Raw genomic sequence first — 71,687 nt, 5'->3', positions numbered from 1 at the left:
AAGAACTTTTATGATGTTTTCCTTTTAAATAGGAAATGCAATGTTCAGAACAAGAAAACAATTTTTGTGGTAGGCCTCTCACCAAACCATTTTTTGAAATTTCTGTGATTGTCTTAAGATTTGTGTGCCCCAGCCTTCTGTGCCAAAGTTCTGTCTCTTTGTTAGAGGCAGCTGAGAACAGACAGGCATCAGCTCTGGGACACTCTTTTGACATATCAACAACATAAACATTGCCACTTCTTTGAGCAACAAGTTTAGTTTGACCAGTTTTGATTATTGCTTCAATCTTTTTGACCATGTCTGGTCCAACAATCCTACAACAATCTTTTGTGAAGAATGACCCAAACCCTTTGTCACTCATTTGAGATACACTCAGAAGGTTGAATTTCAGATTGTCTATTAGATTGACATTTTCAAATTTTACATTTCCAGATTGCACTGTACCAGACCCCAGAACTTTCCCTTTACTATTATTCCCAAAGGATATATCACCCCCTCCATGGATTTTAAAGTCTTTGAGGAGGGCTTTACATCCTGTCAAGTGCCTGGAGCCTCCACTATCTACATACCAAAGACTATCAAAGCATGCAGAAGCTCCCTGCACATGAAGTAAAAGGATTAGTTCATTAAGGACTCCAAAGCCAACAAGGCTTTGGATGGAGTCTCAACAGTGTCTGGTATGGATGCAGTGTGATGGACAGTGGTTAAGTCAGGGGTTTGGATAGTTTTAGTACTGTTTCTAGCTAACCACTATTGGGGGTCTTGACCAATCACCTGCTGATAACCAAAAGGATGCCTGTTCACTCTGGGTTTAGAGGGCCTTTTGTAGACCTCATAAACGTGTGGAATCCTTTGGTAAGACTGTTTTTCCTTGCCTTTTCTGAACTGATTGGCAAGAGGTGCATCAGTAACCTGAACATCTCTTTTGACAGATGTTTGGTTCAGCTGTTTTGTGACAGCTGTTTGAACTGGCACAAACAGTGGTTGTTTCTTGGTGAATTTGACAGATGGTGATGATGCTGATGAACTCAAGGATGTTTTAGCAATGTACTCATTCTTCTTCACATCAAAGTTTTTGAGATACACACATGCTTGAGTTTTATGGTTTGTTTTACCACAAACACTGCAACTTTCAGCTGAAGTAATGACACTTGTTTTGTTTAAATCATAAGCTTTTAAGTGGAAGCAGTCTTTTGTTAGATGATTCCTTTTCTCACAAAATTCACAAAACAAGTTATCAATTTTTTCTTTCTTCTTTCTCTTTTCAGACTCTTTTGTAGCAGAGGTTTTAACCACTGCTGGGATGTCTTTGAGAGGTATGACTTTAGCTTTTGGAGCCTTAACACCATCAGTTGATGTAAAGTCCATTGGCTTGAAATTTTCAAGAATATCACACTCATCAGACCATTTTGGTTTAAACTGATGATTCTCAATCTCCTCAAAAACAGAGGGGCCTATTGGTCTGTCAAGTGTGATTTTGTTACCAAGTTTGTCAGTGATCTTCACTTCTTGGCCTTTCTTGTTTGTGGGAATGAACTCAGTAGTCCCATCAGTGGTTGAGACAGATTTTCCAAAAGCAATGTTTTCATCATCATGTTTTCTATAGCCAACCCCAAATTTCACATTGCTTTTTATCTGTTTCTCAAGCATAACCTCATACCCTTTGCATGATTCCACCCATCTCTCACATGTGATCTGGGTGGATTCTAACTCCTTTTTGCAACCTTGGTATTTTTCTACCAAGGTTTGGAGTTGGGTTTTGGTTATGCTTTGCACTTCTTTCATGCTGCTAATCTCTTTCTCTTTTTCAGCCAATTTGTTTTTAAGTTCTTTTAGAGATCTTTCAAATTTGACTTCATCAGATAAGATTTTATCACGAAGGTTTTCATTCACCTCTTTGATGTTAGCAAAAGTAATAATGCAATTGTCAGAACACAGTTTTTCAAGAACTTGAGGTGATACCTTGGCAGCAGCCATCATTGCACAATCACATTGAGGATTTTCCTCATCTTCGGCTCTCTCTTCTTTCTCACCTGCCTTTTCTTCTTCTGACCATGGATCTGTCAGTCGTTCAATCAGGGTGCCTGAACTTTCTCCCAACAGTACTTCATTAGCCACAGCAGTAACCACTGCTTCAATCACCTCATCCACTATTTCAGAAACCAGCTGTTCCTCTTCAGATTCAACACCCTCCTGTATTGACTCTAATGCCATCAAACAAAATTCATCATGAGAAGAAACATTGGAGGCATAGAGTGCAAAATTTTCATCACTAAGGTCTTCAGGCATACTGCTCCAGTCAACAAACCCTTGAGTGAAAAAGCTTTGTTGATCTGGTTGTACTACTGCTGGAGCAGTGGTTTGAGGTGCAGGTTGCACTTGTGCCTGAGGGACAGGGGTTTGAACATATTGGATCTGTGGAGCAGCTGTTTGGACATAATGTACTGGCACAGGGGCAACAGCATAGTGAGCAGTGTTCATTTGAGCTGCTGGGGCATATTGGGCATAGTGCACAGTGTTTTGATTTTGAGGTCTAGGGTTTGAACTAGGATGAGTGATTATGGGGCCAGCAGTTTGACTCCTACATTCCCTAGCAAAGTGTCCTAACCTATTACACTTGTAGCATTTGATTTTCGATTTATCCAACCCAACCCTTAGATTCCCATGCAACCCTGGGGATTTTCGCCCTGTTCTTTTATAAAATTTGCTAGTTCTAACACTTAGCAAGGCCAGTTGATGCAGGATGTCCATTTCCTCTAAATCAGTGGGGTCAAAATGCTGTAGATCATTGAGTTCAAAGCTTAGATTGTCTGACATCTGGTTTTCATTTGCAGTGAATGCATAACTTGTAGAGTGAGGATCAGGGTTGTTAAAATTTGCACCAGCAGTTATGTCAATGAAGTGATCATAACCCTGATCCTTACCACTATTCCCAGATTCTTCTTGACCCAAAAGAGCAGTGTTACCGAATGTATAATCATCAACGGTTTTTCCTGACTCTTGTAACTTCCTTTTCTGGTTCAACTCCCTTTCGTAGATCAGGAGTCGACCATGGAGTTGGGTCAAGGTCAGATCCTTGAACTCAGGTGAATTTCGGATGGCAAAAGCTATGGTGTCCCATTTTTCTGGCAGTGACCTGAGAAACCTGCTATTTTGAGTTGAGTTTGTAAAAGTGGTTTTAACAAGCCTCAGTTCACTGATGAGACAACTGAAACGCTCAAATTGTTGCGTCAGTGATTCACCTTTAACATGACAAAATGTTTCATACTGTTGGTAGGGCTGTAAACGAACCGAACGTTCAGCGAACAGTTCGTGAACCGTTCGGCGGGAAGTTCGTTTATGTTCGTTCGTTTAATAAACGAACGAACATGAACAAGAAATTTCGTTCGATTAGTTAAATGAACGAACATGAACAAAGGTCTCGTTCGTTCGATTGTGTTCGTGAACGTTCGGTAAGGTGTTCGTGAACGTGTTCGTGAACATTCGTTGATTTGCATTCGTTTATATTCTTATGTTCGTGTTTTAATTGAAGATTTTTGTACTTTCTTATATTTTATTTGTACTTTTTATATTATTAAACTTTAATTTATTTTATTACCCTAACAATTAAACTAGGAAACCCACTTTCACCTTGTTTATGCATCATTTCCATTTCATTTCTCATTGTTTACATCGGCGAATACGATCGACCTTCATTGCACAATAAGGGATTCAAGTTCGAGAGCTACTCTCTGGGCCATCCATCTTTATCCTTCGTCGGGTTCTCCAGATTTATTTGTTTTTGTTTGTGTTCGTGAATCGTTCGCGAACACGCTCATTTCCTTAATGAACGAACACGAACATAAAATCTAGTTCGGTAAGTGTTCATGAACCGTTCATGAACACATTTATTTCCTTAATGAACGAACACGAACAAGGCCTTGTTCGTGTTCGTTCGGTTCGTTTACAGCACTAACTGTTGGTTCAGGATTTCCCTATTGTTTTCTATGACTTCTTCGGTACCCCCAAACTGTTCCTTAAGCGCGTCCCACAATTCTTTGGCACTGTTACAATGTAACAGTCCAGCATATATTTCATTGGGCAGCGCTGATGCTATGATGCTAAATGCTTTAGCATCTAGTTCAATCCTTTGAAAATCAGTTTCGGTATAATTTTCAATAGGTTTTGGAACGGATGCTTTAGCATCTTCAGCGCTTGGCACTGTAGGAACATGGGGACCAAAGACGACAGACCTCCAACAACCTGTGCTTTGTTGAGCGAGGATGTGACCCATCCTCCTCTGCCAGATGTTGTACTCATTTCTTTTTAGCATAGGTGGTTTAAAAAGCGAGCCGATGTTGTTTTTATCATCCTGAGATTGTGACGTCATTCTTGTTGTTTTACAGATACTGAGAAATCAACTTTAATGGTGATTAATCCTTACTCTGTTTTTCAACGACGAACAAACGATCAGTATCAACTATTATGAGCTGAACTATTTACGTCAAAATGATTGTTAAATCAAATTTGACTGTCCTAGCTCTGATACCAATTGTTGGATCTGAGTTTGATTTTGATTGTATTTTGTGTTTTGAAAATAAGATGAAAGTGGATGAGTGTGTAGTGGAATTAAGATGAAAACAAACTTTGCATACCATCAAACGAGAGTAATACTTTGATCAAACATCTTTACACAATGAACCGAAAGATTGAATTTATTTCAACAACGATTACAATGATTGATGAATGAATGCAAACTCCCCCTCAGCCAGAGCTCAGTTGTTTGTTCGTGCAAAGAAGACAAATGATGCAAAAGAGCTAATAGAACAGTACAAAGTACTGAACTATTTATAGGCACTTGCAAACTACTGAGCATCTTAGCTGACGTCACCATGAAAGTGACATCTAACCTCCTAACAAACTCTAACCTCTGATCTATACAGACACTGCTTGTGTTAACTACCGCTAATACATTCTATTACAAAACAGACTTTAGAACAGCTGCTGGAACCTTCTACTGCTGTGAACCTAGCAGCACTTGTCCGGATCAGCAGTGCTTGACTCAAAGCAGTAGATTGAATCAGCAGGACTTTAGTCTTCTATCAGATCTTTTACTTGAGCAGCAGTTGTAGGTCAGCACTTTTGCAAGATCAGCAGATAGGAGATCATCAGTTGTTGTAATCACTTTCAAGGGGAAAGACTTGTATATAAACATCTGCTTATTCTGGATCCACTGCTCTGATCCAGTTTTGGCTTTAATTATCTGTTCCTCTGATAGGGTTCAATCCCAACAAAAACATTCTAACCCTTGGGGTTTCATAGTGTCAAACAAGTATTATGTGTTAAAAGATGATTACTTTCATATGTTATATTCTTATGTTTTAAATTCCGAATCTCGACTCTAAACATACCTTGAACTTTAACCCTTATATATTTGATCTCCTAATCTCATTGCTCGTCAACAATTGGATAATCGAAAAGCATATGCAAATTTTGTGAGTATACTTGACCCATTTTACCATTTTCACACTTTTGGGTGTAACATGTTTTATATACAAAACACACTTATTATACATATTCTTATGCAAATACATAAACAAACAATCCAATACATGCTTACTATTTGTTATGCTTGATTCGTGTTTTCTGGACCATACTTATGTGATGAACTTGTCATTAGCTTCGTACGAGCCTCCATTTAACATGTATAGCGGTATAGGAGTAACGCACCGCCCGTAGATTAGTGGTCATGTTAAATTTTCATTCATACTTGCGTAAACAGAGGGTTGACTTGTAAATCACACGCCAGTTTATACGTTAATCTTGATAACTAGGTTTGCCATGTGGATTGTTCCTTATTGTTTTTATACTTATATACTACACACCAAACTTGTATGATCGCGAATACTTTTGTATTGAACTACACTTTTAAAACATGTTGTAGGTTTAACGATGATGTTGGTGATTCATGGAATCTAGTAGGATGCTTAGATACACACTTTAAATTTGTATTTGTATTGTATTTCGTTATTCATGTTGTATTGTTTCAAATCCTTGTAATTGACTCTTTAGTAATGAAATGAAAATTTATTATTTAAATACTTGTCACAAATAGTGTTATGAAGTCTCTTGCAATCTATTTCGTCTCACTCTGATGTTTCCGCCATCGATTGGGGTGTGACAGGGCTGATGCTGGTATCGGGTCAGGGAACTGGGGCATCTGTTCTTCGTGTGGGTACGAGTTCTCTAGGATTTCCCTGATATACTGGTCATTATCCCAAGATGGATCCAGAGGGTCCAGGTTGGGATAGGGTGCTACTGGGTTCTGCATGGGTTCCTCTATTGGGTATAGTTCCTGATAATCCTTGTGGTCGTCAAACCATGGGTCATAGTCTGGGGGATGGGGTGCTGGGACTCTAGGGATTTCAGCTGGGTCAAAAGCAGGCACTGGAATTTAGTCTACTGGGTTTGGCTCAACTTCCATAGGTTGTGTAGGAAATAGTGGTAACGACTGGGGTGCAATGAGTTGTTCCAAATTCGGGTCTGCAGCTGTGGTAGCTAAGATATGAAAATTTGCTAATCTCCTATTGAGCATATCCTGAGTTTGAGCATTCATTTCTCTATTGGCCGCTGCTAAGGCCCGTTGTTGCTGTAACTTTCTCATTCTTTTTCTATGCTCATGAGCTCCTCTGCTGAACCATCCTCTCTTCTTGGGAGGGAATGGCTCTTCAGATTATGCTTTGAATACGAAAATCCCTTCTTCGGTGTCAGCCGAATACCCCGAGGGGGTAGGCTGGGAAGAAGTTCCTTCGTCCGAAGGTCCTTGGTGATCAAATAACACAAAACAATAAAATATGCATGTAATCCTGTAGATAATTTCCTAACATAACTGATAAAATTTTGGTGTCAGCAAAACACTTCTGTGGCTGAAATCAGTGGTTGTAGCTCTGATACCACCTTCTGTCACAACCCCGACCCCTGCCTCGAGAAGGGTGAAGACAAAGTCTTCGCGACCCGCGAAGGGTGAAGACAAAGTCTTCGCGACCCGCGAAGGGTGAAGACAAAGTCTTCGCGACCCGCGAGGACTTGTAGACTAGGTCCTAGCTTTGCTGAGTTGACCCGTAGCCCCCACACCGTCACGACATGTGGCACCTTAGGGTGCGGCCTGATGTCCCAGCTGTCGCGGCCCGCGTAAGCCAAAGACATGGTCTTCATGGCCAGCGAGCGCCCATTAAATCTTGATTTTATTTAACTTTTATAAAAATAAAGGTATTTAGGGCCATTTTACGTATACGGGGTGTATTTTATGACGTATATGGGTGTTCTAAATATTTTACGAGGGTTGTTATAACAAGCTACGCCCTTTTTGAATAGCAAAACTAAGTCTTTTAAAAATTGCATCCATAGATCTCGGGGTCATAACATTACTATGCGTGACCCTTTGAACTCGACTAAGAAGTTCCACAACCTCTGGCGTCAGGAAACCAAATGTCACACCCAACGATGGCGGAAACATCAGAGTGAGACGAAAAAGATTGCTCATTGCACACAACACTAAAATTGATGATAGAATTAAGATGAACCAATTTCATTTCATTTCATAACAATGTCGGATTACAATACAAGGAAGATTCAAATGCAACATGATTCGATACAACAAAACAAAGTACAACATAGCATGGTACAAAATTGATACAACAAGTTTAAATCTATGATTTCTGGATGTGTATCTAAGGCCTCGTCACTACGCCCATTTTTGTAGGACCGTTGAACGACCTAAACGAGTCGATCTGAAGAGTTCTTGATCAAAACAAGAGGCGGAAACAAACGTTTTGATGTTGAATCAGCTTGATTTGCATGAAGAAGTAGTTTAATTGTCGTTTGGATTGATTTGACAAAGTTACAGATCGATCTGACACTTCAGCAGAGCTTCGCTACTGGAATTGCAAAAGTTACAAATGAAATCTCAAGTCACCTATTTATAGGATTTCCATTCCCCATGAAACTGTCATGTCCATTTCATGTGGAATGGAACCTGTCATTGCCATTTCGTGTGGAATGGCCCTTGACAATGCCATTTCGTGTGGAATGGCCATTTCGCATGAACTGGCTCTGCCAGATCGTGTGAATTGGTTAAACAACACTAAAATCCTATTTCTTTGACTACCAAGCTTTGGATTATCCTATCTAGATACAAGACTCGATACAAGACGAAGTCAACAGACATATGCACCAACAAACTCCCCCTTGGATGTTGACGAAGTCTTCGGTCTTCAGTACATCTTCTGTCTTGATCAGTCTTCTTGCTCTCTCCAAAGTGTCTGACATTGTAAGCATCCTCAATCTTCTCTCTTCTCTTTTCAGCATCAGCAGCTAAATTCCCCCTTGGATGTTGATTCCATAAATTCTTCAGTATCAACAGCTTCTATCTCGAGCTTTGTTCCAAGATCTGAATCTGGCTCTACTGTCTTCAGACTCCCCCTTTGCTAGTAGACTCCCCCTTAAATTGTTCTAGGATCGCAATCTGACATAGCTCTCGTTCTAAGATCGAATCCTGGCTCAAACTCTGCTCAAGCTTAGACACGAGGACCTGCATAAATCTCTACCCAAAAGTAAGTTTCACAATTATTAAAAATTTAACAATTTTAGACACCACTTGTAGAAATCATATAACATTTCTCAAAATATCTCTGTTCACCACTTGTATTTGAAACATTCAAATTTGACATTTCATTAAATTTGAAACCATTTCTCTTTTCAAACAAACTCACCCAACCCTATTGTTCATCATGATCAGCACTTGGAATTTTGAAAATCAGCTTTTCAACATCAATTTTCGAAAATAAGATGAAACAAAATCTTTTTGGATTTTCAAAATACTATGCTAAAACACTATCTTTTTGGGTTTTTGATTTTAAAGAAAAGCAGTAAATAAATATTTACAGAAAATATTTTTGTGAGTTTGTGTAAGAGGATCATATCAGTTTTTGAGACAAATCACTAACACCGTTGAGCTTTAAACACTTTAAGTTCTAAACGATTTACGTAGATTGTCAGTATACTGATCCACTTAAATTTTCACACAAAGTTCAATTGTTTCGAGATACGAGATTAGTGTTTTAAGGTCTTAAACTTATTTGCGTGTACCACCTCAGAATATACTCATGTATCCAGATTCCTATATTCAATCTTACAGGTGAATGTACACTAATGATATCTGTAAATGGGTAATGCGAAACCATGAGAGCTCAGGTTAGAACTTCCGTTCAGACAAAGAGATGATGGCTCGTCTTTAAGGTGTGTCCCATTTGGGGATCTTTTCTTCAACAGCACATGATTAGCATTTTTCAATGTTTCATCATTTTTTTTATGCTGGGGGTGAGCTTTATGATTAAAGCTGTGCAAAATATTATACGAGGTCTAGGCTATTGCTTCCGCAAAATCAGAAGTCCTGGTATAATATCCCAGATATCATCACGCACAAAGACCTAGTATGTCAGAAATAGAAAATCTTTCAAACAAGATTTCGGGGGTTACCCATATATCCGAGAGATGTTCCCCACGAGATAAGTAAGTATTTGATATTTAGGTTTATATCTCGAAGACAATCTACTGAATGTGTAAAAACCTACTGGCATATCATCAATGAGATCGTTTATCACATTTGACTTTTCAATTCTTTAGCATGCTGTGATAGTCCACTGATGTACTATCATTTCCTCTTTTTCACAACAAAACTCATTTTTGATTTTATCATTTTTTTGGCTTTTTCAAATTTTATAATGTTTTTGGATTTTCTGAAATTTCTTACTCCCTCTAAAATTCAAAACCATTTAAAGAAAAATTTGACAAACTGATGTGAAACGCTTCAATTCTCCATTCACTTAGCATAAACAATCAGAACTCCCCCTGACAACAAACTATTTTCCCATTATGATTTCAAAACACTTAAGTTTGTTTTAATCAAAATGGTTTTTCCGGAAAATTAGTTTTGTTGAAACCACTTGTAAGATCGGGGTTTTCATTACATTGTTTTCTCAACCACTTTGCATGAAAGTTAAATCAAGTTCAACTTAATGACCTTGATTAACCACTTGTAGGTTCATTTGTTAGAAACTTATCAACAATAACCACTTGTAAGTAGAAATATGACAATTTTCAGATACTTAAGAAAGATGCCGATTCCTGCTCCACAATTACCAACTTGGGAGCTCCGGCAAATCAGGATTTTTTAAGCAAAGAATACAGACACCCAAGCCTGACCAACTTTGGGTGTTCCCGAGTTATATTCACTCGGTGGATAAGTTGTCCTTTTTTATTCATAAAAATCTTTCACCCCTTTTTCCTTACCCTCAACCATCTTCCCAAAAATATGCTTCACTTTGCCATTGAACGCTTTTTCGACATCGAATTCTTTCTTTTTAGAATAGAATTGATTCGAGATCTCCACTTTTCCAACTTTTTGTTTAAAATTTTCAGTCCGCAATGGTGGAAAGTTGACATCATCCATTGGCGGTACTGATTTTTCTCTTTTTAGCTCAACTTGTGGCTCCTCTGACTTTGACAAGTCAGATTCATCACCAGAACTATCCTCTGATTTAACAACCCATTTTGGTTGTAACACCTCGAAATTTTGCGTCCAATAATGTATTGACACGTGTCTTGAGTTTACACGTGGTGTTAAATACTAAATAAAGGATTAAAGTTGACAAACATTGAAAGTGTGTAAATTCGAGGGTTAAAAATGTCAACGAGGGATATATACATTGTACAGTAACCCTAAATGATGCTCATACCTTCAAACGGATAAATCATGGACCGTACGGAACAAAATACGGAAGAAAGTGAGAGATTACAAACTACAGGGGTTAATTGTGCCAACATGTTTAAGTGATACCTCTGAGTGACCCTTTAACATACCCGAGGCTTTGTAACAGTAAATTACGCTCACTAGAATATACGATATAAATTTCGCGAAGTTCCGTTTTAAAACGAGAAAGTTATGATCAATTACGTATGCAAGGGGTTAGAAGCGTCAACAATGAAAGATAAGGCTTTTCGGATAGTAATTAAACTAACCGGGGACTTAACGGCGCGGGTAAAAGTCACGAGGCCCTTATTCGTAAATAATCGAGGCCCAAATCGCAAAGTTACCCCTTCGAAACCGAAAGGTCAGGCTAATAATGGCAAAAGATTTGAAAATCTTGAATTACAGGCCTCAGGCGGCCCGCGTTAGAGAACAAGGAAGCTTATGCGGGCCGCAAGCCATGTGAAGATCCGGTTCCTGACATAAGGATTCAGGCGGCCCGCGTGAGCCTAGCCTGATCCTTAATGCGGGTCGCGTCAAGTCCCCAGATGTAGAAAACTCACACAGGTTCACTGTTTGCTATTTTAAACGATCTTGGATGCAATTATGGCAGCATGGGCGCCCCCTACATGTCCCCTAGCACTCAGGGACAGCTGCTGATCATCCATGAGCAATTATAGACTTAGTTGTGATGATCTTGTGCTACATTTTTCACTATAAAAGGCAATGTAATGCACACAATTGAAACACACCTCAAACCTGCTTTCATGATCACTTCTGGAGCTCAAGAGCATTCATCTATCATCTCTGGTCGTGCACCAAGTTTCTGTAAGTATGCCTAACCCTTCGTGGTTTAGTTTTCCATAGTTTTAGCTTAAAAGTCGATCCGTCGTAATTAACGATTGACTTAGCGATAAATCACAAATGGTCCAGTGGTTTGTCGAATCAAAAGTAGTTATATGTTGGTAATCATGTGGGCATTAAACCCCTAAAAGGGCACCCTCTGATTCCCACTCTAACTAGTCCGAATGTCGAGTCAAACTTGCTTAGAAAAAGTCAACAGGATGCTATTTTGCGATTTTAAGCATAATCAGTAATGTAGATGGCGTGTAATCTATTTTAACACTCATATAACATCATAATAAGTATATTAACTAGTCTAAGCTTGTTTGATCCGACCATTTACTGTTTTGACCCGGTTTGGAACCGAAAGTCGCAAAACTTTGACGTTTGCTTAGACTTCAGTTTTGACCCGTTATGGTATGAATTAGATATGCCTTAGGACTCTCTTAGGACCAGGTTACATGATGGTATAACCCTCTGTGACCGGTTCGTTGTTTGTCCGAGTCTTTAGCACATTTCCGTTAAATGCTTAAAAGTTGACCGTAACGCCCTTTCCAATTTAAAACGAGAATTTTGGACATGTGAAAGGACAATAATCTTAGTTACTGAATTCTAAGCATGTCCCTAAAGTTTCAGGTCAATCCGAGGTCTAGAATAGGAGTTATGCTAAATAGCGCAATTACGGAAACTTTAGTAATTAAACGGCGCATTTAGCATAAAGCCTGTCTAAACCCAAATTTCGGCACCAAACCTTTTACACACTGATGTAAAATAATATTTTGGAATTTTTAAAGATTTTTAATTATTTTTAACCTGCTCATAACCTGCGGTTATGGCATCGGTTCGGTAAATACCGAATATACCCTTTTCGAGCATAACTTGAGTTCTACATGGTCTTTTGACCCGATTCCAGTTGCTACTGATTTTAAATAATAAATAGAGTATTTTGGACTTTATAAACTGTTCGGAAAACTCAGATTTCCTGTAGAACTCAGAAACCTCTTTTATAATCCTTAAAATGACCGGAATACCCCTACGGGGCATATAATGGATTTAAACTCGTTACGGGCATTATGGAAGGTATCCTACTGATACCACAACCTCTTTAAAGCATATTGACTTAGCAAACTTGTGTAGGACTCTTACGGTTACCCGTTACGCCTTTTGCGCGCACGGTTCGGCTTATGTAACTAGTTTACATAAACTAGCCGAAACGGGTCAAACCTTATTGTTTTGACCTCAAAATCTAGAGTGTGATTATATTACCCATATGAAACAAGTCTTCAAACTTGTTGGGTCCAAATCACATTCCATTCCCGGTTTTCGCCTTTCACGCGATTAAGCCGTAATTATCCTTTGAAACCAACCGGTCTAGCTAAGGCTACATTAAAGACCCGTTAGGATTCTAATAGGTTGTTATAAACCTTCGTTCCAGAATAGGAGACCAGTAAAAGAAACTTGCATTGTTTATTAAGGATTAATACTTGCTCAGGTAAATACTTTTAACTTATTTTCCCTATACGGGCTTGGGTTACGGTATATAAATTACCGCTTGTTCGGGCATTAAATCTTCCATCATATGGTGGTTAATTGAATAATTTAATCGGCTCATTTAAATACGTTTTGTTGGCTTTACGCCTTTGGGAGCTTAATGACCATGTGCCGGATATCCTTGGCGTCATTTTACGAAATGGCCACGACTCCGACACACGGGTGTAGGCGTACACCCGTAATGTGTCTATATTATTAAAGGTATAACCGTTGGTTTTCCCGCCACGACTTTATGCTTGGTGGCGTGTCTATTAACCTTAAACCCGACACGACCCGGGCGACTGAACGCATAGTGAACATGTAATTCTGTTACAAGATTTAATTATAAATTATCCCAAGTTATAAAGAGTTTGTGCCTTGTGAATTCAAATCAATTTTTATTAAACATTTTACAAAAGTGTCAGTTGAATGTATTTACCAGTGTAAACTGACGTATTTTCCCCAAAAAGATTAAATGCAGGTTCTAAGCGTAATTGGCTAGATATTTCTCCTTAGCATCAATAAAGAGTCTCGCAAGCTTAAGATGCCTACGTCTGTTGAACAATACTTATATTTTATTTTGATCCTCAGTGGATTATATTTCGACAATTGTGATACTTTGATATTACATTCAAAGGTTGAAATATATTTATCTTTATGCTTCCGCTGTGCATTTATATATTGTGTGGTTTGACTATATTGTTGCCAACTACGTCACGGTAATCTCCTACCGGGCCCACCGGTGATATACGTGGAAATCAGGGTGTGACAGGTTGGTATCAGAGCCAACGTTGAGTGAATTAAACACTATCCTTATCTGTTTAATCTCAATGACACAATTGCACATACTTGAGTCTAGACAAGAACATAGGACAAATTCGAATTGTTATTCCAGTTTGTCTTTTATTGTTTAGTGTGATTTAAAATTTTGTTAAGCAGGAATTATGCCACCAGCAATTAGAAGAGGAGGAAGAGGCAAAGGGCCGATCACTACTCACAATGATCACGAGGCCGGACCTTCGAACATGCGAGCTCCTTCCAGTACAAGGAGTGAAGAACCTTAGAGACGTAGAAGAAACCTCTTTGAACCTGCAAGACATTCTACCTCGCACAGTTCGACACCTTCATACCGTCACTCTTTTGGACCAAATTCGGAGAACGATCCCAGTAACCCTCAACCTTCGTTTATACCTCTCCATCGATCTGCTTCGCACCGTTCCTTTGGCGATCCTACTCCCTTCTTTCAAGGCCAATTTAACCCGGCTGATTACGTCCAAGAACCAATAGGTTATAACCCTTTAGGACCTGAAGACCATTTCTCCGAAGATAATGCGGTAGATATGGATGAAGACACGGATCCCATAGAACCTGCAAGAGGTACTCCCAACCATCCTATCGAGATCTCTGATGGGTCATCCTTCAATGGAACACCCTATCAAGGTCTCGACAGTTACCAGGCGAGGTTTAACCAGTGTGATTGGTACTTCACACCTTCTCATCACTTCTCGCCTCATGAGCAGCAACAGCAACAGGATCCTTCTGAGGATTCGCGTTTCGTGGCAGTTACGCCACCGCCTCCTCCGCCACCAGTTCAACCAGCACCTCCTGATCCGCCAAGGCGTAGGAGATCAGGCGCGCGGATGTCCACCAGAGGAGGGGAATTCCACTTTAGCACCCCTCGCCACTCGAGTGCAAGTCACTTTCCGCCAGTACCTGAAGAACCACAGTTAGGGGAACCTTCTGGTCACCCTGCAGAGGTGAATTCTACACCAGTTGCACCACCTCCGCCACCATTTGGGTATGATAACCCTATACCAGCATACGCCGGTTCCACCGCGTATAACCCGTTTGAGCAGCCGACTCACACGCACTACAACTATAATTACGATGCTGACCCATACGTGGTAGCGGCTAATTACAATGCTGTCACACCCCCAAAATCCATCTGTGGAGTATCACCGCTTGGGAGCGTGACTGGCCAGGATCAAGCCACCAATCATATTGAACATGCATTTAATATTAAGTAAGATAAAAGAAAACCATCCATTCAATACAAAAGGTGTTCAGAACATATCATCGTTTTAAAGTGTAGCGGAAGCATAGTAAAGAAACCAACAGTAGTAAATAGTTTAAGCGTTGTAACAGTTCAACATAAGAAACACGATCCTCGTCCACAACGACCCGCCTCTCCAATGCAAGCTCCCAGTACCTAACGATCTGCAAGGCATGTAACAGAATGATCAACAAACTAGTTGAGCGAGTTCACAGTAAGTAAATGTGTAACAGTAAGTAACAGGTGGCTCTACAGGGCCGATAGTAAGTTATGCTGGTGGGGGCTTCCCATGTTAAGTGACCACTAGACTGTTCGTATTATTATCCCTGTTCTTCGTCCGAGAACAGAAGTGTGTATAAAGTGTGCGTAGGTTTTACGCACGTATCCTTCGTAACCTGAGGATAGAAGTAAGTAATGCGTACACGTAGGTTTTACGTGCGTATCCTTCGTAACCGAGGATAGAATGGCATGTGAACCCGTAGGTGTTATCCCAACCTACGTAACCGTCCTGACATCCGAGGACATGATAGGTGATAGTCTAGTAAAGCATATGTACGTTCCTTTCAATAATAACCTTTAACCCATTCCCACAACCCGGGAATCCCATGCCTTAGTAGGAGTGTGAACTCACCTTGGTTTGCTCGGTATGCTAAGTTATGCACTCACAAGTAATTAATCACGTCCTAGTGTATGCACGTATAACAAATCAGTTCATGTTCGCAATTGTACGCATGCAGTTTAATGTTCACATAACAGTCAGTTGCATAACAGCACACACGTATTATTTCACCTTGCACGAATACAGATGCTAACATTCATCTCTAAGCATGGCATGCCAATTAAATCCAGCATATAATCAATCAGTCAAAGTATGTTCATAATCCCTAACATCCTTCGAATCCAGTCACTATCTTTCGACAACAGTAATCACAATTATCTTTCGGAAACAATTATCACAATTATCCTTCGGACCAATGTTATGTTCCGAATCCTATGTCATCTTTCGGCCAACCTATCTTTCGGTCCAACTATCTTTCGGTCCAACTATCTGTCGGTCCAACTATCTTTCGGTCAAATAATGGTTCGGTCAAACTAGTATCTTTCGGTCAAACTATGTTTCGAGCCATTGATATCTTTCGGTCATAGCAGTTACGTTTATTCCAAGTTTACCCGAATATCATTTAACACCGATTTCACAATTCTACCAACACCAACAAGATCAAACAAGCATAATCACAATGTTTCACTCAAGAACCCTAATTCGATCATAAGAACAAAAATCACTTGATCATGTTATGACCCAATTTCATAAGCATACACGTATGGCCGATTATCAAACATCAATACATATCGATCACCCTGACCTGATTACCCAGCCGAATAACAACCAATTCACAGCATTGATCTTGAAATCATATTAATCATCATCATGCTAGTCGATTATCAAGCATGAAATCTAATGTTACTATACAACAATCCAGATCTATAACATGGCAGCCGATTCAAACAAGCTTAGTCAAACATCCTTAATTATTCAAATCATGCGATCATATAATCCAAAACATGCAACAATATCATCATTCAATCAATTAAAACCATACAACTAGCACTAACCGGGAATGAAAGCAAAGGGAATTGATCAGCAGGTGATTTCCGGTTGTTTGTGATTGCCGACACACACACAAAAGAAAACTAGGGTTTTTGAAAAACTAACTGCCGGTTACAAGTATTACGTATTTAAACCTTTCACAGAAATGGGCCAAGCCCATTAGAGTAACTGGGCCGAAACATATCGAACAATGCCGAAGGATGTGTTTCGAGCTCGAAGGTTATGTTTCGTGCACGAAGGATATGTTTCGTGGTCTTCGAATCGAAGGATATCCTTCGTGGTCCTTCGAGTCCTTCGATCTGTATGTTATCTTTCGAGGTCTAGACCAAAAGTTATTATGATAATAATAATAATTCTAATATTATATTCTATCACAGCAAATAATCACATATAGACAAAACGACAATACATTTCATTAACACACAACTTGTACAATTCAAGTCCACAATCCAAGCAACTAAACAGTCAAAGTCAGCGCGTATTTGATGCGAAAGTGAAAGTCAAAAACTCGAGTTGTCACATTATCCCCAACTTAAAAGAAATTTCATCCCGAAATTTGGTACGCACTTACTGAGGAAGCTAGGTAAGTTACATCGTTCACTGGTTTTCCTGGGGTGTCACATCATCCTCCCGTTGATTTGGAATTTCGTCCCGAAATTCAGTAATAGTAGCTTCAGCCTCAGAAGTGGATGCATTGGTTTCGAATAACTGAGGGTACTTTTCTTTCATCTGGTCTTCGCGTTCCCAGGTATACTCTGGGCCACGCTGGGAGTTCCAACGAACTCGAACAAGAGGGATTCTCTTGTGTTTGAGGACCTTAACATCCCGGTCCGTGATTTCAACTGGTTCCTCGACGAACTGCAACCGCTCGTCGATAGTGAGTTCCTTAAAAGGAACTATGAGGGTCTCATCTGATAGGCATTTCTTCAGATTCGACACGTGAAATACATTGTGAACTGCACCGAGTTCAGGAGGTAGGTTTAATCTGTAGGCTACCTTGCCAATCTTCTCAATGATCTCGAACGGTCCGACGTACCGCGGATTGAGTTTGCCCCGTTTACCAAAACGTACCACACCCTTCCAGGGTGAAATTTTCAATAAAACCCGGTCCCCGACCTCAAATTCCAACGGTCTCTTACGCTTATCCGCGTAGGCTTTCTGACGGTCGCGCGCTGCCGCCATACGTTGTCGTATCTGTGCTATCTTTTCTGTGGCGTCCACAACAATATCTGGACCCGTAATCTGACTATCCCCCACCTCTGCCCAACAGAGAGGTGACCGGCATTTACGTCCGTACAATGCCTCGAATGGAGCGGCTTGAATGCTGGTATGGTAACTGTTATTGTACGAGAACTCCACCAAAGGGAGGTGCTTTTCCCAGCCGTTGCCGAAATCGATAACACACGCTCGAAGCATGTCTTCTAGAGTTTGAATAGTTCGCTCAGACTGCCCATCCGTCTGAGGATGATATGCTGTGCTCATGTCTAATCGTGAGCCGAAAGATTTGTGCATCGCTTGCCAAAGCTCTGACGTGAATCGTGCATCGCGATCCGAAATAATAGAAGTGGGCACTCCGTGCCTCGAAACAACTTCCTTCAAGTAAATGTTTGCTAAAGTAGAAAACTTATCCGTTTCTTTGATAGCCAAAAAGTGAGCAGACTTTGTGAGTCGATCAACGATTACCCAAATAGTGTCATTCCCACGCTGGGATCTAGGTAAGCCCGTAACGAAATCCATGGAAATTTCTTCCCATTTCCACTGCGGTATCTTGGGCTGCTGAAGTAGACCGGCTGGTTTCTGATATTCAACCTTGACTCTCGCACAGGTTAAGCATTTTCCAACGTACGTAGCGATGTGAGCCTTCATACTAGGCCACCAATAAGTAGTGCTGATGTCGTGGTACATTTTATCCGACCCTGGATGTACCGAATAGCGAGACTTGTGAGCTTCATCCATTACAAGTTCGCGTAAACCGCCATAAAGTGGGACCCAAATACGCCCCGTTACATAGTAAGCACCGTCTTCCTTTTGTTCCATGCGTTGCCTTGAACCGCGTAAGGCTTCAGCTTTGACGTTGTCAGGTTTCAGTGCTTCTAACTGAGCTGCTCGTATCTGTGCAGGAAGACTGGACTGAATGGTAAGCTGTAGCGCTCGCACGCGCTTAGGTAGAGTGTCTTTCCGACTGAGGGCATCAGCCACAACATTGGCCTTGCCTGGATGATACTTGATGGCGCATTCGTAGTCGTTCAGAAGTTCAACCCATCTTCGTTGACGCATATTCAAATCCTTTTGCTTAAGAATATGCTCGAGACTCCTGTGATCGGTGTAAATCGTGCACCTGGTACCGTACAGGTAGTGTCGCCATATCTTAAGCGCGAAAACAACAGCTCCCAGCTCTAAATCGTGCGTCGTGTAGTTCCGTTCATGAACCTTGAGTTGCCGAGAGGCGTATGCGATCACTTTATCCCGTTGCATCAATACACAACCAAGCCCTTGTATCGATGCGTCACAATAAACCACGAAGTCATCCGTGCCCTCGGGCAGTGAGAGAATAGGCGCGCTGCAAAGCCTATCCTTTAAGTACTGAAAAGCGGTCTCCTGTGTATTACCCCATCTGTAAACGACACCTTTCTGTGTAAGCATAGTGAGTGGTTGCGCGATCTTGGAGAAGTCTTTAATAAATCGCCTGTAGTAACCTGCCAAACCCAAGAATTGGCGTATTTCTGTCGGTGTACGTGGTGCTGGCCAGTTTCTGATCGAATCAACCTTGGATGGATCGACATGAATCCCATCCTTGTTTACCACATGGCCTAAGAAGTGGACTTCACGAAGCCAGAAGTCGCATTTTGAAAACTTTGCGTACAGTTGCTCTTTTCGAAGAAGTTCCAAGATAATACGTAGATGCTGCTCATGCTCCTCCTGACTCTTGGAGTAAATCAAAATGTCGTCGATGAAAACGATGACGAACTTGTCGAGATACGGTTTGCACACCCTGTTCATGAGATCCATGAAGACTGCAGGTGCGTTTGTAAGCCCGAATGGCATAACCAGAAACTCGTAGTGACCATAACGAGTTCTGAAAGCAGTTTTGGAGACGTCCTCATCCCGGACTCTCAGCTGATGATACCCTGACCTCAAATCGATCTTGGAATAGTAACACGACCCTTGCAACTGGTCGAATAAGTCATCTATGCGTGGAAGAGGATAACGGTTCTTCACCGTCACCTTGTTGAGTTCACGGTAGTCGATGCACATCCTGAACGTACCGTCTTTCTTCTTCACAAATAACACTGGAGCTCCCCAAGGCGAAGAGCTTGGACGAATAAAGCCCTTTTCCAAGAGCTCTTGCAGCTGTTTCGACAGTTCTTCCAGTTCGGTTGGAGCTAAACGATATGGTGCGCGGGCTATTGGCGCTGCTCCAGGTGCCAATTCGATCTGAAACTCGACTTGACGATGAGGCGGTAAGCCTGGTAAATCTTCAGGAAACACCTGAGGGAAGTCACGTACAACTGGGATATCCTCCAGCTTCTTTTCCTTTGCTGATGCATCAGTAACGAGAGCCAGAATGGCAGTATGCCCCTTTCGTAAACATTTCTGCGCCTTCAAGTAAGAGATGATGCCAACCACAGCACCACTCTTGTCGCCCTGAACTTCGAGAGGTTCTTGACTGGAGCGAGGAATACGAATAACCTTTTCCTTGCATAAGATCTCTGCGTGATGTTGAGATAACCAATCCATGCCGATGACGACGTCGAAGCTACCCAAGGCTATGGGTATAAGATCAATCGTGAAAGTCTGACCCGCTAGAACAATGCTACAACCCTTGACTACATGAGCGGCTTCTACACTTTTACCATTTGCTAGTTCTACGACGTGTTTAGTGTCTAGAGGTGTTGGTGTACGTTTTAATAAGTTACTCATTTTCATGGACATATAACTTGTATCAGCACCCGAATCAAATAAGACAGTAACGTAAATATCGTCGAGAAGGAACTTACCCATAACTACGTTAGGATCATTCACTGCATCTCCTCGACCCAACACAAATGCTCGACCACGAGCTTCATTGCCGTAGTTGTTGTTGTTGCCCCCATTATTGTTGTTATGGTTCCCGTTGCCCTGATGGTTGTTGTTGCGGTTCTGGTTCAACTGTGGGCAATCGCGTTTGAAGTGACCTTCAGCCCCACACTTATAACACCCCCTGTTGCCCTGTTGCTGATTCTGCTGATTCTGTGGAGCTGGTTGCTGAGGCTGCTGATTCTGATTTGCAGGGCGAGCGCTTCTACAATCTTTGGCCTCGTGACCCATCTTTAAACACCTTTGACAACGGCCCTTATTGCACTGGCCGCTGTGATGCCTGTTGCAGTTGTTACACTTTGGAAGGTTTCCTCGATACCCTCCCTGTCTGTGGCTGCTCGATGAGTGCTGACTGGGACTTTGGTAACTATCCGTCTTTCGCTGCTGAGACTGTGACTGTACCGATGCTGATCCCTTGCTAGAATCCCCCTCCCATTTTCTCTTACTTTCGCTGGGAGTGGCAAGTGTAGTAGTAGCAGTAGCGGTAGCGGTAGCACTGATACGCTTTGGCAGTTTGCCCTGGTCTACTGCCTGATCTGTGATGCGATGAGCGAGGCGCTGGATTTCCTGGATGTTGTTGAGGTTAGCCGAGGTAACGTGGCTCTGTATTTCTGGTGCCAAACCTTTGAGATACAACTCAATTCGCTTGTATGGAGGGTCCACCATAGTTGGACATAACACAGCCAACTCATTCGATCTTTTGGTGTAAGCTTCGATTTCCGAACCAACCATTTTCAAGTTATACAACTCGTCCTCCAACTTGTGAATGTCTTCTCTAGTGCAGTATTCCCTCTTGATCAGTTCTTTGAATTCATTCCAGGGTGTGGCGTTAGCAGCTGCCAACCCTAAGATCTGCACTTGTGCGTTCCACCAAGTGAGCGCAATCCCTTCAAGTGTGCCAGTGGCGAACTTCACCCTGCGAGCCTCAGGGCATTCACACATTTCGAAAACCGACTCGAGTTTTTCAAACCAGTGGAGGAGTCCAACTGCCCCCTCCGTGCCACTGAACGAGCTAGGACGACAGTCCATGAAATTCTTGAATGTGCACCCAGGTTGTTGCTGAGCGGGTTGACCTATTGTGTACGAATAGGGCAAAGTTAAGTACGAGAATTAATGTAGGATCTAAAGATCCTAGTGTCTATACTGCAGGGTATACTACCTGCTTGGGCGGCTGCAACTGCCGCAGCAACGAGAGCCTCTAGCTGGGCTTGAGTCATGGTAATTCGTGCGGCCATTGATCTTCACATCAAAGGCAACATAAGTGAGAAAGGTTCGCGAATAGTGCGATGACAGAAGAGTGTAAGCACATAAGTATTCTCATGCAATGTCAAGTTGTGAGCAAGGTAATGTAAGCATACTACGAGCAAAGTTCTATGCAAATTCTAGCATGTAGGCAATAAACATAAACCTTATTACCTAGGAAGTTGAGTCTTGCACGTGGAGCGAAGCGTCGTTGTGGATCGTTGAGAGCACTGTTCTGGTTATAGTCTGGTTTTAATAAAAACGTTTTCCCATATTAAAACCAAGTTCTCTATAACCGATGGCTCTGATACCAATCTGTCACACCCCCAAAATCCATCTGTGGAGTATCACCGCTTGGGAGCGTGACTGACCAGGATCAAGCCACCAATCATATTGAACATGCATTTAATATTAAGTAAGATAAAAGAAAACCATCCATTCAATACAAAAGGTGTTCAGAACATATCATCGTTTTAAAGTGTAGCGGAAGCATAGTAAAGAAACCAACAGTAGTAAATAGTTTAAGCGTTGTAACAGTTCAACATAAGAAACACGATCCTCGTCCACAACGACCCGCCTCTCCAATGCAAGCTCCCAGTACCTAACGATCTGCAAGGCATGTAACAGAATGATCAACAAACTAGTTGAGCGAGTTCACAGTAAGTAAATGTGTAACAGTAAGTAACAGGTGGCTCTACAGGGCCGATAGTAAGTTATGCTGGTGGGGGCTTCCCATGTTAAGTGACCACTAGACTGTTCGTATTATTATCCCTGTTCTTCGTCCGAGAACAGAAGTGTGTATAAAGTGTGCGTAGGTTTTACGCACGTATCCTTCGTAACCTGAGGATAGAAGTAAGTAATGCGTACACGTAGGTTTTACGTGCGTATCCTTCGTAACCGAGGATAGAATGGCATGTGAACCCGTAGGTGTTATCCCAACCTACGTAACCGTCCTGACATCCGAGGACATGATAGGTGATAGTCTAGTAAAGCATATGTACGTTCCTTTCAATAATAACCTTTAACCCATTCCCACAACCCGGGAATCCCATGCCTTAGTAGGAGTGTGAACTCACCTTGGTTTGCTCGGTATGCTAAGTTATGCACTCACAAGTAATTAATCACGTCCTAGTGTATGCACGTATAACAAATCAGTTCATGTTCGCAATTGTACGCATGCAGTTTAATGTTCACATAACAGTCAGTTGCATAACAGCACACACGTATTATTTCACCTTGCACGAATACAGATGCTAACATTCATCTCTAAGCATGGCATGCCAATTAAATCCAGCATATAATCAATCAGTCAAAGTATGTTCATAATCCCTAACATCCTTCGAATCCAGTCACTATCTTTCGACAACAGTAATCACAATTATCTTTCGGAAACAATTATCACAATTATCCTTCGGACCAATGTTATGTTCCGAATCCTATGTCATCTTTCGGCCAACCTATCTTTCGGTCCAACTATCTTTCGGTCCAACTATCTGTCGGTCCAACTATCTTTCGGTCAAATAATGGTTCGGTCAAACTAGTATCTTTCGGTCAAACTATGTTTCGAGCCATTGATATCTTTCGGTCATAGCAGTTACGTTTATTCCAAGTTTACCCGAATATCATTTAACACCGATTTCACAATTCTACCAACACCAACAAGATCAAACAAGCATAATCACAATGTTTCACTCAAGAACCCTAATTCGATCATAAGAACAAAAATCACTTGATCATGTTATGACCCAATTTCATAAGCATACACGTATGGCCGATTATCAAACATCAATACATATCGATCACCCTGACCTGATTACCCAGCCGAATAACAACCAATTCACAGCATTGATCTTGAAATCATATTAATCATCATCATGCTAGTCGATTATCAAGCATGAAATCTAATGTTACTATACAACAATCCAGATCTATAACATGGCAGCCGATTCAAACAAGCTTAGTCAAACATCCTTAATTATTCAAATCATGCGATCATATAATCCAAAACATGCAACAATATCATCATTCAATCAATTAAAACCATACAACTAGCACTAACCGGGAATGAAAGCAAAGGGAATTGATCAGCAGGTGATTTCCGGTTGTTTGTGATTGCCGACACACACACAAAAGAAAACTAGGGTTTTTGAAAAACTAACTGCCGGTTACAAGTATTACGTATTTAAACCTTTCACAGAAATGGGCCAAGCCCATTAGAGTAACTGGGCCGAAACATATCGAACAATGCCGAAGGATATGTTTCGAGCTCGAAGGTTATGTTTCGTGCACGAAGGATATGTTTCGTGGTCTTCGAATCGAAGGATATCCTTCGTGGTCCTTCGAGTCCTTCGATCTGTATGTTATCTTTCGAGGTCTAGACCAAAAGTTATTATGATAATAATAATAATTCTAATATTATATTCTATCACAGCAAATAATCACATATAGACAAAACGACAATACATTTCATTAACACACAACTTGTACAATTCAAGTCCACAATCCAAGCAACTAAACAGTCAAAGTCAGCGCGTATTTGATGCGAAAGTGAAAGTCAAAAACTCGAGTTGTCACAAATGCCCTTCATCCCGATAGAGCTTATGGAAACCTTTGGGGAACAGATTACTCAGCTCATGGGTATCCAGTACCTCCTAGACCTCCGGTACAACAACCGTCGCAGCAACCACGTTTTTCTCCACCGGAGCAAGAAGAAATCCTCCACCGTCTAAACCGAGTGGAACGAAACTTTGAGCAAGAACGTAAAAATAATCGCGGATTCCTTAAAGGCCTAGAAAACCTACTAAAAGGGAGGAAGAAACGAGATCATTAGTCTCTTTATGTATTATTGTAGTTACTATTACAATCAAGTCCCTGCGAGGACATTTGCCTTAAGTATTTTAGTCCCTGCGAGGACCTTTATCGTGTTTAGTCCCTGCGTGGACAATTGCATTTCAGTCCCTGCGTGGACTTATCTTTTAGTCCCTGTGTGGACATCTATCTATGTATTTGGTCCCTACGTGGACTTGTTTTCTGTAAACCTCTGCGTAGGTAATTATTTATTTAAAAGTCCCGTTTAGGGCAATGTGTAACCATTATTTGATTAATGGAATATATGTTATAAATTTCATTTTTTTTTGCTATTATATACAATGAAACAAAGATCATTCCTTTTAAATTAATCTGCCTAAATAAAGAATCTTAATAGTGAAACCTAGCCTGGTGTCATTATAAAACCCGGCCAAGATGGTAAGACTTAATTAAAAGATTCGGATTTCCAATTAACCTCTGTAAACATGTTAACATCCTTGGCAGATGTGATTCGTTAAAATCACACGCGTCATTCTTATATACGAATCCATTAAGGAATTCCAAAACCCAAATTAATGATTGGTAAATCATGGGTTAAATCGTCAATAAAGATGATCATTTATTTAAAACATCCATTAGTGATGAAGTGCCTACGGGCCATACTTATTGTCATATAAGACAAAAGACAGTTGTAGTCTATGACTCACTGTCAGGAAAGGTAAAAGAACTACGGTTCAAACCTTCATGCCTTGATTCTCTGTAATCCCGGCTTATATTATAAAAACGTCCCTGTGACTAGGCTTTCGTGCCACTAACAATATTATTTGTAAATAGGATAAGTTATATTCAAATCCTAACTAAAAGTGAGTAACAAATTAACCAGACGTGGTCTATGTTTACCATGGTTAATGAATTGCCATAAAAGACAATTCCATAATAAACTCCTAAATAAAACTTTGTCATTATCTTCTGTAACAGATTCGAGTTACAATGGCTGAACCCAGTGGAGTTAATAGTCATTCGAAGGAGGATGACAATGATAATGCTCAGATTCATTTGACGGGTGCTGAACTAAAAGCTTTGGTAGACAACGCGGTTAAGGCAGCCTTGGATCGGCAGTATGAAGAATACACCGAGTCCCGAAGCCGAACCCTATCTACACCACACTCAAAGCCAAAAACCCACTCTAAATCTCACAGCAAACCACCCTCAACTCCGTCTAAGCCTAAGAAGGACGACGATAGGCACTCATCTAATGAGAATAGTGTCCACCCTAAAAAGAAAGTGGTCAATGACGCACCTCGCGCCAGGGGTTGCACGTATAAGTATTTCGTATCTTGCAAACCCCGAGATTTCACTGGGGAAAAGGGCGTTGTAGATTGTATGACCTGGATAGATGAGATGGACACTGTTGTGGACATCAGTGGTTGTGCTGAGAGAGACTTGGTGAAGTTTGTTTCACAGTCGTTCAAGGGTGAAGCCCTAGCATGGTGGAGATCTCTGGTTCAAGCCTCTGGGAAGGCTGTTTTGTATAGCATGACATGGGAGGAATTTATGGCTCTCATCAAGGAAAATTACTGCCCTCAGCACGAGGTTGAGAAAATAGAGTCTGACTTCTTGTCATTGGTCATGAAGAACCTGGATTGCCAGGCATACCTCACGACTTTTAACACTCTGTCAAGATTGGTTCCGTATCTTGTTACACCGGAACCCAAACGGATTGCGCACTTCATTGGGGGTTTGGCCCCAGAAATAAAAGCTAGCGTAAAGGCTTCTAGGCCTGCTAGCTTCAGATCCGTGGCAGAGATCGTTGAGGAATGCTGATAGTGAGAAGAGGAAACGTGAGGATGATGATTCACGTAGATCCAGCAAGAAGCATCAGGGCAATCGTGACCACAAGAGGGGGTCAGAGAACAAGAGAAATGACCGACAGTCGGGCGACAAGCCCTTGTGCAAGGTTTGTCAGAAGCACCACTTTGGAAGGTGCAGGTTTGAAAAGAAATCCCCACCGAAGCCGTGTGGGATATGCAAGTCCTCGGAGCATAGGACTCTTGAGTGCAACAAACTCAAGGATGCAACTTATTACAGTTGCAATGAAAAGGGGCATATCAAGACGAACTGCCCGAAGATAGTGAAAAAGGCTGAAGAAGGTAAGAAGACCAATGCGAGGGTCTTTCAGATGGAGGTTAAAGAGGCTATCTAGAACGACAATGTCATAACCGGTACGTTCCTTATCAATGATGTTTTCGCAAGAGTCTTATTTGATTCTGGAGCAGATAAATCCTTTGTGGATGATAAGTTCTGCGAGTTATTAAAATTGCCTGTTAAAGCCTTGAATGTAAAATATGAAGTAGAACTAGCTAATGGTATTATGGGGACAGTTTCAACTGTTTTAGATGGATGTGTTATATCCATTAGGAATCACTCATTTCCTTTATCCCTTTTACCCTTTAAACTCACTGGTTTCGACGTAGTGTTAGGTATGGATTGGTTATCGCATAACCAAGCCCAAATCGTGTGCAACCAGAAACAAGTGGTAATCAAGACTCCATCTGGAGAACCACTTACCATCCAAGGAGATACTCGACACGGATTGCCTACACATGTATCTATGCTAAAGGCATCCAGATGTTTGAAGAAAGGATGTGTCATTTATATGGCACAGGTAATCATCAGTGAGGAGAAACCCAGAATTGAAGACATCCCAGTCATCTCTGATTTTCCTGAAGTTTTCCCAGAAGAACTGCCTGGTTTGCCACCAGACAGACAAGTGGAATTCAGTATCGACATCATTCCAGGAGCCGCACCTATCGCGAGAGCACCTTATAGATTGGCACCCACGGAAATGAAAGAATTGAGGACGCAGCTAGATGATCTGCTGGCCAAAGGTTTTGTTAGACCAAGTTCATCTCCTTGGGGAGCGCCAATCCTGTTCGTCAAGAAGAAAGATGGTTCGATGCGTCTATGCATCGATTACCGTGAGCTGAACAAAGTGACTATCAAGAATAGGTATCCCTTGCCCAGGATCGACGATCTGTTCGATCAGTTGCAAGGTGCGAGCTACTTCTCCAAGATTGATCTAAGGTCAGGGTACCATCAATTGAAGGTCAAGGACGAAGACGTGCACAAAACTGCGTTTAGGACTCGATATGGTCATTTCGAGTTCCTAGTGATGCCTTTTGGGGTCACCAATGCACCTGCCGCATTCATGGATCTCATGAATCGCGTTTGCAAGCCTTATTTGGATAAATTTGTCATTGTCTTCATCGATGACATCCTTATCTATTCCAAGAGTCAAGCTGACCACGAAAAGCATCTTCGATGTATTCTCAAACTGCTTCATCAAGAAAAGCTTTATGCCAAGTTCTCTAAATGTGAATTTTGGCTACGAGAAGTCCAGTTCCTTGGACATGTAGTCAGTGAGCGTGGTATCCAGGTGGATCCCGCCAAAGTTGAAGCCGTCATGAACTGGCAGGAGCCGAAGACACCGACGAAGATTCGCAGTTTCCTAGGTCTAGCAGGATACTACAGACGCTTCATCGAAAACTTTTCAAGAATTGTTGCACCCCTAACTTCTTTAACTAGAAAGAAAATAAAGTTCAATTGGGGCCCTAAACAGCAAGAAGCTTTTGATATCCTCAAGCAAAAGCTGAGCAATGCTCCAGTGTTGACATTTCCAGACGGAATGGAAGAATTCGTCGTATATTGTGATGCATTTCACACCGGTATGGGTTGTGTGCTTATGCAGAGGGGCAAGGTAATTGCCTATGCTTCGTGACAATTGAAAGTGCATGAAAAGAACTACACCACCCACGACTTGGAGTTGGGTGCCGTTGTATTTGCACTAAAACTATGGAGGCATTATCTTTATGGCATTAAATTTGTGATCTATTCTGACCACAAAAGCCATCAGCATCTGTTCAATCAGAAAGTTCTGAATATGAGGCAGCGACGTTGGATGGAAACTCTGAACGATTATGACAATAAAATAAGATACCATCCAGGCAAGGCCAATGTAGTCGCAGATGCCTTGAGCAGAAAAGAGAGAGTAAAACCAATAAGAATCAATGCCAAGAGCATTGAAATCAAGAACAGTCTGAATGAGCGATTGTTAGCTGCAGAGAAAGAAGCTGTGTTGGAAGCTAACTATCCAAACGAAAAACTAGGGGTAACTGAAGAGCAGTTATCCTATGGCAAAGACGGAATTTTGAGATTGAATGGAAGGATATGGGTTCCTGTTTATGGAGGTCTTCGTGACGTTATTCTTCAGGAAGCCCATAGTTCCTGATATTCCGTTCATCCTGGTGCTGATAAAATGTACCAGGACTTAAAGGCAAATTTCTAGTGGATAGGCTTGAAGAAGTCTATAGCCACCTATGTAGCAAAGTGCTTGACTTGTGCGCAAGTAAAGGCTAAACATCAAAAGCCGTCAGGCTTGCTACAACAGCCTGAACTTCCCGAATGGAAGTGGGAAATGGTAACAATGGATTTCATCACCAAGTTACCAAAGACAAAGAAAGGAAACGATACAATATGGGTAATAGTCGATAGGCTGACCAAGTCAGCACATTTCCTACCCATAAAGGAGACTCATAGCTCCGATATATTAGCCCAGTTGTTTGTAGACAAGATTGTAGCCCTTCATGGAGTGCCTATGTCTATCATCTCTGATAGAGATACCAGATACACATCACACTTCTGGAGAAGCTTCCAACAATCTTTGGGTTCACGTTTGAATTTCAGTACGGCTTACCACCCTCAGACAGATGGATAGAGTGAGCGTACAATCCAAACGTTAGAAGACATGCTTCGAGCATGTGCAATCGACCTAGGTGGCAGTTGGGATAACCACCTACCATTGGTCGAATTCTCCTATAACAACAGCTACCATACAAGCAATAAGGCTGCACCCTTTGAAGCTTTATATGGTAGAAAATGTAGAACGCCCGTTTGTTGGGCAGAAGTTGGAGATGTCCAAATGACAGGACCTGATATAATTTTTGAAACAACGGACGAGATTGTCCAAATTCGCGATCGATTGAAAGCTGCCCGAGACAGGCAGAAGAGCTACGCAGATTTGAAGCGTAAGCCTTTCAATTTCGAAGTAGGCGACAAGGTGTTACTTAAGGTATCACCCTGGAAAGGGGTGATGCGATTCGGTAAGAAAGGCAAACTAAGCCCGAGATATATTGGACCTTTCGAGGTAATCGAACGTGTCAGATCGGTTGCCTACAAATTAAACTTACCGAAAGAGCTCAGTGGTATCCACAATGTGTTCCACATCTGTAACCTGAAGAAGTGTTTCGCTGACGAATCACTGGTTATACCGCATACAGATGTACACATTGACGAGAGCTTAAAATTCGTTGAGAAACCTGTGTCGATCGAGGATCGACAGGTTAAGAAACTTCGCAGGAAGTACATACCGATTGTGAAGGTGAAATGGGATGCCTGTAGAGGTCCCGAGTACACGTGGGAGGTAGAGTCCACGATGAAGGAGAAGTACCCTCATCTATTCCAATAAATTTCGAGGTCGAGCTTTCTTTTAAGGGGGTGAGGATGTAACACCTCGAAATTTTGCGTCCAATAATGTATTGACACGTGTCTTGAGTTTACACGTGGTGTTAAATACTAAATAAAGGACTAAAGTTGACAAACATTGAAAGTGTGTAAATTCGAGGGTTAAAAATGTCAACGAGGGATAAATACATTGTACAGTAACCCTAAATGATGCTCGTACCTTCAAAAGGATAAAGCATGGATCGTACGGAACGAAATACAGAAGAAAGTGAGAGATTACAATCTACAGGGGTTAATTGTGCCAACATGTTTAAGTGATACCTCTGAGTGACCCTTTAACATACCCGAGGCTTTGTAGCAGTAAATTACGCTCACTAGAATATACGATATAAATTTCGCGAAGTTCCGTTTTAAAACGAGAAAGTTATGATCAATTCCGTATGCAAGGGGTTAGAAGCGTCAACAATGAAAGATAAGGCTTTTCGGATAGTAATTAAACTAACCGGGGACTTAACAGCGCGGGTAAAAGTCACGAGGCCCTTATTCGTAAATAATCGAGGCCCAAATCGCAAAGTTACCACTTCGAAACCGAAAGGTCAGGCTAATAATGGCAAAAGATTTGAATTACAGGCCTCAGGCGGCCCGCGTTAGAGAAACAAGGAAGCTTATGCAGGCCGCGAGCCATGTGAAGATCCGGTTCCTGACATAAGGATTCAGGCGGCCCGCGTGAGCCTAGCCTGATCCTTAATGCGTGCCGCGTCAAGTCCCCAGATGCAGAAAACTCACACAGGTTCACTGTTTGCTATTTCAAACAATCTTGGATGCAATTATGGCAGCATGGGCACCCCCTACATGTCCCCTAGCACTCAGGGACAGCTGCTGATCATCCATGAGCAATTATAGACTTAGTTGTGATGATCTTGTGCTCCATTTTTCACTATAAAAGGCAATGTAATGCACACAATTGAAACACACCTCAAACCTGCTTTCTTGATCACTTCTGGAGCTCAAGAGCATTCATCTATCATCTCTGGTCGTGCACCAAGCTTCTGTAAGTATGCCTAACCCTTCGTGGTTTAGTTTTCCATAGTTTTAGCTTAAAAGTCGATCCGTCGTAATTAACGATTGACTTAGCGATAAATCACAAATAGTCCAGTGATTTGTCGAATCAAAAGTAGTTATATGTTGGTAATCATGTGGGCATTAAACCCCTAAAAGGGCACCCTCTGATTCCCACTCTAACTAGCCCGAATGTCGAGTCAAACTTGCTTAGAAAAAGTCAACAGGATGCTATTTTGTGATTTTAAGCATAATCAGTAATGTAGATGGCGTGTAATCTGTTTTAACACTCATATAACATGATAATAAGTATATTAACTAGTCTAAGCTTGTTTGATCCGACCATTTACTGTTTTGACCCGGTTCGGAACCGAAAGTCGCAAAACTTTGGCTTTTGCTTAGACTTCAGTTCTGACCCGTTATGATATGATTTAGATATGCCTTAGGACTCTCTTAGGACCAGGTTACATGATGGTATAACCCTCTGTGACCGGTTCGTTGTTTGTCCGAGTCTTTAGCACATTTCCGTTAAATGCTTAAAAGTTGACCGTAACGCCCTTTCCAATTTAAAACGAGAATTTTGGACATGTGAAAGGACAATAATCTTAGTTACTGAATTCTAAGCATGTCCCTAAAATTTCACGTCAATCCGAGGTCTAGAATAGGAGTTATGCTAAATAGCGCAATTACGGAAACTTTAGTAATTAAACGGCGCATTTAGCATAAAGCCTATCTAAACCCAAATTTCGGCACCAAACCTTTTACACACTGATGTAAAATAATATTTTGGAATTTTTAAAGATTTTTAATTATTTTTAACCTGCTCATAACCTGCGGTTATGGCATCGGTTCGGTAAATACCGAATATACCCTTTTCGAGCATAACTTGAGTTCTACATGGTCTTTTGACCCGATTCTAGTTGCTACTGATTTTAAATAATAAATAGAGTATTTTGGACTTTATAAACTGTTCGGAAAACTCAGATTTCCTGTAGAACTCAGAAACCTCTTTTATAATCCTTAAAATGACCGGAATACCCCTACGGGGCATATAATGGATTTAAACTCGTTACGGGCATTATGGAAGGTATCCTACTGATACCACAACCTCTTTAAAGCATATTGACTTAGGAAACTTGTGTAGGACTCTTACGGTTACCCGTTACGCCTTTTGCGCGCACGGTTCGGCTTATGTAACTAGTTTACATAAACTAGCCGAAACGGGTCAAACCTTATTGTTTTGACCTCAAAATCCAGAGTGTGATTATATTACCCATATGAAACAAGTCTTCAAACTTGTTGGGTCCAAATCACATTCCATTCCCGGTTTTCGCCTTTCACGCGATTAAGCCGTAATTATCCTTTGAAACCAACCGGTCTAGCTAAGGCTACATTAAAGACCCGTTAGGATTCTAATAGGTTGTTATAAACCTTCGTTCCAGAATAGGAGACCAGTAAAAGAAACTTGCATTGTTTATTAAGGATTAATACTTGCTCAGGTAAATACTTTTAACTTATTTTCCCTATATGGGCTTGGGTTACGGTATATAAATTACCGCTTGTTCGGGCATTAAATCTTCCATCATATGGTGGTTAATTGAATAATTTAATCGGCCCGTTTAAATACGTTTTGTTAGCTTTACGCCTTTGGGAGCTTAATGACCATGTCCCGGGTATCCTTGGCATCATTTTACGAAATGACCACGACTCCGACACACGGGTGTAGGCGTACACCCGTAATGTGTCTATATTATTAAAGGTATAACCATTGGTTTCCCGCCACGACTTTATGCTTGGTGGCGTGTCTATTAACCTTAAACCCGGCATGACCCGGGCGACCGAACGCATAGTGAACATGTAATTCTGTTACAGGATTTAGTTATAAATTATCCCAAGTTATAAAGAGTTTGTGCCTTGTGCATTCAAATCAATTTTTATTAAACATTTTACAAAAGTGTCAGTTGAATGTATTTACCAGTGTAAACTGACGTATTTTCCCCAAAAAGATTAAATGCAGGTTCTAAGCATAATTGGCTGGATATTTCTCCTTAGCATCAATAAAGAGTCTCGCAAGCTTAAGATGCCTACGTCTGTTGAACAATACTTATATTTTATTTTGATCCTCAGTGGATTATATTTCGACAATTGTGATACTTTGATATTACATTCAAAGGTTGAAATATATTTATCTTTATGCTTCTGCTGTGCATTTATATATTGTGTGGTTTGACTATATTGTTGCCAACTACGTCACGGTAATCCCCTACCGGGCCCACCGGTGATATACGTGGAAATCGGGGTGTGACATTGGTTTATTCAAATTTACTCTTCGTTTGTTAAAATGTTTCGAGCTTTCACCAACTTCGAAAGTCGAATTTTTGAACTCTTTGAATTTTTCTATTGGTTGTTCCTTTTTCTCAACACATTTTTCTTTCAATTTTGAGTTAGAAGAAACTCCCTGTTTTGTGTTGGTAGACTTTGGACAATTCCAAGCAATATGTCCAACCTCTTGACATTGGAAACAGGTTCTTCGTTCAACTCTCTGTTCAGATTCCTTCAACAGATTCTTTTGTTTTTCGGCGAGAAACTCCTTGTTTGACTGTCTCCAGAATGGTTTCTCCTTCTCCTCTTCAGAACTTGTTCCTGAAACAAATTTTGTTTTTGGTTTATAATTTTTCTCATTTATATGATTTTCTGAGGGAATAAAACCTAAACCTTTCTTTTTGAAATTACTGTTATGGTTTGGTTTCTTTTGAAAACCAGAACCAGAACTGTAACTTTTTTTCTTGTCCAATCTTTGATGAACTCTTGAAGTGTATTTTTTAGGTTTTTCAGTAAGATTTACATCTTTTATTTCAGAAATATTAATTTCTGTTAATTTGAAAACCTTTTTAATTTTTTCAATTTGAACACTTCTTATTGGAAATTCGTCATCAGAAAATAATTTGTCAGAATCATTCAAAGTATATGCCACTTTGAATGTCTCATCATTCAAATTATTTTTAGATGTCATAAATTCATTATTGTAAACCTTTTTAACCGTTTTGAAATCAGAGTTATCACTTTCTTCATCCAACACTTGGTCTACAACTATTTTCACAAGTTGTGACTTGTTGTCGGTGTCAGACGGAGAGAATGTAACATCTATGCTCTCTGGTAATTCATTCTCCTCTGTCCTCAATTTGAGGTTCAACGCTTCTTCCACCCCATCTGGATACTTCTGAGTGTAATGATTCCACATTGGGGGTGGAACATTTTTGAAATCAGCTTGTTGAGGAATAATCTGATCAATCACATATGACGATGAAATATAACTGATCAGCTTTTTATCAAATCTTTCTGTTTCAATTCGCGTCAATTCAAGTTCCTTTTTCAAAGATGCGATTGTGTCCAGATGAATGCTAATCTCCATCTGCTTTTCCATGATAGTTTCTTTGAACAACTTAGTAGCTTTATCATTTTTTATACTTTCCTTTTGAATCATTTTGATTGAACGTGATAAAGTGTCATAAGCTTCATTCACATCATTAAGATCAAATTTTACGTTGTCAGTATATTTCTTCAATTCTTGAAACTGTTTGTCTTTTTCAAGACAATCCATGCAGGGTTTTAAACAGTTTTCGCATGGTGTTTCAGGAATTGGTTCAACTTTTTCAAAAACCTTTTCTTGTTTGTCAATTTTACTTCCTGTTTTACCAATCTCTCCGGACTCGGACTCAGACGCCTCTTCTAAATCAGACTTCATTTTCTAATCTTTCAGAGTTCAAGTTCTTGAGCCTCAATCTTCTCAATGAACGTGCTCAAATTGAAGCCAACATATTCCAAGTTTTTCTTCCAAACCAACAAATATGTGCCCCACTCATCATGCGGTAAAGCATCTGCTAACTTGTCAACCCACTCTTCATCTGTTTTGGTAATGTTCAAACGCTTCATTTCTATAACCAAATGACAATACCTTTCGATCAACTCTTTTGTTGACTCTCCCCTGATAGCTGTAAAGATATCAAACTTCTTCTGTGCAATACTCGCTGGAGTTTGAGCAGGCATACCATTTCCGAAAAACGCGTTATAAAATTCTTGGTTATCCATTTTAGACGTTGAAAAAAAACAGTTTCGAAAAATTTTCTAAGTTTTTGAAAAATTTCACTTTTAAACGAAACTGACTTCTACACGATCTGGTCTTTTAGATTTTCAAACGACCTGGATTGTTTCAAACTGTCTAAACGTTACTTTCAACTACACCGTGCGAACTTGTGCACAAATGTCAAACGACCTGAAGTGATAATCCAAGCAACCTGGATAATATTTCACTCAATCCGTGTGAGCTGAGTATAATTCGTGCAAACTTGAGAGAATTTAAGTGACCTGGCCTACTTTAATCCACACCGTACGACCTGGTTAACTTCTCACGCGACCTGAAATAACTACCAAACAACCTGTAGCAAAACTTCATGCGATCTGGACCCTATTTCAAATCGTGTGACCTAAGATATGAAATCAACCCGTGCGACCTGATTACTTCCAAATGATCCGGACCAATTTCAAGTGATCTCATGCAGATGATCAATTCCAAATAACCTCAACTAACTTCGCTGATCGGGTAGAAAATGACCTCAGTGATGATTCTTGTAAATGTCGAATACCCAACTTCCGGCTGCCATTAGCTGGATCTTCGGTGATGTCAAGGGCCTTTATCCTTGCTTTCTACAAAAGAACAAACCGTTAGCCTCGCCACGGGGGACCCCGGGAGGGGGATCCGTGACCAAGCTCCAGCGTGAGAGTAAGTAAACTTGCCGGGAAATGAGAGGAGTTTCCTCCGATGAAAATATTCACCGGAAGGTTCCTTCTTTGGTGTGAATCTAATTAATGTGTATGTGTAGTAAATGTGAGGAATGTTGGTCGGAGTTTAATGAGAGGAGAGTTAATGAGAGGGTAGTATGAGAGAAATGCCGGAGATTATACCTGCCTTAGCTCTTTGATCTCCCCTCTTATATAATAGCAAGCTCTTATCTTGTTAAGGGTTATCCCACATATAATCCGACGGTTTTTGGAGGTTCTTGGGAAGGTCAGACACGTGTCTGACCCCCAACGGTGGGATATCCTTCTTCATTAATGCTCTGCCGGATAAGTACCATGATTTAGACCGGATCCGCTTCTTATCAAGCATTTAATGAACACTGTCTCTCTTAGCTGTTTCCTGCTCGTTGCCAAGGGAAGAGAAACCTTAGTGGGCAAGGCAATTCTCTTTTGTGGGCCTTTGTGTAATTGGGCTTCCCCACTGGCCCGTCGTCAAGTCATCTTTAGTCCCTGGTTCTGAGACCCGAGGCTCATGATCCGGGGCTGAGTCACAACCGCTTAAGGGAGGTGGTTTCTCTTTTGGTGGGCCCACTCCGGGTTAGTTACTGTCTATCGTTCCATTTAATCATGACGTCGCCGGATGCCTATAGCGGGAGTTAATCCCCTAGTAACACGTGCCCCTTTTTTGAATTTTGAAGAGACTACTGATGTGACGGTTACTTGCATGTCAGCGGCACCTCTTTAAATACCCTATTTGGCCTTTCCGATTTCTTATTCAAATTCTCCAACTCCTTCTTCTTCTTTGTAACCATTTCTCTGAATCACAGTTTTCTCTAACCATGAGTCGCGGTGGCCGGTCCTCGATAAGGTCCGTACTAATGGCTAAGGACTTGAAATCCTTCGTTGAGGCATACAACATCCCGGATCGATTCTCTCCTTCCTTGCCCGGCCCTAGTGAGTCGGCAGAATGTACGCCGGACAAGATACCCATTTATACCCTTGCCTTTTCTTCCTGTGGGGTCCGATACCCTCTTTCTGCTTTCAAGATTTCTCTGCTCCGTCACTTTGGCGTCCATTTCTCTCAGATTCACCCTTTGGGGTTCATGAGGGTGGTTCATTTTGAACTATCCTGTGCAGCTATCTCCGGGGAGCCCTATGTTCCTCTGTTTTGTATGTTCTACAGGCTTATCTCCGACGGAGATTGGTTTACCTTTGCGATACGACAGAACAATGTTTCGAGGCCTTGCTACAGCTTTATGCCTACTTCTACTTATCCAAAGGACTGGAAGTGTAGATTTATCTTCGTTTCTGCCGCTATGTTGCCGGAGTCTCCTTTGCCAAAGGATCTTGATGCTGCTATCGAAGACACCATCCCTACTCTTTCTGCAGCCGAGACCATTCAGTGGAAAAGGATGTGTGACAACCCGACAAGGGCATTTACTTTCTCCGAAGGGATGCTTGCTATGGGGGGGCTGAGTCCCTCTTATCCAGTCCGTCCGAGAGCTTTTTTCGGCAAGAAAGGTACTTCTTCGTTCTTGATTTGTTTCTTATAGCCATCTTCTTTTTTATGTCTTTGAAGATCCTGTAGTCATCTTTAGTGTCTTCTTTTTGTGTAGAGATAACTTTGTGGAGGCTTCTCCAGGGTGATTCTAAAGACGTGAAGTATGTGGTTGATAATGAGGTTGATCCCAGGTTGAACGCAGAAGTGCAGGTTACGGGGGGATCCGTTCAGGCTGGAGGCTCTGCTGCCTTGGGTGGCGGCGAGGAGAGTCCTTCTGATGAGGAGGAGAGTTCTCCTGACTTTCCTCCTGTTCATCCCTCCGGTCAAAGTGACGACGAAGACGTGGAAATTCAGTTGGTCCGTAAAAGGAGATCTGCCAGTCCCCAACCGGCTCCTGCACCCCGTAACATTCGTCAGAGGCTTCGGAGTGCCAGTGGTCAAAAACTTCCCCCTTCCTCTAAAACTGCTTCTGATCTTCCCCCTGCTGGGGCCAAAGGTTCCCTGTCCAAGCACTTGAGGTCTTCAAGCTTAGTGAGTGCTCCTTTGTTGGTAAGCTGTCTGCTCTCCTATATTTCCTTCGTCTTTCTACCTTGTTTCTGATTGCTCTTTTTCCTGCTTCTTAGGGGAGTTCCAGGGAGCCTATAGAAATTCCAACTGGTCCCTCTCCCTCCCGTGTCCGGGATAAGGCCTCTGAGGTGGGGGTGGCTCGCTTTTCCTCAGCTTTCGAGCTTTCTCCTTCACATGCACTGGGACTAGCAAACCTACTCTCCTCGAAGGCCTTGCACATCGATCCCCTCTTGCCCCTTTGTTTGCCGATGCCATCTCCCCTACTTATGTCCCTAAATGGAAGGTAACTAGTTCTTCCGTGATAGGGACTCCTGAAGCTGCTAGGGATTTTCTGAACCATGTTGTTCCTCCCTCACATAAATTTGTAAATTCTGCTCTGAGGGATGATCTCTTTGAAGATCAATACAGCATGTCTTTGTGTGAAAGCTTTTTTAGGGGCGCTGGGATGTTGCAAAGGATCGATGATTTAAGGAAGGCAAACGAAGGGCTTAAGGTTGAGCTTAAAGCTTCCCAGTCGGTTGTTGCCGGGCTCAGGGGCCAGGTAGTTGATGCCGAGAGGAGACTGCAGGAGGAGAAGGTACATAGTCCTCTCCCCCTCCCCCCTTCTTTTTTTTATGTACATACTTACTGATCCTTTGTCTAGGGGGCTGGAGCTATGCTTGAGAGGAAGGAACGAGCTTGGGAGCGGGAGATGGCATCGTTGGTTGAGGAGAAGGAGGGGCTTGCTGCTGAGCTGAAGCATCTGAAGGAAGTTGGCTCCGTTTCCCAGGAGCAACTCAATACCATGTACGCAGATTATGGGATCACTTCTGATGACAACCAACGATTGGCGGGGGAGAAGCATTGGTTGATTACTGAGGGTTTTGGGGCTTTTCTCGCTGCTGTTGCTCAATCAGAGGACTTTAAAAGTGGCTTGGAGGAGGTGTACAGGGCATATAGGGATGTTGGCTACCAGGCGGGATTAAAGGATGGCTATGCCTATTCTGCTCAGGGCCTGGGCAGAAAAGAGACTCCTCTTTATAACTCTAAGGCAAAAAAGAGGTTGTCCAAGCTGAACGAGGAGTTTGGGCGTAAAACCCCGGCCATCCTTGTGAAAATCCTGGAGCATCCCCTGATCTCTATTGATGAATTGAAAGCCCTGTTCTCCTCTGCCGGTCCTTCATCTCCACCGTCTCTTTCCGGGGGTGATCCCCAATGAATTCCAAACATTTGATACACTTCGATATGGTTGTAATAACTTTTACTTACCTTAGGATACTTGTGTGTTTTGCTTGACTATCTGGGAGGGGTCCTTTGTGTTGGGGACCGCCTCAACCTTTAATCGTATGGATTATGGTTGTGTATTGCTTCTTTGCTTTATTGCCTGTTTCTCGTGGTGGTTGTCTGTTTTGCAGGGGTTCTTACCGGAGGTCAGCTTGGTGCTTCCCTGGAGACTATCAGTCCGTTTTGCGAGGAGTTGTGTTTTCGTTTCATCTTGTTGTATTTATAATTTTGCACATTGCTAATTTTTACCAAAGTTATTGAGGCCTTTCTTTGTGTATGTATTTTGCACTTAATAAAGTAGGTTCCCCTTTCGTAGTTTTGTGTATACGAGTGTATTTGTATTTTTTGTTTGCTTTGTTAAACTATGATTGTCTGTTCGAGGCCAATCGGTGGACAAGTTTATAATGTGGCGTTATGTTTTTAACTTGTTTTGTCCGTTTTGGGTTAGCTAGACCCTTATCAGCCCCACGGCCGGGCTTTTGGCATGTTTTGGATGCCTTGTACACGTGTGTTCGTTTGCTCTAGTTTAGACTTAATGGTGTTCCTGGGCACGTCTGCCTAGGTGTGTGTCCATTGTTTTTTCAAAAATGGGACGTGTTCCGTCCGTTTTCCATTTAATCTTTGGGGGGTTTACACTTCCCGTCATAGATTGTTTACAAAAGGTTCACTCTCTTGGGGGAAGGTCCCCGTACATATAGTTAGCTATTACAAAAGTGGCCCTTGGCCGTTTTCCTTGGGGGTAAACCCCTTACATATAATACTTCCTGAGCTGCATGAGATTCCAGGTCCTGGGGACCTCCTTGCCTTCAAGCGTTTCCAACTTGCAAGTTCCTTTGCCATTTGCCCATGTGACTCTGTAGGGTCCCTCCCAGTTGGGGCCTAATTTCCCGGTGTTTTCTTGCAAACTGGCCTCATTGGCTCTAAGAACCAGATCCCCTAGGACGAGGTTGAGTTTCTTCATCCTGGTGTTGTAATAACTCTCCAGGAGCTTTTTGTATTGGGCCTCTTTAACTGCTGCTATTTCCCTTCTTTCCTCCAACAGGTTTAGGTTCATTATGAGGTCCTGCTCGTTTTCTTCGTCCCGAAGCTTCATCCGGGCAGTTGGGGATCCGATTTCAACAGGAATAACAGCCTCCGTCCCGTAGGTAAGGCTGAACGGGGTTTCCCCATTGCAACTTTTGGGGGTGGTTCTGTATGCCCATAACACGAATGGAAGTTCTTCCAGCCAGCCTTTCTGTTTCCTTCCAAGCCTTCCCTTCATTCCTTAAATGACGCTTTGGTTGGCTCTCTCCACCAACCCGTTACTCTGGGCATGGGTGACGGAGGTAAACACTTGCTGAATCCGCATCTGCTCGCACCATGGTTTGAAGGGTCTTCCGGCAAACTGGACCCCGTTGTCACTCACCAACTCCTTCGGAACCCCGTATCTGCATATGATGTTATCCAGCACGAACCTTCTCATTTGGTCTCCAGTAATCTTTGCTAAGGGCCTCGCTTCAATCCATTTAGTGAAATAATCAATGGCTACCACCACGTATTTGACCCCTCCCGGACCCTCCGGGAAAGGCCCAATTATGTCGATGGCCCATTTCTGGAACGGCCATGATGTCGAGACTGGTACCATGGGGTGTTTGTGCCGGTGGGTCATCGGTGCATGCACTTGGCAGTTGTCACGCTTCTTGGTTTCCTCAGACGCCGTTTCGTACATTCGTGGCCAGTAAAACCCCGCATTCATTGCCTTTCTCACTATTGTTCTTGGTCCCGAGTGCATCCCGCAAATCCCCTCGTGCATCTCCCTAACCACATATTCGGCCTCTTCTATGTCAACGCACTTCAGGGACGGGCCCAGATATGACCTTCGGTATAGCTCCCCTTCGATCAGTTCATACTGCAGGGCCCTGACCCTTATCTTTCTAGCCGCCCACTCCCCCTCGGGTAGAATTCCGTCTCGGAGGAATCTGATGATTGGGGTCATCCATGTTTCTTGAGGACCCTCGACCGTGGCAACTTCTGTTGTGTTAAGGGAGGGGGATGTCAGGACCTCCACCTTGATTTCTTTCACGAGGTGGTCGAAAGCTACCGAGGCCAACTTGCTGAGTGCATCAGATTTCCTGTTCCTTCCACGAGGGATATACTCCAGTTTGAAAGTTTTGAATGCCTTAGCCATCTCTTTAACTTTCTCCACGTATCGAGCCATGGTGTTATCTTTGGCTTCATATTCTCCTTGGTACTGTTTTACTACCAGCTGTGAATCAGTGTTAGCCTCCACGTGTCTTGCTTTCATTTTTTGTGCCAGCCTCATCCCTGCTAGAAGGGCCTCGTACTCTGCTGTATTGTTGGTGTTCTCGAAATCCAGCCTTATGGCATATGTTAGCTCGACCCCCTCGGGGCTTACCAGCGTGATGCCTGCCCCACTTCCTTCTTCACTGGATGCTCCATCGGTGAGCAATTTCCACACAGCCTCGTCTTCCCTTTTTCTTTCTTCCGCCTCCAAGGCCTCCCATTTTAATAGCTCCCTCTCCTCATCCTCAGGGACTTCTGCCAGGAAATCAGCCAGTATCTGCCCCTTCATGGCCGTTCTAGGCTTAAACTCCAGAGAGTGCTCTCCCAACTCTACAGCCCATTTAGCCAGTCGTCCCGATAGCTCCGGTTTCCTAAGCACTTTCTGAAGGGGTTGATCGGTCACTAAGGTAACCTTATGCCCTTGGAAATACCTTCTGAGTCTTCGGGATGCAAAGACTAGAGCCAACGCGAGTTTCTCCAAAGGCATGTATCGTTCCTCAGGCCCCTTAAGCGTTCTGCTAATAAAATATATGGGGATTTGTTTCACCTCCCGTTCCACCATCATGACCGCACTTGTGGTCGTTTTCGAGGCGGATAGGTATAGGAGCATCGGGTCCCCGGGTACCAGGGTAGCCAACGTCGGGAGCTTACAGATGTAGGCCTTCATTTCCTGGAAGGCCGTCTCGGCCTCCGTGGTCCAGTTGAATTTGTTGGTTTGGAGGCAGTCTTTCAATACTTTCATGAAGGGAAGGGTCTTGTCAGCCACCTTTAATAAAAAACGATTTAACGCTATCAGCCTCCCGTTTAGCTGCTGGATATCTTTTAGGGACCTGGGAGACCGCATTTCGGCTACGGCTTGGGTTTTTTCCGGGTTTGCTTTGATTCCTCCTTTGGTGACCACTACTCCCAGGAAATTCCCTTCCTCTACTCCGAAACAACACTTCCCGGGGTTCAGCTTCATGTTCACATCCTGCATGGTGCTGAGAGTCTCGGCTATGTCATCTATCATTGTTGTTTCTGTTAAGCTCTTGATGACAATGTCGTCAACATACACCTCTAAGTTCCTCCCTCTTTGCTCCCTAAACAAGGTGTTCATGAATCTCTGGTATGTGGCCCCAGCATTCTTGAGGCCGAAGGGCATCTTGGTATAGCAAAACGTCCCCTCATCTGTGATGAAAGCGGTTTTCTCCTCGTCTTCTATTGACATCTGGATTTGGTGGTATCCCTTGTAGGCATCCAGGAAGCATTTCAGGGGGTACTAGGACAAAGAGTCCACCTGGGTGTCTATCTCCGGGAGGGGATAACAGTCCTTGGGACATGCTTTGTTTAGGTCTTGAAAATCGATGCAAATCCTCCACCCCCCATCCTTTTTCTGAACCATGATTGGGTTGGCAACCCAGGATGGGTATTTAACTTCTCTGACTATCCCCGCTCTGAGCAGCTTTCGAGTTTCTTCAAAAGTAGCCCTTCTTTTATTAGGTCCCATGTTCCGCTTCTTTTGTTTCACTGGTTTCGCCCATGTGAAGGTGTTGAGCCGGTGCTCTGTTAGACTCCTGGGGATTCCTGTCATGTCTCCATGTTGAAATGCAAACACATCTATGTTATGGAGGAGTAGCTCCTTTAGGGCACTCTTGCATTTGTCACTCAAGTGGCTTCCCACCTTGACTGTCTGTTCTGGGAACCTGTCACAGAGGACCCACTCTTCCACCTCCTTTTCCTGGGGTTTCCCTGGTTCTTCCCCTTTGGATACGGAAGAGACTACTTCGTAAGCGGACTTAACCCATGCAAGACCCTTTGGTGTTTGAAATACCAAAGCCCCGTGGGGGGTAGATGCTTGTGCCTGCAGATCTCCAATCCCGAGTCTTCCCAAGATCGCATTGTACTTAGAGGGTGCCCTGACTACTGTGAAGGTCAGATTTATCGTTCGGACCCGATCCCCTACCCCAACTGTGAATGGGAGCCTGATCTTTCCCAGGGGATGTGACACACTGTTGTTGAATCCCACTAATGGGATAGAATCTTCCTCCAATCTATCTCTTATATCCCTGTCGAACCTAAGAAAACAGTGTTCGTATATTACCTCAATGCCTGACCCTCCATCCACATGTATTCGAGACACCTTGTGTCCCGCTATTACAGCTGAGATATTCAGCGGGAGTCGTTGCACCTCACCTTCTTCTAAGTATGGCATAAGGATGGGAGCTTTCATGCAGTTCGGGGAGCCTAGGATTCTGGCCTTTACACTTCGGGTGATATCGAACTCATTCCTCCTTCTAATCATATCAACATCTGCCCTCCCTGGCTCCCTTGCATCTCCTCCCTTGCGGTCCCCTCCCCCCTCCTTGATTTCCTTGACCAGGTGGGCCAACCTCCCCGTTTTCACCGCGGTCTCTATTTCCCTTTTGAGGTACATGCAGTCATCGGTTTTGTGCCCGAAGCCTTTGTGAAACTCACAGTATTCGTTTGGTTGTGCCTTTGGTCCCGGTTTTATGGGGGGTGGCCTTGGGAAAGAATTTTTTACCCTCTCTGTGGCTAGTATCTCACTTGGGGTCTTAGTGAGAGGGGTGAAGCTATCGGAGTAAGGAGGGGGACCTCTCCCTCGGGATCTATATGGGGAGTATGAGGGCCTTGCCCTGTCATGCAACATTCTATCAAAGGCAGGTTTCCGGGAATAGGGTGTACCTTTATCAAGAGGCCTTGCTGCCGGGGCGACCCTCCGAGGTGTGACATCCGTCTCCTTCGCTTTGCTGACTGTATCTTTTCCCCGGACAAAGGCCCTGACTCTATCCATAAGATTGTCGAAGGAAGGTGGAAATTCCTCTCCCAGCTTTTCACACAGCTGTGCATGTTTCAGCCCATTTATGAAACTACTGATCTTCATGACCTCCGGGACGTCCTTGATGTTCATACTTTCCTTAACAAACCTCTCCATGTATTGGTCTATTCGCTCGTTATCCCTTTGTCTGATGTGAAGGATTTCATTTGGATTTTTGACCACCTTCCTCTGTTGGCCAAAGTTCCTGAGGAACTTCTCGCTCAGTTCTTCATAGCTATCTATACTCCCCGGGGGAAGACTATCAAACCAAAGCCGGGCTCCCTCCGTTAGGGTTTGCACGAACATGTGGCACCATACTGGCATGGGCTACCTTCCTAGCTGCCCCGCTCCCCGGAAGGCATGCAGGTGATCCTCCGGGTCTCTTGTTCCATCATAGCGATCAAAGCCTGGGGGTAGCTTTGTCTTGGGAGGCATAGGTGCTTCTGAGATTCTCCTTGTGAACTTTGAGACCTCGGCTAAGTCTCGTGGCAGGTATGGTTGGTCCAAGCCACCGTCACCAAAGTTGTCTTTCTCCTTTTCTTTCTCCTTGGATTTCTGACCTGTGATCAGATCCTCCCTTTCTTCTGAGGACATCTGCCTCAGGGCAGTCATGAACGTCTCCAGCCGGTCACTGTCGCTGTTCTTATTTTGGAGGTCTGTTCCTTCCTGGTTGGAGGGTGTGTCAAAAGAAAGTTTGGCTCTGAGGCTGTCGAGTTTTTCCTGCCTCTTTAAATCCTCAAGATACTTAGTTAACTTCTCCCTATGCATGGCCACGAAATCAGGAGTGATATGTTATGTTTCTCCCGGATTTTCTACCTGGTTCTCGTTACCTTCTTCATGAGTAATATCCTTTACGGTGACCTTATCCAAATCGTTTTGTGCCGTTTGAGTGACACGTGAGTTATGTGGGGTTGCCATGTTCTTCTTGATGGGATAAGCTGCTCTTTGGACGTCGAGTGTTGGTGTGGGAACACCGGGCAAGCTGATGTCCCACGGATGGCGCCAATGTCGAATACCCAACTTCCGGCTGACGTTAGCTGGATCTTCGGTGACGTCAAGGGCCTTTATCCTTGCTTGCTACAAAAGAACAAACCGTTAGCCTCGCCACGGGGGACCCCGGGAGGGGGATCCGTGACCAAGCTCCGGCGTGAGAGTAAGTAAACTTGCCGGGAAATGAGAGGAGTTTCCTCCGATGAAAATATTCACCGGAAGGTTCCTTCTTTGGTGTGAATCTAATTAATGTGTATGTGTAGTAAATGTGAGGAATGTTGGTCGGAGTTTAATGAGAGGAGAGTTAATGAGAGGGTAGTAAATGAGAGAAATGCCGGAGATTATACCTGCCTTAGCTCTTTGATCTCCCCTCTTATATAATAGCAAGCTCTTATCTTGTTAAGGGTTTTCCCACATATAATCCGACGGTTTTTGGAGGTTCTTGGGAAGGTCAGACACGTGTCTGACCCCCAACGGTGGGATATCCTTCTTCATTAATGCTCTGCCGGATAAGTACCATGATTTAGACCGGATCCGCTTCTTATCAAGCATTTAATGAACACTGTCTCTCTTAGCTGTTTCCCGCTCGTTGCCAGGGGAAGAGAAACCTTAATGGGCAAGGCAATTCTCTTTTGTGGGCCTTTGTGTAATTGGGCTTCCAGAGAAAGAGCCCCAAAGCGGGTGAAGTGGGCTTCCCCACTGGCCCGTCGTCAGTAAACTTTATTTTTGACTTTCAATACAAAATCACATGTAGACTGACATTATGTGGCCGATAACAATCTGAGAATTCAATATTCATTGGGCCGAGATTAAATGGGTTGTTATCTATTAGGGTGTAAGGGGCACTCACCTAAGAGGGGAGTCCCCTCTCTTACGCCCAACTAATCCTCGTGTGCCACGTCAACTCCCCTCTTAAACTCCCCTCACACCCCAATTTGATGGCGGCACTCCCCTCTTAGGTGACTTGTTTTTTTATTAAAAAAAAAGTTTTCATTGGTTGATTGAATGGGGCCCACCTTCTCTCTCCTCCCCTCTCATCGGTGCCTATCCCACGAATTTGGTCCCCGATTTTGGTCCCCGAGTGATTGGCGCCACCTCCCCTATCGGCACATTCGGTCCCCGCATGGGGTCACCGAACTGTGCCCCGCACACCCTTAAATGATGTGCCGAAAAAATTGATATTGATTAATTGATGATTGGACTGATTTATCACATGCAATTACGTGGACTGACACATGCAATCATATAGATATCTCCAAATAAAGCTGGCCGATAATTTCAACACACAACACAATTCAATTCACCACTTCTTCTTCGATTATAAATGGCCGACAACTCTCTAAAAGATATCACAAAACTTGATTGGACCAACAAAACCCACTAAGCCGACAACTGAAATTCACGTGAACTGTTATATGATATTAATGATGCTGACACACGTCATGAAGATCACATGCAACATATTGGACCACTTTGAATTAAACTTGACACTTGATTTATTGGGCCAAGATAAGATTCACATGCACTGTTAATTGGGCTTCAACAACACAACTAAACCTTTTAATTGGACCGAACCAATTTATGATGAACTGACACACTAAACAACTTTTGATTTATTTGTTTCTGATTTATATTGGACCACAATGTCCACTTCACCGACAAACAGCAATCAACTTTAATTCTTATAGACCGATACTCTAATCTGAATTCACGTGGGCTGTTTAACTTGATATTAAACACTTGCTGATTGGGCCGATTGTTTTAAAGAACTGCAATATCACGTGAATTACTTTAAATTACTACAAAGTCACATGCAAATGGTCGACAACTCTTTCTTATCTATTTAATTCTATTGGGCCGATAAAAGAATTGGGTTTCAACAACACATGCAAACTGCATTCATGAGCCGACAATACAAATCAACTGCTGATTGGACCGATACCTTGGACAATGATATTAATCACATGGGCCTGATCACAACCAGATGAATTCACGTGATGTATTTAATGAACTTGAATGATTTCAAACAACCTGGTGAATATCTTTCAAACGATTGGGTGATTTCACACGAGTTGGAAAGCTTATATCCACTTCGTGCGAATTGAAGACAAATTACACACGATCTGGTGATCTGTTAACCAATCCGTGCGAATTGGACTATGCAACTTGTACGATCTAGCAAAATTTCATACGAATTGGACTGTTTCATGCGATTTCGGCATCATTTTGACAAAATTGATCAGGTTTTAGGTTGAATTAAGGTCTGATTCTTTCAAGGATTGTTTAAAACGGTATTTCGCTTGTTATGTGTAAAAATCAGTTCATTTTGACCGTGAAATCTCGTTTAATTTTGAAAAATGTGAAGATAATGAGTAGAAGTGAGATTTTCGGATGAAATCAAGCTAAATCGGTAAGAATTCTTCCTCCTGAGCTCTGATACCACTTGTAGGATCATTGAATGACCTAAACGGGTCAATCAGAAGAGTTCTTGATCAAAACGAGAGGCGGAAACAAACGTTTTGATGTTGAATTAGCTTGATTTGCATGAAGAAGTAGTTTAATTGTCGTTTGGATTGATTTGACAAAGTTACAGATCGTTCCGACACTTCAGCAGAGCTTCGCTACTGGAATTGCAAAAGTTACAAATGAAATCTCAAGTCACCTATTTATAGGATTTCATTCCCCACGAAACTGTCATGTCCATTTCATGTGGAATGGAACCTGTCATTGCCATTTCGTGTGGAATGGAACCTGACATTGCCATTTCGTGTGGAATGGCACCTGACATTGCCATTTCGTGTGGAATGGCACCTGACATTGCCATTTCGTGTGGAATGGCCATTTCGCATGAACTGGCTCTGCCAGTTCGTGTGAATTGGTTAAACAACACTAAAATCCTATTTCTTTGACTACCGAGCTTTGGATAATCCTATCTAGATACAAGACTCGATACAAGACGAAGTCAACAGACATATGCACCAACAGACTCCCCCTTGGATGTTGACGAAGTCTTCGGTCTTCAGTACATCTTCTGTCTTGATCAGTCTTCTTGCTCTCTCCAAAGTGTCTGACATTGTAAGCATCCTCAATCTTCTCTCTTCTCTTTTCAGCATCAACAGCTAATTCCCCCTTGGATGCAAAGTTACAAATGAAATCTCAAGTTCTATTTATAGGATTTCCATTCCCCACGAAACTATCATGTCCATTTCATGTGGAATGGAACCTGTCATTGCCATTTCGTGTGGAATGGCCCTTGACATTGCCATTTCGTGTGGAATGGCCTTGACATTGCCATTTCGTGTGGAATGGCCATTTCGCATGAACTGGCTTTGCCAGTTCGTGTGAATTGGTTTAACAACACTAAAATCCTATTTCTTTGACTACCGAGCTTTGGATTATCCTATCTAGATACAAGACTCGATACAAGACGAAGTCAACAGACATATGCACCAACAATTTTATTATCATTATCATCCTGCAACATGTTATAAAGTATAGATCAACACACAAGGCATTGGCGAGTATACAAGTTTTTGATACATAGCATAAGTAAATAAGTTTAAACGAATCCACATGGCAAACTAGTTATTCAAGATAAACAATAAACTGGTATGTGAACGAACAAATCAACCCAAAGTTTAACGCAAGTAAAGATCTTAACATGACCCAACGTTCAAAGGCGGTACGTTACTCCTATAGCGTTATACATGTCAAGGGTAGGCTCGTACGAAGTTAATGACAAGTTCAACATAAAACGTATAAAGGCCAGATCATAGTTACAAGTTTAATGTATGCATGCATGTATTGGATTGTCTGTGCATTTTGTATAAAAGTCTAAGTGTAAGTTTATAAGATAACATGTTGCACCAAAGTGTAAAAGTGAAAAAGGGTGTTCGAGTATACTCACAGTGTTACTAATTCTTCGTTAGAAATCATGTGAGCGTAGTTTTGGAAGGAGGAGGTGGACGTAGTACAGGAACACCGAGGTTATTCTACCTCGCGAGCAAAGGGATGATGGACTTAGTATAGGAACATCGAGGTCACCCTGCAGGGCAAACGAAGGTGTGAGTTGGAGTTGCGGATTAAGTTCCTGAAATTAAAGTACTTAGTATATTATGAAAATAATAAGTAAAATAAACATAAAGTGTATTCTGTTCGGGCACTTTTCTGACACCGATATTTCTGTGGTTTTACGGGTCCAAGCTTGCCCGACAGAATCAATGACAAGGAACACAAAATCAGAATGACGAGAACGGAAATACGAGGAGTGTTATCACAATTTTACCATGGTATACTAAGTTAATACATCACCATTTTGAGGTCCAAAGTTGGGTTTTATTTTCTATTTTTGATAAACTTTTATACTTATTCATCTTGTACTTGTTTCTTCGATTTCTTTGCACCAAACCAAGTTGCCACCAAATCCTATTGTTGGAAGGCTTGTGTTGAGGTATAAAATCAGAAACTTCGAGGACATGTATCTACACTTTCATATAATCTAAGTCACCAAGTAACTTTCAAGTAATCAAAGTGAATAAACTACACCAAGTCTCCAATCCATAACCATATTTGGAATGCCCTCGTCTAGTTGAACTCACTTGGTTGTTGGTGAATTAGATAAGTTATTTATATTCTATGTGTTAAGGTGGAACTTATCTTAGTTTTAGACTCATTATTTTGCGCTTCCAAAGAGTGCAATACTCGTGAAGAACACTAACTAGAAATTGTGTCCAAGTGGGTTTCTAAACAAGATATACTTTCGAGTATTTTCATATTTACAAATTCTAAATTCATTCCATCATTTAACTCCATAAACTTACACACCTTTGTTCATCCTTTTAGGATAATTTTCGATGTTCCAACCTCTCAAATGCTCATTTGCTCTTTGTGGATTAACTTCGCAAACCGTGAGTATATTTAACCCATTTTACGTTTAATTACACTTTTGGGTTGCAACATGTATCACTATCAAAATCACAATCACACATACAATCATGCTTAAACAAACACTTAATCCATCAACATGATACTTGTTATGCTATTTGTTAAAGTAAAATGCACGGATAGTCCTTGTGGTTTGGTAAAATAACATCTATAGTCCCCATCTTTTGGAAATTACACCGGTGCTCCCTGTGGTTTGACAGTTTGTTACTCGGATAGTCCCTGGAGTGGATGTCCGTTAGTTTCTGCCGTTAAGTCCATGTGAAATTACTAAATTTCCCTTATTATGAAAATTAAACATTAAAAGTAGATATATTAAAATTAAATCTGAGCCCACAACCTTCTTATTCACCATTAAATCCTTGTTTCTCTCTTTCTCTCTCTCACACACACAAACACTCCACCTGCCGCCACCACTTACTACCAACCGACACCACCTGCCATTCCACCACCATCAACATATCTACCACCTTAATTCCATCCTCCATCCCAGAACGCACCGTCCACCGTATTTAGAGAGAGAAACAACGAGAAAGAGAGATTCATTAGAGAGAGAGATAGAGATAGACACGCAGAAGAGGTCCTAGATGATGGTTGGAGACGATGGTAACTGTGGTGGTGGCAAGATCTATCTGCAACGGCGATGGATAGATCTGATACGTTCCTAGGGTGTCCAAAATTGGTGAACAAGTGGGTGACGATGGGTGCTAATGTTAACAAAAATGGTGAATTCAGTCAATTAAGGTACGTATTACCTCTTAGGGTTTCAAGTTTTGAGTTGCATTTGTGGATTTATAATCGATTTAATGGTTTTATTTGTTGGGTTTTGATGATGAATGTTGTTGATTGTATTGTTGTTGACGGTGGTTGCAACGATGGGTATATTGACGACAGAGAATGATGATGGTGATAGTGGTTTATGGAAATATAGATGGTGGTGCTTCAATTTAAATGGTGGTTATTGTTATAGCGGTAGTGACCGTGGTGGGGATTTTTGGTACAGCTAGGTGATGGGGGTTGTGGTATTTTTTTGGGTTAAGGGTTGAAGGAGTTAGGTTTAGGTGGCTGAGGTGGGGGTGGCTGGAGGTGGAGGTGGGTGGCTATGGTGATGGTGACCGATTGTTTTTAGAAGACAATGGAGTTTGTGGGTCCCACACTTTTAATAATAAAATGAGTTTTATAATATTTGTTTCTTTTTATATTTTAATGAGAGAGGTAAATAAGTAATTTCATATGGACTTAACGGTAGAAACTAACGGACATACACTCCAGTGACTATCCGATTAACAAATTGCCAAACCACAGGGAGCGGTGTAATTTTCAAAAATTAAGGACTATATGTGTTATTTTACCAAACCAAGGGCCGTGAATTTTACTCTATTTGTTATACATACTAGCATACATTATATGCATCCTATCTATCATTAATTTGAGATTTAAATGCCTGGTTGGTCCCTGTGGTTTGCAAAAATTTCATACTTGGTCCTAATGGTTTACTAGTTACACGCGTAGTCCCAAAAGTTGTCAAAAATGAACTCGGTTGGTCCCCTGACCTAACCTTTGTTAAGTTTTCCAGTTAAGTCCATGTTAAATGCCCAAAATACCCTTACTTATTAACAAAACCCACCAAATTATATAAGTTTTTACAGGTCTCTCTTCTCGAACAAGCAGCACAACCACAACCACTGAACACTCACCACCACCACCATCTCATCTCCACCGCCGAACACCCACCACCACCATCTCACTTCCGCCACTTCTCACCTCCACCCCTGAACACCAAAACACCCAACAACACCGAAACCCACCAACACCGGATCTGCGGGCTCCGACGAGAAACACCACCGGAGAAACGGTTCCTTCTGTATATCCGCTATGCTTCATGTTGAGCGTTTGGGCTTCTGATGAATAGTTGGTGATTAAAGGTGCTAGCTTTAGAAAAGTCAACAGAAGGCAGATGGGTTGACTTTTGTATCGAAGCATACACGGTTGTCTAGTGCTAAAGAAGCATTTACCGTCACCATTAAGAAAGTCGACCCGGACCTTCAACAAAATGAACATAAATAAAAATCAGTTATAAACAACATATTGTATTACAAAGCTGGATCTGCGGGTTCCGACGAGAAACACCCACCAACACCTCTGTAATCAACGCCAGAATTCAATTTGACAACAACAGGTCTGCCTCGAATGGATTTGAGAAAATCAGATGGGATTTTGGTTGTTGATGAACCTTTCTCTGCAGCTGCTACTGTCCCGCTCATTCTTAATCAGATTCGGTACAGTTTGAATTTCCAGTCGAAGAGAGAAAAATTGTGACGAACGACCAGAACTGATTTAGGGTTTTCATGTGGGATAAATTTTGAGGTTTTGTGACGACTGACCTACATCGTGTCTCCTGTATATGCCGATGTAATGCTGAATGGGGATATGAGAAAAATGGGTAGTGGGTGAAGAAGAAACAGGGGTAGTTTTGGGTGAAGAAGAAACGAAGATTTAGAGAGAGGTTGAGGAAGAACAGTAGTGGGTCATCTTCTTTATATATCTTTTTTATTTTTTTAAATTATTCAAGGGTAATATAGTTATTTCACACATAGTTAACTGAGAAATTTAACAGAGGTTAGGTTAGGGGACCAACGGAATTCATTTTTGACAACTTTTGGGACCACGCGTGTAATTAATAAACCACTAGAACCAAGTATGAAATTTTTGCAAACAAAGCATTTAACTCTTAATTTGAGTAAGCAACCAGTAATGCTACATTACCCACCAGGCCAACACCTATAAATAAAGATTCACCTTTGTCTTGACGGAACTTGTTACCAACCATGGGCAGCAACACCGTCCAACCACCACCGCAATACACCCCCTACCGCCTAGTCAAAACCCTAACCGGCCACCACTCCGCCGTCTCCGCCGTCAAATTCTCCAACAACGGCAAACTCCTCGCCTCCGCCTCCCTCGACAAAACCCTAATCCTCTGGAACGCCGAAACCCTAACCCTAATCTCCCGCCTCTCCGGCCACTCCGACGGCGTCTCCGACCTCGCCTGGTCCTCCGACTCCCACTACATCTGCTCCGCCTCCGACGACAAAACCCTCCGCATCTGGGACGCACGCGCCGCTGAATGCGTCAAAACCCTACGCGGCCACACCAGCTTCGTGTTCTGTGTAAATTTCAGTGTTCATTCGAACCTTATTGTTTCGGGATCGTTCGATGAGACGATTAGGGTTTGGGATGTGAAAACGGGGAAGACGAATCATGTTATTAGAGCTCACTCGTTGCCGGTGACTTCTGTGCATTTTAACCGTGATGGGTCGTTGATTGTGAGTGGGAGTCATGATGGCAGTTGTAAGATTTGGGATACGGCTACCGGCACATGTTTGAAGACGTTGATTGACGATAAGGTGCCCGCGGTTTCGTTTACCAAGTTTTCGCCCAATGGGAAGTTTATTTTAGTGGCTACACTTGATGATAATCTGGTTAGTGTTTAATTCCTGTGTTTGTTAATGTCATATATATTGTATTAAGTTAGTTCTTGTAGTGACTTATAGAAATCAGAGTAGTTAATGGATAAAAAGTTTGAAATCAAGTTGAAACGGATACGGGTCGACATAGAGACAGAAACACTACTCGAAACCGACTTGTAGGACGTAGGGCAGCCCACGATTAATACTAGATACAGATTCATCACTAGTTTTAAGAATAAGATCCAAAGAACGTCATTCAAGTTGCCAAACTTGAATTAGCATTGGATAACACGTTTACTCAAAACAGAGAGCATATATTTTTTTCATCTAGAACTCACTGATCTTCATTTCGATTAGGGGTGTAAACAAGCCTAGAGGCTCGAGAGCTACTCAGGATCGGCTCAGTTAGAAGCTCGAATGAGCCGAGCTATAACGAGCTCGAGCCTGAAATACAGCTTGTTTCGTTATCGAGCTCGAGCTCAAGCCTGAAATACGACGCTCGTTTAGGCTCGCGGGCCTAAACGAGCCCAAACAAAATTTTAGTTTTTTTATATATATTATAATGATAATGATAATCATGTTTATAACCCAATTCAAAAAAGCCCAAGTCGGTTTCAACTTAAGCCCATATGATTTAAACTAACAACATTGGTGAGCCGAGCTCGAACCGTGCTTTGACTCGTTTAAGCAATATTGAAGCAAGCTCGAGACGAGATTTTAGCTCGTTTGAGATTGTTCTCAAATCAGCTTGAGCCGAGCTTGAGCTTTGGATTTTACTTGCGAGCCGAGTTCGAGCTCAAATAAGTAAAAACTCAAACCAAGCCGAGCTTGAGCTTCATAAAAACATGACGAGCCGAGCTCGAGCCTTGTCAGGCTTGGGTTCGGCTCGTTTACACCCCTATTTTTTATCAGACTTTGCAGTACATAAAATGACGGAAGTACCCACCCAGGTTTGCTTACATTTAGGGAATTAAAATAACCAACCAAGAAAAATAATAAATAAAACTAATATCGAAATAAAATAGCACTAATAATGTAAAATATGTGAATGCGGGTGTGTATGTGGCCTTGCATGCAGCTACTAGGTGTTCACAGGGTCCAACTGAATTAGATTAACAACCCACGGCTGCTCCATTTAGGTCAGGGTCATGGGTCTATGGTTTTGCTCTTGGGTTCATAGTTGTCAATAGCGACCGCTATAGCGCGCTATGTAGCGAAGCGACCAAGTGTCGCTATTTGGGTCATAGCGACCAAGTTCTTTTTCTAGTGTATCGCTATATATAAAATAGCGTGAATAGCGAAGCGACCAAATTAATTTTCTAGTGTATCGCTATATATAAAATAGCGGTTGCTATTTGTCACTATTTGCTATTAACAACTATGCTTGGGTTAACAGGTGACCGTTGTAGAACTGGATCTACAACAGTTGTTACTGTCTCTTTAAGTTTTATTATTCTGTTCCTAATTGTAATCAGAAATCACAAAACGATCTAAAGCTGGATCATGTGTCGTATCGATGCATGAATCATGTAATGTTGTAACAAAAGGTCAGAAGAAATCTGTAAGAACTTGGAGTCTTGAATGGCTGGTTGTTAACATTTCGTTTTATATTACTGTGAATGCAGAAGCTTTGGAACTACTCAACTGGGAAATTCTTGAAGATGTATACAGGTCACGTAAACAAAACGTATTGTATAACGCCCACTTTCTCTGTGACGAATGGCAAATATATTGTTAGCGGATCAGAGGATCATTGTGTCTACGTTTGGGATTTACAACTGAAGAACTTGCTTCAGAAATTAGAAGGGCATACTGATACTGTTATATCTGTTAATTGCCACCCGGCAGAGAATATGATCGCTTCTGCAGGACTTATTAACGACCGAACAATCAGAATCTGGGTTCAACCAAGTTAGTCAGTGGCGTTAATAAGCTACTTTTGTATACTTTGATTCGCGATTACTTGCAGAGCTTTTAATGTATGGATAAACGAGTATGCTTCTGTTTAGATACTCAGCTGTATACTAGCTGCAACGAATGGGTGAAATCAGATTCTCTATTTACCTTTTTATATGTACCTAATATACAAGACTGTATAGACTTTTGGTTTTAACCTAATTTAATATTTTTAATTAGGTGATGATTACAACTTCGAATAATTTACACACTTATCGCCTATAGTTTGTTGTCTTAGGGCTGATGATGATTCAAAGATAGATGCCACTTGCAAAGAAATGAAGAATACATCCAAACACCCCTAGTACATCCTGTACTGTAAAAAGTGTGCTTAGGTTTGAGGCTATCTCAGCCAAGAGACATGTTCGCTTTTGACAAGTGCAAGCAATGGTGTCTCGGATGTGGCTGCGTTTTGGGCAATTTAATGGAGACCTGCTATGGGCGCTTTGGCGGCTTTGTGTTGTAGGTAGATTGATAGATTACTTTCTTACTCAAGCACATAATAAAAGAAACTGTTTACGAGTGTGGTTCGTATGTATGTTTTGGGTAGTCGGGTCAAGTATCACTTAATACTTTACTCGTCTTGTAAAACTACTCTCGTACTCAACTCCATAGCCGAATAAATGTTCTGAATGATCCAGGTTGGTTTGAAAATCTACAACAAATAAGAGTATCTTCAATAAGAGTCTTCAATAGGAATAAAATGAAGATGGTCTAGTGTCATTACTCAAAAATGCTATGCTACTCCAATGTCAAGATCCTTGGAACACACAACTTTGGAGCTTCACACTAAAAAAATAGTATTCGTTTAAACTTTGAACTGTTATTAGGTTAATAAAGAAAAATGACCTTGATCATGCTAATAGAAAATCAAATAATTAACTGACCCCGAAACTTTTGCCCATGCAGAGATATCTATTAAAAAAAACTGTTTCTATAATATATAAACATTGTTACTATATATAAACTTATGATAAAAATAACTAAACACTTTTATATCGTAAATTTAAAAAAATTTAATATAGACATAAGTAAAATAAACGAGTTGAGCTTGAAATCGGCTTGAGCTTAGGCTAGTTCTAGCTCGGTTCACATACACCCCTAGATGGCTAGATGCACTGTTGATTAAAACCGTGTGTTTAAACCAGTTACAAACAACAGTGTGTCTAATTCATTAACAACTACGTGTCTTAACCATTACAACGGATGTCTAGTTTTCATTTCAAGGTGCTTCTCTTTTAATAATGAATTTCTCATACTTTGTTGATTACAACCAAGGTGTCCATCTTTCAGGCCTAATTTACTATCGTAACAACCAACTACGCTTTCTTGTTATAAGAGTGTGTCTAACCCATTATTTATTTATTTATTTTATTTTATTGACCTTAGAACACAAGCCTTTAACAAGAAACTAAATGCAGCATTTGTATCCTAGTTCAATTGGAAATAATAAACTGGAGAATCAGACAATAACATTATCGAAATTAACATCCACCATTTGTATCCTAGTTCAACCTTACTTGTGTCATTTTGGTAGATTAGGCAATGATGGATAGAGCCTAGCCTCTTTGCAGAGGTGTTAGTATCTATCGGGTTTTCGTCCCATCATGTGTTACGCTAGAGAGTGTTCAGCTCTTGTGGTGGCACAACATCTATTAAGTGGCAGTCGGTGGGTATGGTTTTCGGGGGGAACGCCCAAGCCAAACTCTGAAGCCAGCATGGGTCCGATTAAGACAACATAGTCTGTCTAGAATGGGACAATGAAACTCTCCAATTTGAAGAGGACGGTAACACAAGAAATTTTCAGATAAAAACATTGTCGAAATTAAGAGAGAGAGAGAGATGAAATAGCCTCTGTTCAAAAAAAAAATATCAGACTTCAGTCTGTCTTTTGGGAGATGTGGTCAAAGACAAAGAGCACTGCTGTGATGTCATCTTTTTCTCAACAAACCTGCAATTTGAGCAGTGGGTCCTCACTAAATCCAACACATCTGCCATTGACCACCTCTGCATTCCTATATGGTTTAGCAACTTCAAGAAAGACAAATCACAAGTCACAACCCACACAAGTTTACTACAACATTTCGGATTTTTCTATAACAATGTCTACAATAATCATTAAATAAAGTAAATACTAAAAACTATCATGTGACACCAATCCAGTCTGAACCCAAACCGCTGTCCCTAAAAAAGGCTAAAGTTTAAGTCCGCTACACAGTATCGTTTTGAGACCAAACTGGCTCTAAAACCGTACCAAACCGAACCAATATCATCAATACATCATACCTTGTAAATCTTTGCTCCTATATTCTCACATTTTCTACAATGGTATTCCCAGTACCATACTCGATTGTCAAAAAAGCGTCCCATACCAATCGGATACCCTCTACTCAATACACATCCGGTTCACATGTATGCCCACAAGTATCCGGTATTCCCGTTATGGTCTTTTGTGGTTAAAAATTAGTAGTTTAGGATACCCATTACTCAAAAAACCAATATTAAATTCACATAAAACCCGACCTGAAATATCGAATACTCAACTATACTTTTGACAACTCTATAATTCTAATAATTTCATGTTTCTAACAACTAGACATAAAATTTATTATCTTTTCGAGAATGTTTCTAACAACTTGTTGCCCGACTACCTGCCATTGCTTTGTAATTGCCCTTTTTCGTGTGAAATGATATAATAAATTTATATTAAAAAAAATGTTTGATGTATTAATTAATATACATATCTTAAATTTTTTACGTGAGTAAACGGATTCTGGTAATCTGGCGGGTATCACCTAATACCAAGTTCATCCCAAACCCATGATTTTTTTTTACTGATCGTATATCCGGTCCTATACCAAAATACCCGTCCGAACATTTCGAAATTTGGGTATCGTGTCAGTTTCGAGTTCATTTTCCTTCGCTGCGTACACAGGCGTGTTTACAAACTTAATATGCTGAAAGTTTTACCTAATTTGACTACAATTCTCAGCATATTTCAGTTCTCAAGTCTAAACAAATCAACCAACCACTCACCAAGCCAGTCAAGGTGGTTCAACTCCTGCTGCAACCCATCAACCTATATAAATTTTACAAGACCCAAATGTGACTGTCACAATCTTCATCAATCATGGATCGTTTTTCGGGTTTGTTAACCACAATATTCCTAGCGATTACGGTTTTCACTGTGTCGGGTCAGATTAGCACTCCATGCACGGTGTCAATGATCGCTAGCTTCACCCCGTGTGTGAATTACATCACGGGGAGTAGCGCAAACGGGGGATCACCAACCGCAAGTTGTTGTAAAGCGGTTGAATCCCTTATGACTACGAGCATGGACTGCACGTGTCTTATCGTTACTGGAAACGTTCCGTTTTCACTACCAAGCCAAATTAACCAAGCGTTGGCTATTACACTCCCTAAAGCGTGCAACTCGAAAAGCGTACCGTTCCAATGCAAATGTAATGGTTTTCAAGAGTTTCTTTCATTTGTTTTGTTATTTTTATTAAATTCTCACTTTTTTTTACTTGGTTGGTTTGCAGCTACCGGTGTTCCTCTGCCTCCTGCAGGTAAACTTTTGCTCAAAACGGGTCGATTAGTATAATGTGTTATCTAGAAAGTGGATGGATGAACAGGTCTAGTTGGTTGCGTAACGGATTAAATGGGTAAAGTGTGTCAAGCAGGTCAAACGGGTCGCAAGTCATCAAAAGCGTATTCAAATGTTCACGACTTTTTATATCGTAACATTAAAACTTGATAAAAAGTGTGTCAAGCAGGTCAAACGGGTTGATACCCGAATGCTTTCGACCTCCTAAATAGTTAAATTAAAAACTATAAAAAATGGATAAATATCATTAGGTCACACCATAATCATGAAACTCGAAAACCGATCGATTAAAAACCGACTTAATGACAGGTCCTGCATTATTCGTTCCTCCTCCGCCGCCGCCCAAAGTTCTTCCACCTGCCGCTGATTCTCCAGACCTGCCGCCAAGCCCTAGCGGTACGAACCATAAATCTATACAAACTATATTACTTTACAAAGATTTTGAAACCCTAAATGTTTTCAGGTTCCGTGACAGCAACACCAACGCCATCGCCATCTGAAAAGAGCCAAGACAACTTGCATGAGTCAGACCCACCTGAGTCCAAACCGGTGGTGCCTGATGCATCAACACCAACTCCAACTGCTCCCCACGGTCCACCGGTTGGTTCAGGCATCAGACCGGTGCTTACACCAGCAGCATCAACTTCAAACCAGTTGCATTGTTCACCGCCAATTGTGTTGCTAATGCTTGCAGCGATCACAGTGATGAATGATCGTGAAGTGTATGTTTTTTGATGAATTTGTGTGATGTCAATTATGTCTTTTACGCCTTTCCTTTTGGTCGATATAGAAATGAAAACATACGTCTTTTGTGAATATGATGAAATATGATGCATAACCGTCATGATAATATGTTTGAATGTGCATTTAATCTGATCATTACGACTTGAAGTCACAAAAATCCGTTTTGAGTGTTTGGATAAACGTTACTACGATTTTGATTTTCCGATTATTTAAGGCCAATACAATCAGATTTGGAGAAATATGAAAGAAAACTTCTAACTGAGATGAATGCAAAATTACAAAACTACCCTTACCGTTACGCAGTTGATTAACTGTATCCCTAATCACAAGCCTGGTAAAATCATATTCATAGGGTACACGAATCGAATTAGGAACGCTTCATCTATTCTCGTTCATTGTCTTTCATCATATAATACAATAATGCATTAGCCGAATAAATATTACTATCATACAACACAAAACTACACACGATAGACTGTAAAACGGGTAAAAAAAACTTACCTGATTGTCTCACAAAACAAAATCTTGAAGTCTTGAACTCAACTATAGCGAGAAGCAGTTGAAATCTTGTTTGATTTCTTTGCAACCGGTCTATCATACACAAATTTTATCAAAAGAACTTAAAACAAAATGCATTGATTATAGTTTAAATCAAGATAAATATGTATTTGAATAACATCTTGCATAACAATGTGGTAAACGTATCAACGAAAGCATACTTCTATTCGTTTTTCCAAGCACACAAAACTAAAGAAAACCCTAAGCCGTGGGATTGTGGATCTCTACGAAACGAGTTTGACCAAGAAGCATCCATGTTTGACTGACTCGCCCACATTTTCTCAGCCGATAAACATGTTTGAAACAAGAAATTCGCTTCACCGGTTAGCTTCCCGAATAGCCAATTATGCACATCCCAATACACTTCAACCGGTAATCCATCAACCAAAATCGTATAATTCCCCCTAAACTTCCATCTCAAATGCTTCACTTGCATCATCGTTTTACCATCGACCCGAATCAAAAGACACGGATCATTCGTACACGCAAGATCACATTCAATAACAATATCATGAATCTCGCCTTTCCCGCAAAACTGAGCTCTAGTCGCGTAAACTTTCTTCCCGAAAACATGCTCTTTTTTCGACACGAAAACGAAATTCGGCGTAAAACTAGATACATCTATCTTGTTCTTAACTTCTTTCTCCATATCCCCTAACATCAAGATCAAATCTTTATTCACAACAATGGCAAGATAGAACCCCTCAACGGGTTCGGGCGAAAACCCGAATTTCGCAGAGGCTAAATCCCAGTAAACATCAATAAACTTAGAACCCACTTCAAGATTCTTGAACCCTCTTCTTTTAACAAAGACCCCTGGTTTAATCTCAAGTTTACATAAACAATGATTAGTGGAATCATCAATTTGAACAGAAAGACCCTGACCCATTAAGCTTTTAGTCCAAGTAAGAGTGACAATGAAGCAAGAGAAATTACGCAATCTACACTGGTAAACACAAGTAACAAGATTTTGACCAAATTTACCACTGGATGTAGTAACAGAACCACTTGATGAAGAAGCAGCATCAGCAATTTGAACACCATTTTCACCAAAGCAAGAAAAATCCCTCATAAAGATGATAAATTTGGTACCTTTTGGCTGTTTGAAGGTGAGATGTAAAATGGGTATGTGATTAAAACCCTAAATATTCAAAATTCAGAAAGAAAAAGAAGTTTCTTGAAATTGCCCTAAAATTTCAAGAAAGAAAAACCCCTCATAAAGATGATAAATTTGGAAGCTTTTTGGTGTTTGAAGGTGAGATGTGAACTAGGTATGTGATTAAAACCCTAAATATTTAATAAAAATTCAAGATTTGGTTGGAGTTGAAAAGGGGATTAGGGTAAGATTGTTGATATAAGTTTTGTGGGGAAAATTGAAGAAAAAGGCATGTGGGTAGGAAAGATACAGCTTCAATGAGAAATTCTCTTTCTTGAACAATAATGGATATAATTTCTTGTTTTTATTATTATTATTATATTATTGGGGCTGCATTGAAGTCAAAGTTGAAGGGGTCAAACTGTCAAAAGTGTGCATTTTGAAACCTAATTGTGCAGCAGTTTACTGAGTAAAGGAGGTGAACCGGAGACTGGTGTCTTTGTGTACGATGTACAACTTGTTCTCTTTATTTAATGCACTGTTTGTAGCAAACACTCGTACCAAACTACCAATATCTTAGACAAACAATATTATTTGCACATTTATGAATAACAGTAACTTAGACAAGTTAGTCGTAGAAAGATGCTTTCTGTATATTTTTTAGGGTTTTTTTTGGGTATATGGTATGGGAGCACAATGAGGTGTGGTATACCGTGCTGTTTGTTTATCTCTTAATAGTTTCATAGTTTCAGACCTCTTACTGCTTCAGCATTTAATGGTTCAGACTGTTTGTCTCACGAGCAGATTTCTGAATGGTTCAAACATTTGCCTCTGAATGGTTTAGTATTATACAGAGTTTGAATGGTTAAGACCTCTAATATGAATTAGTTAGATATTTGTCTATGAACGGTTAAGCATTATACATGCTCTTAATGGTTCAGACCTCTTACTGGTTCAGCACTTAATCATTCAGGTATTGCCAAACAGCCTCTAACACTATGTTCCCATTTAACTTGAGAGAGGAAAGAAAAAAATATTCTTTCTTTAGAGAGGAAAGAAAAAAATATTCTTTCTTTTCTTTTCTTTTCCCTTCAGGCCTTCATTCCTTCCAAGTTAAAAGGATGAATTTTAGGTCAAAAACCTCCCTTCTCCCCTTTTTTTTCTCTTCATTTCTCTCCTCTTTAACGAGACTCTCAAACACAACTTAAATTTGTTTCCTTCCAAATCCTTTTTTTTTTCTCTCACCGCCCCATTGAAAGAATTCTTCGATTAGAGTTTGCCACAGACTCTCCCGAACAAAACTCCCTCACTTTCAAGTTAATTTATATTTAACATTAAAAAAAATTTATAACATGCAATTTAATTTTTCTCTAATAACTTGTATCCATTAACTTTAAAAACGGCTAAAAAAGTATTTTGTTTTACTATTTTTTATCAATATTCCGATAAAATTTTAATGTAAACTGATATTTATTCAAAATCAAGTAGTTATGGTCTAGTAAACGTCTTTTGGCACGGTAAGTCGCCAAATTGGTATTGTATTCGAGATAAATTTTGCCGAAAACCGAGTTTTTTTATTTTGTAATGTTTAATCATGTTATTTTCAATTATCATGTAATGTTTTTTATTATTATTAATTAGAGCTTTTAATTAACCTTATCTTTGATTTTTATTTATTTATTAGGTAACAAGTAATGATTTAAAATTGATAAATATTATTTGTATTAGAAAATAATCGAAAAATGATTTGGGGATGGTAAATGTGTATGCCATGGATTTAGAGATGGAAGGGGAAAAAGATGTGAAAAAAACAAACGTGACATTGATATTGAGAGAAAAATATGTGAAAAACAAACGTGACACTGATATTGAGAGAAAAAGATGTGAAAAACAAATGCAACGCTGATATTGAGAGTAGATACTAGCGGGATGGAAGGGATGTAAATGGCTAGTGAGGTTTTGTATAGCACTCTCTGCATATTGCATATAAACAAAAATACATTTTCCCTTAAAAATCTCTATGTATGTGACACGTTATGGGAATAATAACCTGAAGATCTATCATTGCAATGATAAAGAAAAAATGATTTATCGGTAAGGGTGGACCTAGCTTATTAAATATTAATAGGGGTAGCCCTCGCTACCCGTTGATTGACGCTCCGACGGTAGTGTAAATTTTGGAAAATTTTGTCATTTCTTAAATTTCGTTACCCTTTTTTTAAACGTTACCCCTATAAAAAAATTTTAGATCCGCCACTATTTACCGGGTCTTCTTGTCTTAAAAAAGAAATAGATAATTGGTAGTTGTTGAAAAGAATTGAAAATAGAAGCCAATGAAACAAAATTTATCATCATCTAAACATGTCCTACAGGACCTACACTTTTAAATTGGTTTGGTCGCCATCTCTTTTTATTTTATATTGGATTTCATTGTACAACACACATAAGTCTTAACTATATATAACTATATAGACCTTTTATGATATTTTATATTGGATTTCATTGTACAACACACATAAGTCTTAACTATATGTATAACTATATAGACCTTTATGATATTTTATATTGGATTTCATTGTACAACACACATATAGACCTTTATGATATAAGAGCCAAAAGGCTCAGTACCCGTATTTCTCTAGTTCCCACTTCTTTTTCAGACTAGTCGATCTCTTTTTATATGTATAGACACATATATAACCACACACAATGTTGTCACGCGTACCAATGTCTCCACATGTCGTTGTTGTCGACACAGGCATCACACCTATTATTACCCATCACTAGATCAACTTGTCCCCATATTTTTGTTCTTTACCATGTTTTGTCGATTTGTTTCCTGTACTAAGACATTTAACTTGTTTTGTCCTACTTATGAAAAGTAATTGATAAATAAATAACACCAAACAACAACAACAACAAAAAGTTTAATATATATTTGTGTGTATTGGCATTTGATACTCGCTTTTCTTTCGCTCCTGTTGCAAGCGAAAAATCCTCTAACCTCCAACAAACATACCTTACAGAATCACTAATACTAAAGACATTTTATTGGTTTTGGATTTTGAAGTAATTATTTTAGAACCGCTCCTAATCCTAATATGCTTGAGACTACTTCTCTTAACCACCTATACCTGCATTTTGCAAGATTTGAACCTTACACCTTTATAATGGAGACAGATTACCACCAAGATGTCCCTAAGGACTTGAAGCACTTAACCATGATGCATGATGTGAACTATTTGAAACTCATTGCATAAGCTTCAGTGTTCTCTCTCACGACTATTAAAGATTCGATTAGATAGCCTTATTGTTATGTGGATTTGTGGCATAATAAAATACAATATGTTTAGAAAGAAATGTCACAACTCACAACATGTGATCTATATGAGTCAGTCAATATTAATAATTCACTCAAGGACAATACATTATCCAATTGGAAAACGATCTCCATCAGGAATTCATGCAAATTCACAATTTTGGTTCAAATATTTAATTGATTACCGTATAAAACAACACATATCTATATATATCTATATAATACATCTCCTTAGGACTAAGATGTAATTTTACCCCCTAATTTTAAGATGGTAATCCAATAGTCATGCATTTTTACCTAATTTTCATCATTTTATCCCAAATCTGCCCCTAATTCATTGTGTATCCTACATGATTCTTGCGCAATGACTATTCAATCCCAGTTGTGTACATTGAAGACGCATGAAAGGGTAAATTGAAGAGGCCGACTGATGGTTGAAACGGTGCCTTTGAATGCGAATATTAACATCTGATTAATGATGCAATTGAAAGGTCGTGCTTTATGGCCCTAGGGAAGAAGTTGTTCCATTTTAAGAGGTTGAATCCCGAGGTTCCTGCTCCTCAACTGTTTCGCCTGAAACAGCCCCTCTTCATCTCACCAAAACCCTAATCGGATTCGTCAACCACCACATCTGTAAGTTTTTCTTTCCCTCTCCGTTTGTTTTGTTTCCAATTTATTTTAATATATGAATTAATTCATCATTCCCACCCTCTGTGTTCTTTCGCTGACAGCCCATTGTTCAATTGTTTATGTGTTCAAACTTTGCTCGATAATTAATCCGTCGACATCTATTTGATTTCAACCAGTTATGTAATGATATGTTCGTCATGAGCAATCAGTTAGTTGATTATTGATACTTATGTGTCTTTTTGCGATTCTTGTTACAGAGTATTCTTTTGTCACCATCCTTTGTGCGAACATGAGAAATTGCGGGCTCCTCTCACTTTGTATCTTGAAGAACAGAGATAATGTCGGGTCGTTGAAGCATGTAGTGAAAGAAAAGCCAAAAATGGACGAACTTGAAAAAGAAATATCACAATTAGTGAGCCTACATGAGCTTAAATTACAGCTCAAGAAATGGGCGAAACGAATGGTGTTAGATGAGAGGCGTAGGGCCCTTCGTTTAAGAGTCGAGTCATGCAGACTGCCTCATATGGCTTTTCTTGGTAATCCAGGAACATGTAATCAGCTAATTACAAATTACATCCCGTTTCTGTTTTGGTTTGTAATATTAGAATATAAGTTTTTGGGTGCAGAAGCGGAACCATGGCAAAGAGACGTCAAATGGCCGTTACTTCGACATGGGTTTGATCATCAACAACTCTTGGAAGGCCCATTTTTTGGTAAATCTGATCACAAGTGCTATTATGGTCCTATGGCGTTTACTTGCTGGTATGATAAAAAAGAAAGCGGGTTTCGACTTATGGGGTTGGGGTCACTACGATGAGGATGAAATTAAGGTTCAGAAAAGCTACATGGGCCCGAAGTATATCAACTATGGTCACGATTATAGGGGTTCGGGGTACAAGGGTTACTTATCTTATGATGTAATTCATTGCACCATGATTCGGTTGAATTTTTGTAATAGCAAACTTGGCTATATTACCAAATGTATGTATAGAACTCGTAGGGCCCACATATATTCTATACTTTCTTGAAAGTTATATAAGAAATTCTGCAAGAATTGTTCTTTATTCTTTCATTTCAACTCTTAATGCAGCCGTTCACACGCAATATTTACAATCACATTAGAATTACATATGCAGCCGTTCACTGCATATCACTGTATAATTGTAGCGATGATTTGGTTATTAATTTAAGAATATAATATTAATACTTTATCTAAACTTGTCACAGCAATACTGTAAAGAAGGAAGCATGTACCCGGCCTCCTGGTGGTGATGATCTCTCAGGTTTTCTTACTCTTTGTTTTTGTAGTTATCTTGCCATGGTTTTATATCATTTTTCTTACTCTTTGTTTTTGTAGTTATATCTTGCCATGGTTTAGACCACCCCGATCCAGCTCACAGGTGCCACTTATTTATTTTCTTTTTGGACCTTATTCCACCAATATTAAGAAGGTAACATGTTAAACGGGTCGAAAATGCCCATAAAACATCCCAAATTATGTTATTTGAACTACTATATCACTATTTCACAAGGGTGTTCATAAACTAATTAAACCTCCAAATGGAAGTAAGTCAACTTTTTTAGCCTGTTCGAGATTTATATGGTTCGGTTTGGAGGTTTAATCGTCTGGTCGGTTTAGAATTCGGAACCAACCATGTAAACTGAACTGGTTATTTAACATTATTACTCACTTTTGAAATATGCAATTATGTTATATGTATATGAACTATATTCAGGAACCCTGTGTATCATTTTAAAAGTTTCAGTTCAAATTCATGATTTTGAATGAAAAAACTAAAAATAGTTTGTACCCTTTCTCATATCATTGACTAAGGTGATCCACTATCACAGAATGAGTAAGCAAATACATGTACATGCTACATAGCCGGCGTTTTAGTTTTAGTTTGTGCCTTAAGAGAGAACTTTCATTAGACCAAGAATTGTGCTTACTCGACCCGAAACCCGTTCTGACCCAAACCCGCTCCGACTCGGACCTGTTCTGACCCGGACCCGTTTCGACTAGCTCTCCATTTTGGTGTAAATGTCAACGTGATTACTGGTAATCAATTATATCTTCTCATAATATTGAATAACTACTTTTATTTTTAATTTTTGTTTTCATCTGAATACGACTGTATGCGATCAACTTGCCATTGCTAAGGAGAATGATAAACGACTCGGTATGGGAACAAACATGTACCCTTTCTCTTCTTTGCTCGGTGGCCACAACGAACGATGCATCCATTGCATTGCAATAAATGAGTAAATTTTATTGAAAGGGTCAACTGGGCAATATTTATGGAACGGGTCAAAATGGCTTGATCTGCGGCAACTTACGGGATGTTATTACCAATTCTTTTAAGTATTTCGGAGCCTCACACCGCAACTATTAATAAACAAAAGGAAAATGAGTACAACACTGTAAATTGTTGACTCCGCCGCAACGCGCGGGTTTCCCACTAGTACATTCTTAGTAACTGTCAAGTTGAATGTCTAATGGTGTTATTAATTAAAACATAATATCAACTTAAATAAAATTATGAAATGTATAACATAGGATTAGGATCAAATACAAAAGCTCCTTATTGTAAGAAGGGTACAAAGAATTCTAAAAAAAAAAACCACACCCACCACCACCCAAAAACCTAAACCCCCCACCCCACCCCCCATCACCCACCCATTTTTTTTTCGAGAGGAGGTGTGGGTGGGTGGGGGGAGGGGGGTTTAGATTTTTGGGTGGTGGTGGGTGTTTAGGATTTTTTTAGGTTTTTTTTTTTTTTTTTTTTTTTTTTTGGGTGGGGGGGGGGGGTGGTTTAGGTTTTTGGGTGGGGTGGGGGTGTTTAGGTTTTGGGTGGTAGTGGTAGTGTAGTGGGTTTAGGTTTTAGGTTATTGGACACTTGTCACTCCATAAATCCTTCTTACAAATAGTAGTATTTGTAGAATAACTTATTAACCTGTATAACATAATATCAACTTGAAAACTATAAAATGTATAAATTTCAAACAACGTAATATATATGTGCCGGATCAGATAAAAAGTAAATATGCTTATGTGAAGGCTGAAGCATCAGAAAGACGGATTTGGATCTTCAATCGTAGTAAACAAATAGCTAAGATAAGGTGGCGACGGTTACTCATGGCATTATAGTCTAGTGGTATCTTGGTGGTGGGATAAGGCTTATGACCATTAGGTCATGGGTTCGATTTCCACAAAGGGGGTTTTTTCCAAATTTATTGGATTATTGTCTAGTGGAGATGGATATGATCGGGTGGCTCTGCTGATGGCACGATGATACTCCAGTGGTCCATCAGTGATCCAAATTTGCCGTTAAAAAAAAGGTGGCGATATTAACTGGAAATTAGTTATGATTGACATAACAAAAAAGAATAATTAGTGTTGACTTCTTTTGTTTTAAATATATATTCAACATTTTGTAATAAACTAGCTTTTATATACTTTGTTACATTTTAAATAAATTGCAATTGCAATTGCAATGCAATGCAATATAATATAATGTGAAGATTTTTTTATATATTTGAGTATATCATTGTTATGTGTGAAGAAAATGAACTAAAAATAAATATTGACATACTGTTGTTTTATGGCAGGGTGTAGTTCACATACATTGCACAATCATGTACATAAGAACTTCTACAATGGGCGCACATGGGGCGTTCATGGCCCACATGGCACTTAGGCGGTAGCTTGGTCTATGAACGAACAAGAGAAAATGAGGCGATTTGTTTATGGCCGGCCTCGAGAATTTGTGTACTCTGTTCGAACTCGAAAAAACGTGTCCTTAGGCTTTAACGTAATTGGGTATTAGGCGATCTAGATCTAAACCTAATGACAATGTGCTAATAACTAATCTAAACCAGAAAAATAGTTTTGTAAGTGAGCCTATTCTGGTGTTTATATGAGTATACCCTATTAATTTACTTTTTTACATATAAATATCGGATTTTTTTTTAAATAACGTGCCCTTTGAGATATCGGGCCCTGACCGGTGGTCCTCCCTGCCCACTCTCAGGGTCGGCCATGGATTTGTTTATGAGGACAAACGTCCATGGGCGGGTAAATTAGAGAAGGGGAGGTGTCCATGAAGCTAATCGACATGGACACGTCTGCGCACCCACCCTCCATTGTGGATCTCCCACAATCTGTACTATATAAACATGTCATTTAATTATAACTAGTAGTTATTTATATGCATCCTGGTGGCTTTGCACGTTTCATTAAAAATCATTTTGCACAATGAGGCATTAAGGCCCCATATATATCTATATATAGTAAATAAGTAACTTGTAATACGTGTCACAATTCTATGAACTAAAGATTATTTTCTTGGTTCACTTATATCACTCATTAGTATTCTATTTCTTAATTAAAAAAAAGTAAATTAAAAAACAATAATGGTAAAACATAATATTTCCTACATAGTGAAGAAACACGGAACTAATTTTAGGATTAATCAGTTTGGTTTATGTTTATACCATAAGGGTTAATCTTCTTAAGACTTTCTGAGCTCTGATAAACCTGCAAAACAGAACACCGTTAGCTCGTTAAGAGGGGAATATGGGGGTTTCCCTCTTAACCAGACTCCGGCATGAGAATAAGCGACTGTTTTGAGGATGTAAAAAGTATGTAAAGAGTGAGAGTAGTGAGAGTGGAATGTTAACCTGTGAACTGAGGTCTCTATTTATAGCCGGAGAGGTGTAAAAGGAGGTGGGCTGATGGGCCTTGGGCCAGAAGGCGACGACATAGAGAATATGCTCTTTGTCTCACTAGTGTCGACCGTTAGTGGCTTCTAGAAGTTCTCCAGTGCTGGCGCACCGTGATTGGAGCCACGTGTCACTGTTGTCGGCCTTGTTATCCCTCTGCCATCAGCAGGTAAGTGTAGATCATGGGGCAGGTGTCGCCGCCCCCTGATTGGTGCCACGTAGGCGTCCTTGTGTACTCTCTGTCTCCTGCACGTCAGACGATCGTGGAGCACGATTAAGCACAGCCTGGAGGACGCTGATTGGCTCTTTTCTTCTGCCACGTGTACCTTATGTACCTTCTGAAGTGACCCTGCGCCATAGCCCTGCGCGGCCCTTGCCTAACACGTGATTAGCCCGCGCAGGGTGTGGGTAGTTGAAGGCTCTTATCCAGAGTGTTCAAGTATAAAGTTGATGCTCTTTTCTTGTTTAGATCTCGAGCGAGATTAACCCTGCCGGTGTGACCCGCGCGAGTCTGAGTTTGAACATTTTGCTGAGTAAGGAGTATGGTCTCGCGCGCGACCTGTAGGAAGGTTTGCGCGGCTTTTTGGGACCATACCCCTTCAAGTCCCCCCAGTCCAGTGTTGCACCATTCGTGAAGTAAGGGGTTGGAGCTCTGGACTTAGAAAAAAGAGTAATAGTTATGAAAAATGCTTGCTTTGTTTTGGTAGGCAGCGCGCGTGTAATTGGTTGCCAGTTACTACGGCGCGACTACGGTACTTGGCTGATGATGATTCATTGTTCTTTGTTATCTGGCGCGCAGGTTCATTGCATAACTATGTATACTGCGCAGCCTGAGTAACTTCTGCATGAAGTTTGTAGTAATTTTGGGTGGGAAAAACCTTGAATTTTGAATTCTGACAGG

General features: G+C 40.9%; 6 protein-coding genes across 8 annotated transcripts; 3 read left to right on the top strand and 3 right to left on the bottom strand.

Moving 5' to 3' along the window:
- Positions 1–40,919: 40,919 nt before the first annotated feature.
- LOC110880700 lies at positions 40,920–43,145 on the bottom strand. The gene has a single exon (XM_022129171.1). The coding sequence runs from the start codon at positions 43,143–43,145 to the stop codon at positions 40,920–40,922; it is 2,226 nt and encodes a 741-aa protein (XP_021984863.1).
- Positions 43,146–43,196: 51 nt separating this feature from the next.
- On the bottom strand, positions 43,197–45,077 carry LOC110880702. The gene has a single exon (XM_022129173.1). It carries the CDS (start codon positions 45,075–45,077, stop codon positions 43,197–43,199), a length of 1,881 nt encoding a protein of 626 aa, XP_021984865.1.
- An 8,381-nt stretch (positions 45,078–53,458) lies between these two features.
- Positions 53,459–56,306, top strand: LOC110884098 (COMPASS-like H3K4 histone methylase component WDR5B). Its single transcript, XM_022131764.2, has 2 exons — positions 53,459–54,166; positions 55,780–56,306. Exons 1-2 carry the CDS (start codon positions 53,513–53,515, stop codon positions 56,068–56,070), a joined length of 945 nt encoding a protein of 314 aa, XP_021987456.1. The 5' UTR covers positions 53,459–53,512; the 3' UTR covers positions 56,071–56,306.
- A 2,908-nt stretch (positions 56,307–59,214) lies between these two features.
- Positions 59,215–60,535, top strand: LOC110884099 (leucine-rich repeat extensin-like protein 3). 2 transcript variants are annotated; one of them, XM_022131766.2, is made up of 4 exons: positions 59,215–59,571; positions 59,653–59,679; positions 60,027–60,113; positions 60,193–60,535. In XM_022131766.2, exons 1-4 carry the CDS (start codon positions 59,241–59,243, stop codon positions 60,450–60,452), a joined length of 705 nt encoding a protein of 234 aa, XP_021987458.1. In that variant the 5' UTR covers positions 59,215–59,240; the 3' UTR covers positions 60,453–60,535. The 2 variants fall into 2 exon arrangements, with proteins under 2 accessions (XP_021987458.1, XP_021987457.1); XM_022131765.2 differs by having other exon boundaries at positions 59,217–59,571; positions 60,181–60,535.
- Positions 60,536–61,081: 546 nt separating this feature from the next.
- On the bottom strand, positions 61,082–62,446 carry LOC110884100. 2 transcript variants are annotated; one of them, XM_022131768.2, is made up of 2 exons: positions 62,004–62,446; positions 61,082–61,835 (listed from the first exon to the last, which is right to left on the bottom strand). In XM_022131768.2, exons 1-2 carry the CDS (start codon positions 62,089–62,091, stop codon positions 61,183–61,185), a joined length of 741 nt encoding a protein of 246 aa, XP_021987460.1. In that variant the 5' UTR covers positions 62,092–62,446; the 3' UTR covers positions 61,082–61,182. The 2 variants fall into 2 exon arrangements, with proteins under 2 accessions (XP_021987460.1, XP_021987459.1); XM_022131767.2 differs by having other exon boundaries at positions 61,082–62,446.
- A 3,271-nt stretch (positions 62,447–65,717) lies between these two features.
- LOC110884102 lies at positions 65,718–67,079 on the top strand. The gene is made up of 3 exons (XM_022131769.2): positions 65,718–66,067; positions 66,322–66,600; positions 66,691–67,079. The coding sequence occupies exons 2-3, from the start codon at positions 66,354–66,356 to the stop codon at positions 66,879–66,881; spliced, it is 438 nt and encodes a 145-aa protein (XP_021987461.1). The 5' UTR covers positions 65,718–66,067; positions 66,322–66,353; the 3' UTR covers positions 66,882–67,079.
- The last annotated feature ends 4,608 nt before the right edge of the window (positions 67,080–71,687 follow it).

The sequence above is a fragment of the Helianthus annuus genome, chromosome 10, assembly GCF_002127325.2.
Source record: "Helianthus annuus cultivar XRQ/B chromosome 10, HanXRQr2.0-SUNRISE, whole genome shotgun sequence".
In the NCBI taxonomy this organism is placed as follows: Eukaryota; Viridiplantae; Streptophyta; class Magnoliopsida; order Asterales; family Asteraceae; genus Helianthus; species Helianthus annuus.
Note: the sequence above shows the minus strand (reverse complement) of the source record. Positions and strands in the feature narration are given on the sequence as shown.

What these genes read in the sequence shown, in the direction of transcription:
- LOC110880700 (XM_022129171.1), bottom strand. Translation starts at nt 43,145, where the DNA reads ATGTCAATAGAAGACGAGGAGAAAACCGCTTTCATCACAGATGAGGGG.
- LOC110880702 (XM_022129173.1), bottom strand. Translation starts at nt 45,077, where the DNA reads ATGCCAGTATGGTGCCACATGTTCGTGCAAACCCTAACGGAGGGAGCC.
- LOC110884098 (XM_022131764.2), top strand. Translation starts at nt 53,513, where the DNA reads ATGGGCAGCAACACCGTCCAACCACCACCGCAATACACCCCCTACCGC. An exon ending in CTACACTTGATGATAATCTG is followed by an intron (nt 54,167 to 55,779) that starts GTTAGTGTTTAA and finishes CTGTGAATGCAG; the next exon opens with AAGCTTTGGAACTACTCAAC.
- LOC110884099 (XM_022131765.2), top strand. Translation starts at nt 59,241, where the DNA reads ATGGATCGTTTTTCGGGTTTGTTAACCACAATATTCCTAGCGATTACG. An exon ending in CGTACCGTTCCAATGCAAAT is followed by an intron (nt 59,572 to 59,652) that starts GTAATGGTTTTC and finishes GTTGGTTTGCAG; the next exon opens with CTACCGGTGTTCCTCTGCCT. An exon ending in CCTGCCGCCAAGCCCTAGCG is followed by an intron (nt 60,114 to 60,180) that starts GTACGAACCATA and finishes AAATGTTTTCAG; the next exon opens with GTTCCGTGACAGCAACACCA.
- LOC110884100 (XM_022131767.2), bottom strand. Translation starts at nt 62,091, where the DNA reads ATGAGGGATTTTTCTTGCTTTGGTGAAAATGGTGTTCAAATTGCTGAT.
- LOC110884102 (XM_022131769.2), top strand. Translation starts at nt 66,354, where the DNA reads ATGAGAAATTGCGGGCTCCTCTCACTTTGTATCTTGAAGAACAGAGAT. An exon ending in GCCTCATATGGCTTTTCTTG is followed by an intron (nt 66,601 to 66,690) that starts GTAATCCAGGAA and finishes TTTTGGGTGCAG; the next exon opens with AAGCGGAACCATGGCAAAGA.